Source organism: Schistocerca gregaria, chromosome 5, assembly GCF_023897955.1.
Source record: "Schistocerca gregaria isolate iqSchGreg1 chromosome 5, iqSchGreg1.2, whole genome shotgun sequence".
NCBI classification, from domain to species: Eukaryota; Metazoa; Arthropoda; class Insecta; order Orthoptera; family Acrididae; genus Schistocerca; species Schistocerca gregaria.
In genome coordinates, this window is record NC_064924.1 from 433399985 (window position 1) to 433472073 (window position 72089).

The 72089-nt window shown below is 43.3% G+C and overlaps 1 protein-coding gene across 1 annotated transcript; it reads right to left on the reverse strand.

The window, feature by feature from the left end:
* Nucleotides 1–7343: 7343 nt before the first annotated feature.
* Nucleotides 7344–31588, reverse strand: LOC126273376 (uncharacterized). The gene is made up of 2 exons (XM_049976928.1): nt 31471–31588; nt 7344–7615 (listed from the first exon to the last, which is right to left on the reverse strand). Exons 1-2 carry the CDS (start codon nt 31586–31588, stop codon nt 7344–7346), a joined length of 390 nt encoding a protein of 129 aa, XP_049832885.1.
* Between the last annotated feature and the right edge of the window lie 40501 nt (nt 31589–72089).

Consider the following 72089-nt stretch of genomic DNA (forward strand, 5'->3'; position numbering starts at 1 on the left):
CCCTGGAGATACTAAAAGATATCAGACAGATTATGTAATGGTAAGACAGAGATTTAGGAACCAAGGCCAGATGAGGACTCTGACCACAATCTAATGTTTATGAACTGTAGATTAAAACTGAAGAAACTGCAAAAAGGTGAAATTAAGGAGACGGGTCCTGGATAAACTGACAGAACCAGAAGTTTTAGGGATTTTCAGGGAGAGCATTAGGGAATGATTGACAGGAATGGGGGAAAGAAATACAGTAGAAGAAGAATGGATATTTCTGAGAGACGAAATGCCGGCCTCAGTGACCGAGCACTTCTAAGCGCTGCCTCGGGCATGGATGTCTGTGATGTCCTTAGGTTATTTAGACTTAAGTAGTTCTAAGTCTAGGGGACTGATGACCTCCCATAGTGCTTAGAGCCATTTTTTGAGAGACGAAATAGTGAAGGCAGCAGAGGATCAAGTAGATAAAAGACGATGGCTAGTAGAAATCCTTGGGTAACAGAAGAAATATTCAATTTAATTGATGAAAGGAGAAAATATAAAAATGCAGTAAATGAAGCAGGCAAAAAGGTATACAAAAGTCTCAAAAATGAGATTGACAGGAAGTGCAAAATGGCTAAGGAGTGATGGATACAGGGAAAATGAAAGGACATAGAGGCATATATCACTAGGGGTAAGATAGATACTGTCTACAGGAAAGAGAACCACTTTTACGAATATCAAGAGCTCAGATGGAAACCCAGTTCTAAGCAAAGAAGGGAAAGCATAAAGGTGGAAGGAATGTATAGAGGGTCTACACAATGGCGACGTACTTGAGGACAATATTATGGAAATGGTAGGGGACGTAGCTGAAGATGAAATGGGAGATAAGATACTGAGTGAAGAGTTTGACAAAGCACTGAAAAACCTACGTCGAAACAAGGTCCCAGGAGTAGACAACATTCCATTACAGCTACTGATAGCCTTGGGAGTGCCATCCATAAGAAAACTCCAGCATCTGGTGAGCAAGATGTGTGAGACAGGCGAAATACCCTCAGACTTCAAGAAGAATATAATAATTCCAGTTCCAAAGAAAGCAGGTGTCGACAGCTGTGAAAATTACCAAACTATCGGTTTAATAAGTCACGGCTGCAAAATACTAACAGGAATTCTTTACAAACGAATCGAAAAACTGATAAAAGCCGACCTCTGGGTAGATCAGTTTGGATTGCGAAGAAATTCTAGAACACTTGCGGCTATACCGACCCCACGATTTATCTTAGAAGATAGATTAAAGAAAGGCAACCCTACGTTTCTAGCATTTGTAGATTTAAAGAAATCTTTTGAGAACGTTGAATGGAATACTCTCTATAAAATTCACAAGGTGGCAGGGGCAAAATAGAGGGAGCGAAAGGCTATTTACAATTTTCACAGAAACCAGATGGCAGTTATAAGAGCCGAGGAGTTTGAAAGGGAAGCAGTGGTTGGGAAAGGAGTGAGACAGGGTTGTAGCCTATATCCGATGTTATTCAATCTGTATATTGAGTAAGCAGTAAAGACAACAAAAGAAAAATTCGGAGTAGGAATTAAAGTCCATGGAGAAGAAATAAAAACTTTGAGGTTCGCCGATGAGATCGTAATTCTGTCAGAGACAGCAAACGACTTGGAAGAGCAGTTGAACGGAATGGATAGTATCTTGAAAGGAGGATATAAGATGACCATCAACAAAAGCAAAACGAAGATAATGGAATGTAGTCGAATTAAATCTATGTAGAAGAAATAAAAACTTTGAGGTTCGCCGATGACATTGTAATTCTGTCAGAAACAGCAAAGGACTTGGAAGAGTAGTTGAAGGGAATATAAGTGTCTTGAAAGGAAGATATAAGGTGAACATGAACAAAAGCAAAACGAAGATAATGGAATGTAGTAGAATTAAATCGGGCGATGCTGAGGGAATTAGATTAGGAAATGAGACACTTAAAATAGTTAAGGAGTTTTGCTATTTGGGGAGAAAAATAACTGATGATGGTCAAAGTAGATAGGAGACTGCCAATGGCAAGGAAAGCGTTTCTGAAGAAGAGAAATTTGATAACATAGAGTATAGGTTTAAGTGTCAGGAAGTCGTTTCTGAAAGTATTTGTATGGAGTGTAGCCATGCATGGAAGTGAAACGCGGAGGATAAATAGTTTAGATAAGAAAAGTATAGAAGCCTTAGAAATGTGGTTTTACAGAAGAATGCTGAAGATTAGATGGGTAGATCACGTAACTAATAAGAAGTTACTGAAAAGAACTGGAGAGAAGAGAAATTTGTGGCACAACTTGATTCGAAGAAGGGATCGGTTGGTAGGACATGTTCAGAGGCATCAAGGGATCACCAATTTAGTATTGGAGAGCAGCATGGAGGGTTAAAATCGTAGAGGCAGACCAAGAGATGAATACACTAAGCAGATTCAGAAGGATGTAGGTTGGCCGCGGTGGTGTCGCGGTTCTAGGGGCGCAGTCCGAAACCGTGCGACTGCTACGGTCGCAGGTTCGAATCCTGCCTCGGTCATGGACGTGTGTGATGTCCTTAGGTTAGTTAGGTTTAAGTAGTTCTAAGTTCTAGGGGACTAATAACCACAGCAGTTGAGTCCCATAGTGCTCAGAGCCATTTGAACCAAGGATGTAGGTTGCAGTAGGTACTGGGAGATGAAGAAATTTGTACAGGATAGAGTAGGATGGAGAGCTGCATCAAACCAGTCTCAGGACTGAAGACCACAACAACAACAACAACAAGGTTTGACATTTTAATAAGAGAGCGCTATCAGAATCTAATGCCAAATAACCTCGCCTCAGGAATTCAAGTTATATCACAAAAATAAATATTACTACTTACGATTAATTGCTAAAATACTATAGTAATGTTTCTGTATCGCTTACTCCTTTCTACCAGTACTGGCTGGGCTATTTAGGATACGTACTCTCACCGTGATAAACAAGCATTAATGTTGTATTTTGTTACGTTGCAGATTAGTAGGTGGCTCAGAAAACTTAATAACTAGAAAGTTATAAGCCTAGCGATCAATTTCTCGTAACGAAACCATACGGGTGACCACCCAGTAGCTACTCGCCGCTCGAACGGACCGTTGTGCGTCATTTTTAAATGACGTTAGTTCGTGTTTGGAGTAAGTGAAAATTTGACGTGTTCTTAAGTTTTAATTCGTTTAATGGTAACTTGACTTCAATATCAAAAAAGTTTTCCGCATGTGGAAAACTCGGTGCCGTCGTCAGAAAATGCTTTTTTTTAAGCTGCCCGTGTATCGTCTAATAATTTATTGCTCAAATAAAAGTGGAATTAACATATAGCGTAGCACTTCTAGATCACATTGTTCGAAGTCTCACATTTGTAAAATGAGTAGTTTGCGATTTTGAGCGATTTGAATGAAACGTGAGATTCTGCGTGTGCTCCGTGTGGGATGTTCTAAATCCGCTCCGCGCTTCCACGTATTCCTGCTGAACAGTCAGTCCTAAAGTAATTTCGTAGCGACCTCAGTCCCAGAACAGTGAGGTAACAAAAGCCACGGATTACCTCCTAATGTCGTGTCGGACCTCCTTTTGTCCGGCGTAGTGCTGCAGCTCGACATGGCATGGACTGTACAACTCACCGGAAGTGCCCCTCGGAAATCTACATGATTCATCTACATCTACATGACTACTCTGCAATTCACATTTAAGTGCTTGGCAGAGGGTTCATCGAACCACAATCATACTATCTCTCTACTATTCCACTCCCGAACAGCGAGCGGGAAAAACGAAGACCTAAACCTTTCTGTTCGAGCTCTGATTTCTCTTATTTTATTTTGATGATCATTCCTACCTATGTAGCTTGGGCTCAACAATATATTTTCGCATTCGGAAGAGAAAGTTGGTGACTGAAATTTCGTAAAAAGGTCTCGCCGCGACGAAAAACGTCTATGCTGTAATGACTTCCATCCCAACTCGTGTATCATATCTGCCACACTCTCTCCCCTATGACGTGATAATACAAAACGAGCTGCCCTTTTTTGCACCCTTTCGATGTCCTCCGTCAATCCCACCTGGTAAGGATCCCACACCGCGCAGCAATATTCTAACAGAGGACGAACGAGTGTAGTGTAAGCTGTCTCTTTAGTGGACTTGTTGCATCTTCTAAGTGTCCTGCCAATGAAACGCAACCTTTGGCTCGCCTTCCCGACAATATTATCTATGTGGTCCTTCCAACTGAAGTTGTTCGTAATTTTAACACCCAGGTACTTAGTTGAATTGACAGCCTTGAGAATTGTACTATTTATCGAGTAATCGAATTCCAACGGATTTCTTTTGGAACTCATGTGGATCATCTCACACTTTTCGTTATTTAGCGTCAACTGCCACCTGAGACACCATACAGCAATCTTTTCTAAATCGCTTTGCAACTGATACTGGTCTTTGGATGACCTTACTAGACGGTAAATTACAGCATCATCTGCGAACAATCTAAGAGAACTGCTCAGATTGTCACCCAGGTCATTTATATAGATCAGGAACAGCAGAGGTCCCAGGACGCTTCCCTGGGGAACACCTGATATCACTTCAGTTTTACTCGATGATTTGCCGTCTATTACAACGAACTGCGACCTTCCTGACAGCAAATCACGAATCCAGTCGCACAACTGAGACGATACCCCATAGCTCCGCAGCTTGATTAGAAGTCGCTTGTGAGGAACGGTGTCAAAAGCTTTCCGGAAATCTAAAAATACGGAATCAACTTGAGATCCCCTGTCGATAGCGGCCATTACTTCGTGCGAATAAAGAGCTAGCTGCGTTGCACAAGAGCGATGTTTACTGAAGCCATGCTGATTACGTGTCAATAGATCGTTCCCTTCGAGGTGATTCATAATGTTTGAATACAATATTGAGCTTAAGCTGCCTCTATAGATGTCCAAATTTCGAAATTGATGCCGGTGCAGGATGTTCAGCATGAACTCGATTATGTCCCATAAATGTTCCATGGGATTCATGTCGAGTGATGCGGATAGACAAATCATTCGCTCGAATTATCCAGAACGTTCTTCAAACTAATCCCGAACAACTGTGGCTCGATGACATGGCGCATTGTCATCCATTAAAAGTCCATCGTTGTTTGGGAACATGAAGTCCACGAAAAGCTGCAGATAGTCTCCAACTAGCCAAACATTCTAATTTCCACTCAACGATCGGTTCAAAATTTTGAAAAACACAGCCCTCAGTCGGGAAACAAATGTTCAAATGTGTGTGAAATCTTGTGGGACGTAACTGCTGAGGTCATCAGTCCCTAAGCTTACACACTACTTAACCTAAATTATCCTAAGGACAAACACACACACCCATGCCCGAGGGAGGACTCGAAACTCCGTCGGGACCAGCCGCACAGTCCATGACTGCAGCGCGTCAGACCGCTCGGCTAATCCAGCGCGGCTCAGTCGCGAACACAATTAATTTGTAACCTAGGTTTAGGTGTCACAAGGGACACCTTCTTCGGACTTTTGTGCTGACTGTAGCAGAGGACACCCCTAGTAGCTTGCACCTCTGTTGCGTTTTATCTTAATTCTGACTACCTGACGCTGTCAGGTATGACCGCAGCTTTCGTATTTTTTGGTACGTTATGCTGTAACATTTGGTTTCAATTTTGTCCGAAGAAGGTGTCGCTGGTGGCACCGAAACCTAGGTTACAAATTAATTGTGTTCGCAACTGAGGACTGTGTTTTTCAAAATTTTGTATTATATAACAGCCGCTGATCGCCAGCCTTGTTAAAAACCTTAACGAGCGGTTCAATTGGACCAGAGGCCCCAGTCCATTCCGTGTAAACACTCCACAACATTACGGAGCCACCACCAGGTCACACATTGCCTTGTTGACGACTTGGGTCCGTGGCTTCGTGTGGTCTGCGTCATACTCGGACCCTACGATCAGCTCTAACCTCCCGAAATCGTAACTCGTCTGACCAGGCCACAGTTTTCCAGTTGAGTCCAATCAATATGGTCACGAGCCCAGGAGAGGCGCTGAGGGCGACGTCGTGATGCTAGCAAAGGTCCTGAGAAATTTCGCCCCACTCTCCTGTCACATACGTTCGTCGTATGTCTCGCATTGATTCCTGCGGTTATTTCAGGCATCGTTGCTTGTCTGTTAGCACTGACAACTCTACGCAGACGCCGCTGCTGCTGTGGCCGTCGGCCACTGTGTTGTCCGTGGTGAGAGGTAACGCCTGAAATCTCGGCCCACTGTGGACCACGGAACACAGAATATTCCTTAACGATTTTCAAAATAGAATGTCCCAAGCGTCTAGCTCTAACCATCATTCAGCTTCAATTCCCGTTTTAATATTTTTTGTGGAATCTAAAATTTAAAAACCTCTCTCATCCCGGCCTGATTTAGCTTCACTGATCAGGACAGTAAAAACATGCTTATGTTAAGGGAATTTTCATTCACAAAGCAGGCTTATCACATTCACACAGTTCAATACTGTTCTATCCTGATTAAATTAAGCTTAACTTAAATTCCATAGGGCAGTGAAGCAATTTCGAAGTCTCGGTGCGATGAAAATTGTCAGTCTATCTCCTGGAGACATTTGTAATAATTATTAACTTTCGGTGATCACGTGGGGAAGACCGGTGATCTGCTGGTAAGACCGTGTTAACCTATTTATTTGAAGTAACTGGATAATTTGAGCATAGAAAACGGCAGGTTCGTCCAGTGTAAATCAGACGTTCCCCACTGATCCCGTGCAACACAGCGTAGTAAGCAGACACTGACAATAATGATCAGTTAAATAAGACGCGAACACACTTACTTTAGTTTAGTTCATGCATTAAATTCCTTCTCATACAGAATCTCATCAAGGTGGCGACTAGCTCAACGATACATACATATACATCCTCCTTCTTTCACGACTAATCGGCAAGCCTTCCTTCATTCTTTTCATCAGAGAAAACATAGATAGCAGAGAAGCTATTCCATGGAGTAAATAAACGCTCCAAGGAATAATTGGGCTTGAAACTACTTTGCATTGATAATCGGTAAGATAAGAAGAGATATTTCGAGATGTGTACTGAGTTATATAATTTATAAAATTTCTGAAAATATCGCGGAGAGACCGCTGCAAGAGACATTACACCGTCGTGCACCGATAATCACGTCGGAAATCTTTCACATTAATCAATGACAGCTCCGACAGTGCGCCGCCATTTTGTACCTCGTGAACGCGATATTATCGCCATTGTGTGAGTACAAGTCGCTATCCCTTCACTTGTGTCTCCTCAGTGTATAGCGAGAGGCACGTTCGAGTGCACCGGTATGTCTGCTCCCTCCCCCCCCCCTTCACCCCCTCCTTACCTACGCCCTACCCGCCACCGTGCGACGCCACCCTGGGCAGCCGGAGCGTTGACAGGCCGCGGTGGACGTCGACCCGCGGCGACCTCGCCGGAAGCGGCCGGAGGCCCGCCGCCCACGCGGGGCCTGCTAGTGGCTGCGGCGGCAGCTCTGTGAACGACCGCGGCCGGCCGGCAGGGCGCCTCGGCCTGCGGCTGCCTGCGGTCGGCCCGAACACTGTGCGGCGGCTCGGTGCACGTGGCGCGTGGGCGGCGGTGGGCGGCGCCGACGGGTCGCTCTCCGCTGCCGCGCCCCGGCCGTCGCGTGAGCCGCACTCACTGCAGCTTTCATCAGTGTCGCGCTGCAGCGCTCAGACGTCATCGCGCTATTCTGGATGACGCCACTTCGATTCCCTCGTTAAAGATTCATCCGCCACGACTTACTGCGAAAGGAGACAACAGGGGACGCAGCTGCTTCTTCCTGTCCCGCTTCTGCATTAACGATCGTGAGATTTAAATAGAGTGCACTGCACCAGACGAGTGGCCGCTCAAATGTCTCGCTGTTGCACTCTGCCGCACGATTAATTTTCAAGAGCCTTTATTGCCACGCACGTCTGTCTTCTGGCTCTCACGGTTACTTTGGCTAATAAAGAATTTTCTTTCTTTTTCCTTATTTAGCTTTATTTGTTGTCGTTGTAGTCATCAGTTCCAGTATTAATTTGAAGCAGCTCTCTACATTCTATAAGTCTCAAAATCCCTGCATAATTACTACAGCCTTTATCGCCTTTTTATTGCATTCAAGACGGTCTTCGTTTAGTGTTTTCTCCCCACACTCCGTAATAACTATTCCTTTGTGCACAGAGACCTATCTTTTCAACCTGTTCCTTCTCTTATATAATATGTACCACTCTTTTGCCTCCCCATTTCGATTCAGTGCCTGTTCGTTAGTAACTCGATATATCCAACTAAGCTTCTACATTGTTCTGTAACATTACATTTCAGAAGCTTCTATTTCCTTAACGTCTGTACTATTTACTTTCCACGGTTCACTTGCGTACAAGGCTACATCCCAGACAAATACCTTCGGGAAAGACTTCCAGTCGGGTATGTAGAACAATTAATGAAACCTTAAAAACAAAACCAGGGAAGATACTTAAATTAAATTCTACAACACAGTTGCCGAACCCACAATGATCTGTGGAAGCGAGACAAGGCTGACTAGCAAAAAAGCGAGAAAGCCGTATTCAGCCACAAGAAATGGAAATCAGAGGAGCTGAAGGTTCCATAACAGAAAACATAATAAGTAAGCCAAATATTAGAAAAGACCTGAAAATTTTTCTCTAAATGATAAAATTCTAGATTACAGATGAGAATGGAACAAATGCCTTGAAAGAATGGAGAATGACAGACTCCCCTTTGTCGTTAGAAATTGTAAGTGCCTTACCATAGTGGTACATCTATATTTATACTCCGCAAGCCACCCAACGGTGTGTGGCGGAGGGCACTTTACGTGCCCCTGTCATTACATCCCTTTCCTGTTCCAGTCGCGTATGGTTTGCGGGAACAACGACTGCCGGAAAGCCTCCGTGCGTGCTCAGAACTCTCTAATTTTACATTCGTGATCTCCTCGGGAGGTATAAGTAGGGGGAAGCAATATATTCGATACCTCATCCGGAAAAGCACACTCTCGAAACCTGGACAGCAAGCTACACCGCGATGCAGAGCGCCTCTCTTGCAGAGTCTGCCACTTGAGTTTGCTAAACATCTCCTTAACGCTATCACGCTTACCGAATAACCCTGTGACGAAACGCGCCGCTCTTCTTTGGGTCTTCTCTAACTCCTCTGTCAACCCGACCTGATACGCATCCCATACTCAAGTACAGGTCGAACGAGTGTTTTGTAAGCCACCTCCTTTGTTGATGGACTACATTTTCTAAGGACTCTCCCAGTGAATCTCAACCTGGCACCAGCCTTACCAACAATTAATTTTAAATGACCATTCCACTTCAAGTAGTTCCGCACGCATACTCCCAGATATTTTACAGAAGTAACTGCCAGCAGTGTTTGTTCTGCTATCATATAATCATACAATAGAGGATCCTTCTTTCTGTGTATTCGCAGTACATTACATTTGTCTATGTTAAGGATTAGTTGCCACTCCCTGCACCTAGTGCCTATCCGCTGCAGATCTTCTTGCATTTCGCTGCAATTTTCTAACGCTGCAACTTCTTTGTATACTACAGCATCATCCGCGAAAAGCCACATGGAACTTCCGACACTATCTACTAGGTCATTTATATATACTGTGAAAAGCAGTGGTCTCATAACACTCCCCTGTGGCACGCCAGAGGTTACTTTAACGTCTGTAGACGTCCCTCCATTGAGAACAACATACTGTGTTCTGTTTGCTAAGAACTCTTCAATCCAGGCACACAGCTGGTCTGATATTCCGTAGGCTCTTACTTTGTTTATCAGGCGACAGTGCGGAACTGTATCGAACGCCTTCCGGAAGTCAAGGAAAATGGCATCTACCTGGGACCCTGTATCTAATATTTTCTGGGTCTCATGAACAAATATAGCGAGTTGGGTGTCACACGACCGCTGTTTCCGGAATCCATGTTGATTCCTACACAGCGCAACCTGGGTTTCCAGAAATGACATGATACGTGAGCAAAAAACAGATTCTACAACAGATCGACGTCAGAGATATAGGTCTATAGTTTTGCGCATCTGCTCGACGACCCTTCTTGAAGACTGGGACTACCTGTGCTCTTTTCCAATCATTTGGAACCTTCCGTTCCTCTAGAGACTTGCGGTACACGACTGTTAGAAGAGGGGCAAGTTCTTTCGCGTACTCTGTATAGAATCGAATTGGTATCCCGTCAGGTCCAGTGGACTTTCCTCTGTTGAATGATTTCAGTTGCTTTTCTATTCCTTGGACACTTATTCAGATGTCAGCCATTTTTTCGTTTGTGCGAGGGTTTAGAGAAGGAGCTGCAGTGCGGTCTTCCTCTGTGAAACAGCTTTGGAAAAAGGTGTTTAGTATTTCAGCTTGACGCGTGTCGTCCTCTGTTTCAATGCCATCATCATTCCAGAAGGTCTGGATATGCTGTTTCGAGCCACTTTCTGATTTAACGTAAGACCAGAACTTCCTAGGATTTTCTGTCAAGTCAGTACATGGAATTTTACTTTCGAATTCACTGAACGCTTCACGCATAGGGGTCCTTGAGCTAACTTTGACATCGTTTAGCGTATGTTGGTCTGAGAGGTTTTGACTGCGTTTAAAAAAATGGTTCAAATGGCTCTGAGCACTATGGGACTCACCTGCTGTGGTCATTAGTCCCCTAGAACTTAGAACTACTTAAACCTAACTAACATAAGGACATCACACACATCCATGCCCGAGGCAGGATTCGAACCTGCGACCGTAGCAGTCGCACGGTTCCGGACTGCGCGCCTAGAACCGCGGACTGCGTTTAAATTTGCAGTGAAGCTCTCTTTGCTTTCGCAGTAGTTTCCTAACTTTGTTGTTGAACCACGGTTGGTTTTTCCCGTCCCTCATAGTTTTGCTCGGCACTTACCTGTCTAAAACGCATTTTGCGATTGCCTAGAACTTTTTCCATAAACACTCAGCATTCTCAGTGTCGGAACAGAAAGTTTCGTTTTGATCTGTTAGATAGTCTGAAATCTGCCTTCTATTACTCCTGCTAAACAGATAAACCTTCCTCCCTTTTTTTATATTCCTATTTACTTCCATATTCAGGGATGCTGCAACGGCCTTATGATCACTGATTCCCTGTCTGCGCTTCCAGAGTCGAAAAGTTCGGGTCTGTTTGTTAGCAGTAGGTCCAAGATGTTATCTTCATGAGTCAGTTCTCTGTTTAATTGCTCGAGGTAATTTTTGGATAGTGCACTCAGTATAAAACCGGTTCCCGTTAGATACCGAAGTTAAGCGCTGTCGGTGCTTTGACTACGACTTGGCTGGGTGACCATCCGGTCTGTCGAGCGCTGTTGGTAAGCGGGGTACGCTCAGCCCTTGTGACGCAAACTGGGAAGCTACTTGACTGAGAAGTTGCGGCTCTGGTTTCGTAAACTGACATACGACCGGGAGAGCGATATGCTAAACACATACCTCTGCATATCCTCGTCCAGTGACAGCTGTGGGCTGAGGCTGACACGAATGTCCGTTGGTACCGTTGGGCGTCGATTGCCTGTTCGGGCCGAGTTTAGTTTCAAGGAAGAAGGGACAGAGGAAGACCACGACAACGATGGGGAATACAACAGGCAATTTCTCCTAATACCTAAAGAGAAGGAGAATAAAAAGAAGAAGAAGAATAAGAAGAAAGGATTTCTAACACTGTATTCACTATGAATATATGTCTTATTCGTAACAGCTTTGCCTATTATTGCCAGTCGGCATCTATATTCGCTTTAATTCTGTCGTCATTAATTCTGTTCCTGCCGATATAGCAACTTCGTTTGTCAGTTTTTGAGCCTCAGTTCCTATTCTAATCCTCGAGTCATCACGTAATTCGGCTTTACTTCTGTTCTTGATAATCGTGACGCTGTGTGTTCTGTTCAATGAAACTTCCAAATTATTTTCCGTTTCTCACAGAATTACAATGCCCCCCTTCAGGATACTGTCCATCCAATTACACTGAAATTCAGGTCTTTCTCCCTACACTAAATTTCTATTTGGTTTCATTTAATGTTTATTAGAAGTACAGATACAGTCATTTTATTACACTAAAATTTCAGACGCACTTGGCTCCTTTCTCAGCCACCAAACAGGATAATTTGTCCAAATTCATGATAGATTTCGTCTCCTAACACAGACTACGACAAAAGTCTGACGAGATAAGAACGTATTTCATACATTAAGTATAGAAAAATCTTGCGTACGAAATGTAGCTCACAAAGACAGTCTGCCCGGAAACTGGCAACAGCAAATCGGTTTACTGTGGTACTAGTCAAGGTAAGTCGTTTATGAGCAGATGGTAAACATTAATAAAAAGACACGTTTTAGATGTATTGGTCAGTGCAATATCCTGGTATATCGGTGTACACAGAAAGACAACCATCATAGCGCGTATGAAGAAAGAACATTTCACACCGCAGTCGAGGGTGCGCTGTGTAGCTATCTAACTGCAAATAAAGCCTCATCTTTCTTGGCAAAATTCTTACTACTGAGATATCCGGGTACGACTCAGACACTCTTTTCACTGCTTCGACTTTTTTGCGTTTTGTGTACTACGTTCCAAACTCCACCAAACTATCCCAGTATGTGTTGTCCGCAAAAAGTATGATTCTGAGCCACTGTCCCGAACACGATTTTAATATGTTGGAAGTGTTCATTGTACAGTATAATATAAGGAAAAGTATAATTTTACTGGTGAGCAACGCTGAAGAACACAATGTTAAAACAACCTAGATTGAGCAATGCATTTTTATTACATAAATAAAAATGCATTGCATTCACCTCGCTTCACCCTAAAAACAGCCTGCTTTATTTATGGGTATTGTTTACTTTGCTGCAGCAGATATGCAGCAAAGAAACAACTGAAGAAGTTATCTTTCTGCGTTATGCATTATCGAGTTAGAGATTTTCGTAAACTAGAACCTTTCATCCAGGTTAATAGTAGGACTTGATGGGTCATTCATACGTGATTCCCCACACAATACGTCGCATTCTTGAATAATACCGTGAATGTCGAAAACGTTTTAGAGAGGATTAATAAAAAACTGAAGAAAAGTTAAGATAGTGGTTATAACTTACAGTTTACCTCAGTCGAATACAACGCACGGAACGTTCATACAACGGTGTGAAACCGTCAGAAATTTTCTTTTTTTCTTCGGTTTGGCGAACCATCAGGGATCCATTCTGCACTTTATCGTTCTGTGATAGGTTGGTCTCGTCGCCCGTGATGATTTTTGCAAGAAAGGAACCGTCTGCCTTTCTAATATCAGTCAAGTAGGGACAGAGTCCACGCGTCGTTGTTGCAGGAGTCAAGGTGTGCGCGACAGACTTTGCGCACACTGTTCACTTCTTCAGAACTTCTGGAGAATGTCTTGAATGCATGATTCAGAGATGTTAGGTTCGTCGCTCCATAGCAGTTTGTGACACAACGGCGTAGACACATTACGGTCGCACATCCACTACTGATCTGTGCACAACTGACTGATCGAATGCGCTCTGTTCTTTACAGTTGTTAGTTAACGCTGCCATCGAAGTTACTGGAGGGACATTGCTTGTGCACCAGGAATGAAATCGGTCCCGGAACTTTTTGGACGAACAATACACACTTATAACGTGGGTCAAAAATGGCTTTGAGCACTATGGGACTGAGGTCATTAGTCCCTTAGAACTTAGAACTACTTAAACCTAAGTAACCTAAGAACATCACAAACATCCATGACCGAGGCAGGATTCGAACCTGCCAGCGTATCGGTCGCGCGGTTCCAGACTGTAGCGCCTAGAACCGCTCGGCCACTCCGGCCAGCATTATAACATGGCTTTTATTTCAGACTACGGCGCAGATAACAACGAAACGGTTAAAAATCTACCCATGACTATCATCTACAGCTTAAAGAGCCCTGTGGATAAGTCTTGTGGAAACAGCCGTGGGCAGACATCCCCGTACCAACTGAGGAGGGCGCGTGGTGATATCGACTCCCTGCTGTAGTGTCAAGCCCTCTTGTAATGATTTTCATGTTTGTGAGCGATTCTGAATTTTCATTTGAACACACAATTGTGTCAGTCACGAGCCACCATTTGTAGTAGGTGAACCAGTAATTCTTTCTTTAGTGAATAAAATTTAGCTTGAAAGAGACGCAAGAGATTAGACCAAGTAAAATATTTATAAAAGTATATTAAAACGATATGTACGATGGTGTTCTACCCCTGCATTCAGGAATCGGCAAATGTATTAGTTCGCGACCAAGCTCACAAAACGCACTCACTGCTTTGCACTAGATGGCCAGATAAGTTAATTTTTATAAAGAAGAGAAAATAAAAATAAACTTAACAACAAAAGTAAAAATCAACAGAACGAAAAAAAGATACTCTCATAAATAACAGGGCATAGATTAATGTGACTGTAAAAGATGACGGTTGTAATTTGAGTGCTTCGTATTTCCATTTAATGTTATATTTGAAAGCAAAGCTGAAGAAAGGCTAGAACTTCCGTTCGAAGATTGAGCTATATGAAACCCCATCCGAATGCAGCCAAGTAACGTTCAGTCGACTGATAGGAAAAAGGAGACATAGTCGGTTGGAGAACGTTGGGTAATGTATCAATCGCTATCTTAGAAAGGCTTCAGACATACTTTGACCTTTAATGGTTTAGAGACAACAAGCAAACTGTGAAAGGGAATGCCGGACAGGTACTCGAACCTCGCGGATGAATCCAGTCGCATAGCCGGTGCGCCACGACACTCGCTATGTTAGAACTACCATCGCACGCACTCCAAGAAGGAGACCACGTTTGAATGAGAGGTTAAGCTCGTCACGTGTACGTTTGAACACTAGTTTCAATGAAGTCGTACATTTCCAGAAATAAAAAATAGAAAAAGTTCCTTCCTGTACTTACACTAATTTGCAATTATTATGTCCCTTATGAGCGCCGCAGATAGTGTAAACCGCTTGAGTAACGCAAACTGGATATTTACACAAATTTCTTGCGTTTAGGTCCTCGTTTAATACGCGACGGTACTGCAAAACACCATGAAAATTGCCATCATATTTTCCGGCAAAGTGAGGTTTTCCTCGGTCTTCCCTGTCCAACAAGAAAATACAGCGTCGTTTCGCGGGGCAGGACGGCGTGTTTAAAGCAACGAGATGCAGCGCAGTAACGAAACCGGTCCTTAAATATCTCGTGGGGTCTGGCGGAGAGCCCTGCACACGCGCCCCATCTACCATATGCTTTACTAGATCCCTCTTTCCTAGTGTTCAACCCGTCGAACGGGGTCCGCTGTTTTCACGACTTAACTTTTGAGGCAGGATTTTCTTGCCGTTGTCACAGTAATCAATTAGAGAACCTATGCAAAGAGACCGAGAGTGGCCGATGGCTGAGAATTGAAGACGCCACGGTTTGACCTCTCTTCCGTTTACTGCATGTGAGCTACTGTATAATACACAGTACTGTTGTAGACCGATTTTTACGCTCTCAGTACCTATTCCGTGTCACAGTTACTTACGTGTATAAATGAAATCGGTGTTAATACACTTCAGCATTGTCCTTTGGTGGTTCGTTTTTCGTAATTTAACACTGATGAAAGAATTATGTTGTAAGTCAACTGTGCGGCCACCACTGTCGCTCGTTACGTCACAACTACCAACGCATCTACTCCAAGAATGAGTTCACGAGTCCTTGTTTGAACGAGAGGTTAAACTCGTCGCGTGTTGATGTAAACACCAGTTTCAATGAAGTCTTTCTACAGCACATTTTCATTGATGCCTGATTTAATAAGAGTAGTTAATTTGTAAGGATATTATAAAGAATTTCCAATAGTAACTGCAAAAACAGTAATGAAAGTGGCTTCATGACTCTAGTATTTCTGATAGAAATACCAAGACGGCTGGAAGTTAACCCGGAAGACCACACTCATAGAGGTGCGTTACAAACACCGACAAATTATTCGTTTCTGTGTGACGTGCTCCTTGGGCGCCGTGACATGTCGCTAACTTCTGTCTCTTTGCCGAATGGTCAGCGCACAGAGTACCCGGGTTTAGTTTCTGGTAGTGCTAGGGAGTTTTCCTTGCTAGGAGGGAGGAAACACGTAGCCGTTAACCCCGAATTGTCAACTGAGGAGCTACTTGAACGGGAACAGAACCTCGAATACTAGTCTTCCTTCCTTCCTTGACTGAGAAGTAGCGGCTGACAAGATCTGAAAAGTCGACAGCGGCAGGAACAGTGGTCTGCTGATACTATGCCTCTCCATCCTGCATACACATGGTGCCGTATGGCAGAAGATCACTCGGCGGACGGGCGGCATCGCGTGGTCTTCAGGGCCTGATCGCAGTGTTTAGTGTAGTTCAGTTAAGTGAATGCCACTAGTAATGCCTCACCAATAACATTTTGTTCTGTCTCGTATTGTTCCAAGACTGTCCAGTGTTACAGTGTACAGTCTGTATATTGCTATCACAAGAAACAGTTGTCATACGATGATTAAAAAAAAAATTAAGCTACTCACTTGCTACATAACACACTGTGCCTGTTCGGTAATACGTGTTAAAAGAAACATTTACTTCCTTTTTCGGTGGCTAAGGGATACTATTGACTGACTACAGTTCAACTGATCTAGGGTTCAGACATTGACCAGCTCTTCTTTTGTTCAGTTTTTCAATTACCAATTCTTTCATCTCTGGTAGTGATTTCCTAATGTAAAGATCTTATCCGGGTCCTTTGAGATACTTCTATAGTAATACATCCAATTTACAGACCACATGTTATTTTTTTTTACAGCTTGATTTTCAAATTGATGATTATTGCTGTGCCCAAGGGGAATTACTAGTTATGATAACTGAATGTCAAGGTATATAAAGCTGACAGTGGGTATCTTGCTAAGTAGAAGGTGCATAAACAATTACCTGTATTATTTCTTCTGCTACAGTGCAGGAAGCATAGATATTTCGTTCTCTAAAATCGATATTGTGCATTTGCTTTTCCGTTTTTTTCCTTTTTAATCCGTCGCAAATGTCAGTCCAAAAAAATGGTTCAAATGGCTCTGAGCACTACGGGACGTAACAGCTATGGTCATCAGTCCCCTAGAACTTAGAACTACTTAAACCTAACTAGCCTAAGGACAGCAAACAACACCCAGTTGTCAGTGCAGAAATACTTATTTTTGGTTTTTTTAATATAAGAGAATGTTACGAGGGCCTTTCAGTAACTAATGTAACACATTTATTTTCTGAAAGCGGACTGGTTTTATTCGGGATTTCAGTACAGTTTATTACGCCCCATTCTTTTAGTTAGAAAATGTTATTTTTAAGTTCAATCTTCGTTAAGTGCGATGGCCTTACGCCATCTTACTAGGAGGGTCTCTATGCACGCATTGTACCACTCTAGAGCTGCTGGTATTAGATGGATATATTTCCAAAAAATATCGATATAGGAGGTGACATATCGATATCAAAATGGAAATATTGGGTGACGATATTTTTATTTTATATTATATTTTTCTCACAATTTTCGGTAAATATTTGAAGTTGCTCTTTTGAAATTATAGTAAAACATACTTTTACTTTCACTTTGTGAAGGAGTCTCACTACTTTTTGAGCTTTCATCACGTCCTATCTTTGTCGCTGACTGTGTGAAGAAAGTATATGTGGCACAAAAGAAGAAGCCCAATAGCACTGTGGGGTGGAATAGCAGGATTACCGATGTGAAGAAATAGCTCACCGGCTGCGTTTAAAAAAAAAGAAAAAAAATTTTAACGCAGCTAGTGAGCTATTTCTTCACAATGGCTTTCTTCAAAAACAGTTGCTGAAAGAGATGAACAAAAATTGAAATGAGAAGTTTGGTGTTTGCGGTGGGCGAAGATGTGAGAGCGGAAATGGTGACGTACTCGGCGCTTGGCGCTACCATCAGAAGCTGCAACGTTTAGCTCCGCAATGCAAATTTTGTCACTACAGCTGCTAGGTCGCTGGCGTTGGCAGAAATGAAAAAACAGGAAAGTCCACATTAAGTGTTCCAGACGAATCAGATTTGTGACAAAACCAAAAAACAGACCCATCGGGCACCTTTTATTGTGCCACTTACACTATGTGATCAAAAGTATCCGCACACCTGTCTGAAAGTTACTTACAAGTTCGTGGCGCCCATCACCGATAATGGTGGAATTCAGTATGGCGTTAGCCCATCCTTACCCTTGATGACAGCTTCCACTCTCACAGGCATACTTTCAGTCAGGCGCTAGAAGGTTTCTTGTGGAATGGCACACCCTGGCAGATGACGTTCACCGGGCATTCGCCATACTCACACTCTGCCATCGGATCGCCATATCGTGTTCCGTGACTCGTCATTCCACACAACGTTTCTCCACTGTTCAATCGCCCATTGTTTACACTCCTTTAACCAAGCGAGGAGTCGTTTGGCATTTACCGGCGTGATGTGTGGCTTACGAGCAGCCGCTCGACCATGAAATCCAAGCTTTCTCACCTCCCGCCTGTCATAGTACTTGCAGTGGATCCTGATGCAGTTTGGAATTCCTGTGTGATGGTCTGGATAGATGTCTGCCTATTACACATCACGACCCTCTTCAGCTGTCTGGTCCCGGCGGAGGTTCGAGTCCTCTCTCGGGCATGGGTGTGTGTGTTTGTCCTTAGGATAATTTAGGTTAAGTAGTGTGTAAGCGTAGGGACTGACGATCTTAGCAGTAAAGTCCCATAAAATTTCTTACACATTTGAACATTTCTTCAAATGTCGGCAGTCTCTGTCAGTCAACAGACGAGGTCGGCCTGCACGCTTTTGTGCCGTACGTCTTGCCGTAAGTGTCCCTTCACTTTTCTGCTTCACTATCACATCGGAAACAGTGGACCTAGAGATATTTATAAGTGTGGAAATCTCGCGTGCAGACGTGTGACGCAAGTGACACCCAATCACCTGACCACATTCGAAGTCCGTAAGTTCCGCTGAGCGCCCCATTCTGCTCTCTCACGATGTCTAATGACTACTGAGGTCGCTGGTATGGAGTACCTGGCAGTAGGTGGCAGCAGAATGCATCTAATATGAAAAACTGTTTTTGGGGGTGTCCGGATACTTTTGATCACATAGTGTACATGCCATTAGTGTTGTCAGGAAAGTAGTTATCTTCAAGCATGAACGTGCATCGTGTTCCTTTCAGTTCTTGCTCTAAGAGGAATAGACAGGCTTCTAGCTTGTTTGATGTACAGAATATCTAATTATAAATCAATACTTAAACATATAACACAGAAACCGGAAATATATGAAGCCGATATTTTTATAGGCCTGAATGTCGATACTTTTCTCTTCGATATATATATATATATATATATATATATATATATATATATATATATATATATATATATGTGTGTGTGTGTGTGTGTGTGTGTGTGTGTGTGTGTGTTGTTACATCTTGCGTTATATCGAGAGCAGATAGTAATGTTTTTTTAATATTGGCATGTCGGATTACAGATATTTTTTAAAAATATCAATAGTCCGATATCATCCAAATTGTCGACGCCAGAGCTAACGTCTTGCTGCATCAGTAACGTCCTAATCATCCATATACTGCTTCCGCGGGCTGCGTCAGCAAGATCCAGGCTGTAGTGTGGATGAGAAAGAACAGTAGAATAAAGTTTTGCGAGCTCCTGTAGCACACTTGTGTGAGGCCTCGGGTTGTCATGGAGAAGAAGCAGTTCGTTTGCATTTTTCTGGGGACGAATCTCGCTGAAGTCATATCTTCAACTTTCTAAAGGTTGCACAGGCTACTCCAGAGTTGGTCGTTGCACCATGAGGGAGGACGTCAAACAGAATAATACCTACAGAGTCCCAGAAGAGCGTCGCCAAGGCTTCACCAGTTAAGTTGCGGCCTTGAACTTTTTTCAGAGGAGAGATTGTGTGACACCAATCCATGTATTGCCGTTTCGTTTCCTATTCGGAGTGATGAACCCCGTGACGATATTCGACAAAACAAATGTCATGACCAGCCTGGTAACGCGCAAACAATTCCGCACAGGTTGCCCTTCTTTGCTCTTCTGTTAGGCGGCGAGGAACCCAACATGTGGACGAATGTGTCAACACTACCAACAGAATCGTTGAATTGGGCAACGAGGTGTATCTTTGTGATCCGTCGGTAACATTCAGTGAGTGTTTCTTCACATCCCAAGATTGCGGGAACCGAAGCTATGTGCGAGCGGCCGGCACGTGGAAGTTCGGACAGGTTTGCGCGACTTTGTTGTGATGATGACAGACGTCTCGCCCAACGACTCACCAGGCTTTGGTCACTGGAAGTTCTCCGTAGACATTCTGCAAGTGCATTCGAATATCTGTGAAGCTCTGGTTTTCCGCCAAAAGAAGCTCAATGACTTTTCACGATAATATTTTTACTTAAATAGATTAAAAGGATTATCATGAGAACTTTTCAACAGCCACCTAGCAGCCCCACTTTGTATACAAGATAAAATGTAAGTGAATCGATAATGGTCAAGAAGAGATCTGTATTCGTCATATTGCAAAGAAATTCACTTGTTACTTTTTATCATTTCTCAATTACGCAACTTACTTTCGCACTTACTTTTTAGCATTCTTCGATAGCAACACATTTCCAATGCAAGAAGCTTGTTCTTCTCCGGATTTTCGATGTTCCAGAGTTCACTTCTACCCAATCCTGTGCTACAGCCGTAAGCTTTCAGGGCCTTCTTCCTCATTTCTGTATCAATATTTGACATCGTTTGAGCTCCTTTATTTCCTTAGGTTATAGAAAATTCTTGCCCCAGACGGTATTCGAGCAGATGTTAGTACGACTTCTTGCACACCTGCCTTTTTGTCATTGATATTTTTTCTTAAATAGAGTAAAAGGAGCAATGTTTACTGAGCCGAATGAGTACATTCACCAGGTAACAAAAAACACAATAAAGCAAGAAATGACTGTAACCGACAACACGTAGAGTTAGAAAGGCTTTTGAATTGCACTCATCGCAGATGTCTACCACACCTACCCACCCCCCACCCCCCATTTTCAACAGGACTGAAATGTTCCTTGCAAGAGACGAAGAGGTAAATCTCGTGGCATTTGAACAGGCACATCCGTAAGGACTTTAAAATCCAAGGTGGCATATGATATCAGAACTATGGAAGGATACGATAAGTATTATTGGAAAAGGCTTCTGTGTAGCCTCACTTGATGATGCGGTAAAAATATGATGATGATATCGTTTCTGCAGAAAGAGATAATTTCTCAGGAAGATAAATACTGTTTTTACAATAAGAAGCCGGCCGGAGTGGCCGGGCGGTTCTAGGCGATACAGTCTGGAACCGCGCGACCGCTACGGTCACAGGTTCGAATCCTGCCTCGGGCATGGATGTGTGTGACGTTCTTAGGTTAGTTAGGTTTAAGTAGTTCTAAGTTCTAGGGGACTAATGACCACAGCAGTTGAGTCCCATAGTGCTCAGAGGTATTTGAACCATTTGAACCATCCAGTCACAGCTCTGTAAATCCTGCCACTATTATTGGGTGTACCTTCTTGACCACCTGACTTTACACAGAGCTCATCAAATTGACTGGTTGCTCCTCAGTTACTGTGGTGTCGAACGCTCTATCTTCTATGGATTTGCGAATATTAAAGTGAACAGGTAGGACTACACTTAGCGCACGTTGTATGTTTTTTAACGTATCTGAAGAAATTAAACGCGTAAACGCAAGTGGAAGTCACTGTAAGAGAAGTGCAACGTTAGCCATTTCAGACAATAAAAAAAAGTTTCAGGGAAACCATGACCGTTTAAAAAGTGGCAAAGTTTACTTCAAAAGGATACAAATCGGTCTGAAACATCCTGAAAAGATTGTGAGACTGTCACAGAGGAGGTTGCGCCGAGAAATAACCGATAAGGAAAAAGAAGCTCGTTAGTTCGCGCCGTTTCCGACTTACTTAGCATTAAGTTAGCCAATCAGATCATCGTGCGCGCAAATTCAAGTAGCCTGCTAGAGACAGTGTCGCCAAACGTGTTCTTAGTTTGGTTTCCTCAGACCGAAAAGAGGTAGGTTCTACTCACCTGGCTTAAATACATTAGTTCCGAAAAAGGCACGTTTTAACTGGTTTTGAGCATTTGAAAAAGCGGTAACTCAGGGACCCACAGACGTCTGTACATTAATGCACGTTAGCGCGTGAAAGTGCTTGAATTTGCGTGCGCAACGATCTGATCGGCTAACTTCGACGCTGAATAGCGGAACCGCACGAAGTACCGAATTTTGTTTTATTAACAAGTATTTCTCAGCGTAACCTCCCCTGCAACACCCTTACAAGGTTTTCAGACTGTTTCTAACCCAGAATGAGATTTTCACTCTGCAGCGGAGTGTGCGCTGATATGAAACTTAATGGCAGATTAAAAATGTGTGCCGGACCGAGACTCGAACTCGGGACCTTTGCTTTTCGCGGGCAAGTGCTCTGCCAACTGAGCTACCCAAGCACGACTCACGACCCGTCCTCACAGCTTTAATTCTGCCAGTACTTCGTCTCCTACCTTCCAAACTTCACAGAAGCTCTTCTGCGAACCTTGCAGAACTAGAACTTCTGTAAGACAGGGTATTGCGGAGACATGGCCGAGCCACAGCCTGGGGGTTTCCAGAATGAGATTTTCACTCTGCAGCGGAGTGTGCGCTGATATCAAACTTCCTGGCAGATTAAAACTATGTGCCGGACCAGGACTCGAACACGGGAGTTCGAGTGTCGGTCCGGCACACAGTTTCAATCTGCCAGGAAGTTTCCGTTTCTAACCTAACAGTTGGGATGTCGAACCATAATATTAGCGAGACTGTTCTCACGTTATTTTGTGCATGTTGCCACAACGGCAAAAACTGAATATGAAATCAACTCTCTTATCAACTGCTGTTTTCGTTCCTTTCAGAAACCTGTGGCCGAACTACTGTCCCTTTGTTGTTCGGAATTATTCTCCGTCTCTAAAGACGTTCGAAAACAGAATGAAACTATGTAAGCGTTATGTAACAAAATAAAAACTTCGTTCGAAACCGCATCACATATGCAAATATTTGAACAGAGTGTTGTGAACATGAGATCGATCTACAAACGATATGTCAAATGACAACCTAGTTTCAGATGCAGATCACACCTGTGACCCTTTCCTTCATGTTAATACAATCGTTTGGAAGTTAATGACCTTCTCAGTGTTCTTCACGAAGTTTGGTATTTTGCCATTGTTATGCCTGCCGAACGGATATTGATATCAATTTAATGAGTGTCATACACCACGAGGTCGGTAGGAGCGAGATTGTCACTGGCTTTAAGCAGTCTTCTTTCTGAAAAGTGTCATGAGAAGCGTTAGTACATCTCCATTAAGGAAGAAGAGGAGTGACCAAAGCTTAGTGTGGCAGGATGTGGCCCGAAAATTTTCACTGGTGCTTCACCTAAAACTTATTACCGAATCTTTTCTTCTTCATTCTTGATATATCCAACTCTAACGGCTCTGTCCTCGGCACTAGGGGAGCTGCAGGGGGCAGAAACCATATGCGAGAACAGAGATTGGAAGAAACATGAAAAATAACTGAGGACGTAGGTAACAAGTGTACATGGAAACGAATTTTTTTTAACAATGAAATTCGCCAAATAGCCGTGCAATTTAGATGTTATTTTATTTTCGCTGCCATTTTCTGCAATTCGTTATGCCATCTTCAGGTCCCATACGCACCTCTAAAAATAATCGGCATTTCCATACTGGAGCCATATGTTTCTGGATATCGTGAATTCGTAGCTCAAGTGCTTCCTTGGAAGACTTAACTGCAGGTCTGCTAAGTTGCTTCAAGTCTTAGAAGGAAGCACTTGAGCTACGAATTCACGATATCCCGAAACATATGGCTCCAGTATGGAAATACCGATTAATTTTAGAGGTATGCGATCTGAAGATAGCATAACGAATTGCCGAAATTGGAAGCGAAAATAAAAAAAAAGATAATATCTCAGTTGTATGGCTGTGCCACGCCGAGTGGCCGCGTTGTTTGAGGCGCCATGTCACGGATTGCGTGGCCCTCCCGCCGGAAGTTCGAGTCTTTGGGTCTTTGTGTTGTTCTTAGCATAAGTTAGTTTAAGTAGTGTGTAAGTCTAGGGACCGATGACCTCAGCAGTTTGGTACGTTAGGAATCCATACACATTTTTTTGTACTGCTATTTCGAGAATTTCATTGTTAAATATTTGACCAGCAGCTGTCTCATGTCAGCAACGGATTAACAGAGACTGGAAATGAAAAGGTTGGTGCAGGAGAAGAATTCGCAGCGGGCCGCATCAGACCAGCTAGAAGACTAAAGAAAAGGAACCCTTAGTGACATGCGCTGCTCTTTGTTGGTTTGTAGATCTAATTTACTGGGTACATTTTGAAAGTGGAGTATTAAATTTCCAAGGTACGTAGAGACTTCAGAAAGTAAGTTATGCACGTCGTCCTACGCTAAGGTATTTGTACAACATGAGGGGGCGTTGTCAAAAGAGACTGTTCTGGGTATCCTGCATAGCGCAGACGCAATTCCGCTGCGGTACGAGTAGGAGGTGCATCGCAGTGTGCGAGTGAATTTGCGTGGCAAATGGAAAATACTCCAAAGTTGAAGTACACGGTGAAGTCGTTTAAATACACTATTTGCCATTAAAATTGCTACACCAAGAAGAAATGTAGGTCGTAAACGGGTATTCACTGGACAAATCTATTATACTAGAACTGACATGTGATTACATTTTCACACAATTTGAGTGCACAGATCCTGAGAAATAAGTACACCGAACAACCACCTCTGGCCGTAATAACGGCCTTGATACGCCTGGGCATTGAGTCAAACAGAGCTTGGATGGCATGTACAGGTACAGCTGCCCATGCAACTTCAACACGATACCACAGTTCATCAAGAGTAGTGACTGTAGTATTGTGACGAGCCAGTTGCTTGGCCACCATTGACCAGACGTTTTCTGTTATTGAGAGATCTGGAGAATGTGCTGGCCAGGGCAGCAGTCGAACATTTTCTGTATCCGGAAAGGCCCATATAGGATTTGCAACATGCGATCGTGCATTATCCTGCTGAAATGTAGGGTTTCGCAGGGTTCGAATGAAGGGTCGTAACACATCTGAAATGTAACGTCCAGTGATCAAAGTGCCGTCAATGCGAACAAGAGGTGACCGAGACGTGTAACCAGTAGCACCCTATACCGTCACGCCGGTTGATACGCGAGTGTGGCGATGACGAATAGACGCTTCCAATGTGCATTCACCGCGATGTCGCCAAACACGGATGCGACCATCATGATGCTGTAAACAGAATTGGATTCATCCGAAAAAATGGCATTTTGCCATTCGTGCACCCAGGTTCATCTTTGAGTACACCAACGCAGGCGCTCCTGTCTGTGATGCAGCGTCAAGGGTAACCACAGCCATGGTCTCCGAGCTGATAGTCCATGCTGCTTCAAACGTCGTCGAAGTGTTCATGCAGATGGTTGTTGTCTTGCAAACGTCCCCATCTGTTGACTCAGGGATTGAGACGTGGATGCACGAGGCATTACAGCCATGCGGATAAGATGCCTGTCATCTCGACTGCTAGTGATACGAGGCCGTTGGAATCCAGCACGGCGTTCCGTATTACCCTCCTGAAACCACCGATTCCATATTCTGCTAACAGTCATTGGATCTCGACGAACGCGAGCACCAATGACGCGATGCGATAAACCCGCAATCGCGATAGGCCACAATCCGAACTTTACCATAGTCGGAAACGTGATGGTACGCAATTCTCCTCCTTACACGAGGCATCACAGCAACGTTTCACCAGGCAATGCCGGTCAACTGCTGTTTGTGTATGAAAAATCGATTGGAAACTTTCCCCATGTGAGCACGTTTTAGGTGTCGCCACTGGCGCCAACCTTGTGTGAATGTTCTGAAAAGCTAATCATTTGCGTATCACAGCATCTTCTTCTGTCGGTTAAATTTCGAGTCTGTAGCACGTCATCTTCGTGGTGTAGCAATCTTAATGTCCAGTAGTGTATCTGGGTGTAACATTGCAAAGTGAGAGGAAATTAAACGAGCTCTTGAGAACTATGGTAGGGCAGTCGAATGGTCGACTTCGGTTTATTGGGAGAATTTTGGGAAAGTTTGGAGACCGCATATAGGACGCTGGTGTGATCTATTCTTGAGTACTGCTTGATTGTTTAGGATCCGTACCAGGTCGGATTGAAGGAAGACTGTTGTTTACAGTGGCTTGGTGACAATGTTGAAGAATAGTGTCGTCTATTGGTGTCACTTCGATGCATAGTGCAGCATTCAGTAAACGTTGCTTGGCTTGTCATAACCCTTAGCTTACTTTTTGAAGTCCCTTCGTATACACTGAAATAACGGGTAGAGGCTGCTGCTGCCCCAAGGACGCGTTGCAAGTCCGGGCCGGCAGCTCCTTACCGACAAGGCTCTATCGCGTCCCATGTCCACCTCTAGTTGCGGCTGTAATTAGTAGCATATCTGAAACGGAAGAGCTGGAACCAGGGGGAAGAAAAATCCTAGAAAGAAATGTATCAGATGTTTAAATGTGTGTAAATTCCTGAGGAACCAAACTGCTGTCATCGGTCCCTAGACTTGCTTAACTAACTTATGCTAAAAACAACACACACATCCGTGCCCGAGGGAGGACTCGAACCTCCGGCGGGAGGGGCCGCGCAATCCGTGACATGGCATGTCAAACCGCGTGGCCACTCCGCGAGGCTAGTAATGCATCCTGGAGGATGGAAACAAACATCGAAACTGAAATTCATTACTGCACTTATCGCCGTAAAAACTTAAATGTCACTGTGATGCTTTTAGAATTACAGTGCCAGACTGTTTTCAGCCATTTTACTTTCGTGCACGGTGCGTGTATTGGGTCTACAACTTCGCTTCCGCCCTTTTTCCCCAAGCTAGAGGGTTTATTGTGAAAAACTTATGAAAAATTTATGATTCCAATTATTGTCCATCACCGCTCACTACTATCTCAAATCTTCCGGGTGGCATGCGAATCCCGCTGCGGAATAAATGGGGGTCGCTTGAGGAGATCCATGAATCGATACAATTTTACACGTGTTCATACGCTGTAGGTGGTGGTCATCAGGGCCTCGTGCTAATGGTCGAAAATGGTGGTATTGAGAGGGGACAGTGTCTGCAGAATATGGCGGGTGGGATAAGGCTTCACCTTTCGACGTTTCCAAGTATGTTTTGGCGAGTTTTGTGGCGTGAGGTGGAGCACTGTCATACTGCAAAGTCACCTTCTCACGGGTATCGCTGTATTGTGGCCGCCTGACTTTCTGTGGTCGGATCAGACACATCAACTGCTTGCGACGACGATATCTTGCGACTGCTCCCACTCTCTTCCACTACCATGCCGGTCTCAGACGTCAAAATCATCATTCTTGAAGTGTTAAAACCATTCTCTATCACGAATAGAGGTCGTACCCAGCATTTTCTGAATTCAGCTGCAGATTTCTTCATGTTAAGGCACAAAATTGAAAAATCCCGCAAATGACGAGTATTGGCCTCGCAAATTGACTTATTCAATCGAGAATAACTTTATGATGCAATCACAAATCGATTAATATTTTGATGCAGTTACGTTTCACAAACGCCTAAGCTTACTGTATGACACATATGACCACTGCCTTCACCATCACTTTCCGCTGTTGCCATCTATTGGAAAAATGGAGGAAACAAAATTAAAGACCTAATACATATTTCGTATCGCATATCGGACACGATCTTAACGGCAGGTGGTTGGAAGGGAATAGATCACAGACTGATCTGTTAAAAATTTTACTACTCAAGATCGCAAGGAAAAATAAAATTGCAGTTTGATGATTACTGGTCTCGGTTGATTAACAGCAGTCTTCAAATCATGTTTACTACAGAATCAGTACGAACAGTGTTGGTCGTAACACCATCGTTATGAATTGTAACTCAAACAATATTCAGTAGGGGGTCGCTACCTAAGTACTAGGGCTTTTTTGTGTCCGAAACTATGATTCGTCGCGAATCTAAAACAACAATAAAAATCGGACGAAGCTTTGCGCAGAGATGTTACGCAGTGTTTCTGTTATGGCCGTCTATCTCATCACGTAACAATTTTTAGTTATGAGCGCACAGTGAGTACGTAAAGGTGCCCAGAAAATCCGGTCTCCCGCCAAGTGCGAAGGCCTTCTGAGGGGTTTGGCCTGATTTCGTGCAGTCCGCATGACGTAAGTGTAATGAGCTTCCTTCTTCGTGATAATTCTTGGCTGTTTACTGCAGGTGCAAAGAAGACGCTCCTGAAGCGCTTTCAGTGGGAAGTGTTTCATCACTCTCCATGTAGCCCGAACTTGGCCTCTTCTGGTTTTAGTCTCTCCACTAACATGAACAGCTGGCTGTCAAGGAATTTTGGCCCAGACAACGAGCTGCAGACCAGCGTAAGGAATTGTCGTGACTCACAGGCGGCTGCCTACTTTGACAAGAGTATTGGAAAATCTTATAAGTATTTTTTATATTAATAATAAACTGGCGCTATACCGCGTCTTATGACGAGGCTACGAACTGGCTTAGGTGGCCTCATATTTCCGCTATTTCCATATACTACTCCTGAGTTGACAATACGTGCTAAGATGGGTGCCGGGCCACCATACGCACTCCCTCTCACCACCGCTTGTGTACATATCGTTTATTATTGAGGTTTCTTAGTATAGGTCCAGTTTCCCTGGTGTATAATTGTTCATCGAATGGATTCTTTTACAATTTCATTGGGTTCTTAGAATCCCTGTTTGTTCTAGGCTGCATCTTGCACCTAGTCCAAAAGTTTTTTGACGATATAAGGCTATGATCAGCCTGAGGACAGCGGACACCTATGTTGTATTAACGGACGACTTCCATGTCTAAAAATATCCGTGGTCTTTCTTTTGTTTTATAATGTAATTAAAATTTTATCGTCCATAAATAGTTTAGCCTATGTAGGTTAACGAAAGTTTTTTTTTTTTGCATCTTCTTTAGTTCAACTGTTTGGCACATGAAGATGTGACTTTTTTTAGTCACAAAACTACTAGTGAACCAATAGGATATCAGCAGATCTTCTGACGTCAACTGTTGCAGTTATTTATTTACACAAATGGATTTTTGGAATTGTAGCTGGCTCACTTATGAGTGATCTGTATATGCAAAAAGATCGATATAGAAATTGACGAACAATTTCACATAATTTTATGTAGTGGAAGAAAGTGTCTCTTATGTTATTACAGCAAAAACTGTTATATGGAATTGTAGTGTTCATTCGAAGCAATCGGTTTGGAATGGTATGGTTGCAGTTGGTCTCGGCTTTCTGAAAAGAGCGGCGAGTTCAGCTGAATTAAATCGGATGTAGTTTCATGAAAAAAATGTAGTAAGTAAAAATAATTCATTAAGTGGGTGAGACAGCATCACCTGTAAACTATACAGGAAAATTGGAGGCGGGGTTTACAGAGTGTAGAATGCCAAACGATTTTCACTGTTGTTGTTGTGATGATGATGATGATGATGATGATGTCTGTGATGGTGATAATGTCCGACAGCAGTGGAATATGATATGTCACCTTGTTAAACAGCGAACGCAGGTTTAAAGCTGTCCTCACAGGAGGCGCAGACGGAGCATGCGACCTCACAAGACACAGCGCCGTCGGGACACGGGACGAGGTGGTTAACGTGATTTGCGCGCTCAGCGCTATCCAGCAGCTGTTGCCGGCTTTATTTGACTCGCGGGGTGTTACGGCGAACAGACAAGCGCCGGCACGCCTGTCGGGAACGAGATAGCAGTGAGGGCCGTGGAGAAGACGTCAGCCAACTGCAAGCTGACCGAGCCCTCTCCAGGACGACAACGCGACAGCAGCGGCCTCTATGCGAAGAGAACGTAGACGCAGCGCTCGACTCGCCGCGGCCCAGTTACAGAAGCATCAAGACAAGCGACCTGAACAGAAGGGTCCACTGTATTAGTTCACGTGTATTAGGAGTTGTATATACTGAAGAAACTTGCTTATTTTTTATGTCGCCCTCTGCTTGCGACACATCTGTATAACGACAAAGTGTTGTAATCTTTACTTTTTGTTATAAAACTCATTAATACGATTTGTTTGAATTGTTTGTCTAGCTATCCTAGAAATCAGGTTTCGTAGACCTCCCATCATGGGCGACTAGGCAGGATTCAACGCAGACCACACAGTTAGTTTATGAAAACGGACTCGTGTAAAATAACTGCGTTAATTACGATAGCGATTGTAGAAGACGAGCTTACAGACAAAGACTGACAGTCACGATAAGATTTCTGACCACGGAGAACATTATAATCGCTCGCCTTTGCAATAAGAATTTCAGCAGATAATTGTTTGTAATAAATAAGATTGATTTTTGAGACAAAAATTCTACTGAACGAAAAAGAAAAACCCAGAATCTCTTAGAAAAAAAGCTGGGCGAAAGTTTTGTAAAAGTGAAAACGAGAACCTGCCACTTTGCCAGCCTCAGTGCAGAATCCACAACGGTATCCACCTCGCTACAGCTTCGTCACTGAAGCCGAAACATCGTATATGATGTACACTGTGCAAAGACTGTAGCTTCAAATGCGATTATCTAATATGCAAATTGTACTAGAAAGACGCGCTTGTGATAATCATTATTGTGCCGTAGCGCTGTGGCAGAGCGGCTCTAGGCGCTTCAGTCCGGAACCACGTGACTGCTACGGTCGCAGGTTCGAATCCTGCCTTCAGCGTGAATGTGTTGATGTCATTAGGTTAGTTAGGTTTACGTTGTTCTAAGTCTAGGGGACTCATGGCCTCAGATGTCAAGTCCCATAGTACTTAGAGCATTTAAACGTTATACTTTAGTAGCACACAAGTTATAACACTAATAACGTCAACTACAGGTATATAGTTTCCTATCAATTTATTATAGCAAATGGTAGCTAAAACGACGCGTTTTCGAGAGATCCTCAATTTTCTGATGCTTTGAAACTGCTTATATTTGTACAACGTTCTCGTAGAGAAAGCTCGCCAAATACGATGCTTAACGCCGTACAGTACGACTACTCCTATCTTCCGCTCGTAAAACGATGCCGTAATTCACTGGCCACGTGAAACAAGAGGCAAAAATCTGACATGCCAGATTCTTCGTTTCACGCTCCGACGTGTAGTGGAACGTGAAATTGTATTCCGTGAAGTCACCAATGCCTCGTCCAAGTGCGTTTTGAAATTCAGTGAGAATACGTCTATAACGAGAGCTTAAGATACGTGTAGTAGGGGCACAAGGCAAATGTGTGACTCTGGCCACGGACGCTCCATCCTGGCAACGTATGAGGTCGGACAGTGAACTAGGGTAATGCTAGAGTGTGGGAGTGCTGCAGAGCGCCGAGTCCAAACGCAGGAGTCCCGTGCTGGTGGCGGCCGTCGGACTTGTGGCGTGGCGTGGACAGAGCCCCGAGTCTTCCCACCAGCATCGGGTGGGGCGCGCTGACGCGACCGCTGAGTCGACGCCGCCGCCCACGGCCCCGCGCGCTGCACGAGACTGCTGGAGCGCTGCTTCCCTCGAGGAGCACGCCGTAGGAACATTGGCACACGCGAAAATCTCGCCTGTAACACTCGTCATGGATTACGCCAACAACGATCTCGCGAAATACAGATCGCGCTGATCGCCGACGAGCCACAGAAAGCAGCCAGGCTAACAGAGTGTTTTTTGACTTACGTAGTGCGTTTGACACCGTGCCGTATTGTCGCTTACCGGTCGTCAGACGGCATTGTGATCTCCTCAGTTCCCAGAAAATAAACGTTGCATGTAATTCTCCAAGGAGATAAGATCTCCCGACGTAAAAGTACCGGGTGATCAAAAAGTCTGTATAAATTTGAAAACTGAATAAATCACAGAATAATGTAGATAGAGAGGTACAAATTGACACACATACTTGGAATGAGATGCGGTTTCATTAGAACCAAACAAATACAAAAGTTCAAAAAATGTCCGACAGATGGCGCTTCATCTGATCATAGACGGAAAAAAATCGCAGCACGCAAAACTAATTAGTGTGGAGTAATGTAACTTCGGGAATACATCTGTTTGTATAACATATGTAAGCAATTGACATAGCAGGATCACAGGTTAACGTAAACACGAGATAAGTCGTTACAAACGTGAAATGGTAATTCATTAGTAACTGATTTAACGCCAGACGTTTGACTGCAAGCACGCATTGTGTTGTACAGTTGTCAGTAATCGACTGAATGACGTCGGAGCTTCACGAGGCTGCTCACTATGAATTTCTTATATCGCTAGGAAACTGTAGTGACATGTACGAATATCTGCAGAGGACCGACATTTGGTGCAGGGTTTGGCATTGACCCTCAGTATAAACAAATGTAACGTGTTGCAAATGAGATGGACCACAGGAGAGATAGAGAGAGAGAAAAAGATAGAGAGAGGGGGGAGGGGGGCAGGGCAACGGCTCCACACCATAGAAGAAAATGAGCTACATAAACCGAACTCGAATCGTGCACACAGACAGACATATCAGTCTGAATGCAGTCAGGACATGTAATGGACACTGACTAGTGGCAAGAGTTCCTAGAACCATATTTCGCGAAATCTCATAACTATTTCGCTATTCAATTAGAGACAAACACGAGTTGCCCTTCCTCCTCCCCTTTATTAACCCATATTGTGGAGTATGGCACTTGCCGCGAGTGTGTCTCTCGCCTTTCGGCTAGAGTCAGCTAGAGATTTAGCTCGAAAGACCTGCTGGGTAGGTCTGTAATTCGCACGATAAGCAGGCAATGCCCTCTTGCGTGGGGCAGGAGACATGTGGAGCTCCGGTGGCTGCGCGGAGGCGGAAGGTTGTTGGCAAGAGTGCTTCGTTGGGCTGTGCTGTTGACCCTAAATAACAAAAAGTGTGAGGCCATCAACATGAGTGATAAAAGGAATTCGTCCAACTTCGGTTGCACGATAAATCAGTCAAGTCTAAATTCCGTAAATTCAACTAAATACCTAGGAATTACAGTTATGAACAATTTAAATTGGAAGGAACACATAGGAAAAGTTGTGGGGGAGGCTAACCAAATACTGCGTTTTATTGGCAGGACATTTAGAAAATGTGACAGATCTACTAAGGAGACTGCCTACACTACGCTTGTCCGTCCTCTTTCAGAATGCCTTTTAGAATGCTGCTGCGCGGTGTGGGATCCTTATCAGATAGGACTGACGGAGTACATCGAAAAAGTTCAAAGAAGGGCAGCACGTTTTGTATTATCGCGAAATAGGGGAGAGAGTGTCATTGAAATGATACAGGATTTGGGCTGGACATCATTAAAAGAGAGGCGTGTTTCGTTGCGACGGAATCTTTTCACTAAATTCCAATCGGCAGCTTTCTCCTCCGAATACAAAAATATTTTGTTGACACCGAACTACGTAGGAAGAAACGATCACCTCGCTAAAATAAGGGAAATCGGAGCTTGTACGGAAACATGTAGGTGTTCGTTCTTTCCGTGCGCAGAGATTGAAATAACAGAGAAGTGTGAAGGTGATTCGATGAACCATCTGCCAGGCACTTAAATGTGATTTGCAGAGTATCCATGTAGATGCAGGTGTAGATATACTCTCTTTCTACTTGTGTTTAGATTTTAATGCGGTCTTAAGTGTTGCAACGATCAGCTGGGTAGTCACTTTATCCGTTTTGATTAAATTTTAATGTAGTTTTTATTGCCGCACAGATCAACTGGGCAGCCATTGTGTTCGTTAGCTTTTTAGAAGCTTGTTTTTTAAATTTACCAGTGGTTTTAGGTGCCGCAGGGATCAGCTGGGCATCTGTTGAATTCATTTGAGTTGTTGCTGTTGTTGATCGAATTTTCCTCGGTTTTAAAGGCTGCACAGATTATCTAGGCAGCTGTTGGCATGGATGATGTTGCTGGAGATTTTGCTTGTTATGTATTAATGTGGATTTCATTGCTACGGGGATCGGGATAGCAGATTTGAGGTTGATTAACGAGGTTGTAAGATGACATTGTTGGGCCTCGTGGCAGTTGTGAATTGAAGGGAGCTATTGCCGATATTTACCATTTCTGTTAGCGCCGCAGTAGTTGACGTGGGACTCCGCAGAGATTATACTTCGTCGGTTACGAAAATGTCCGTTATTAGTGGACTGGAGACCGTTTGTTTGGAAGGTGTGGATGATAGCAGCTTTAAAACGGTGTGAAACAGGTATATCCTTCAGCCTTGCATATCTGCAATTAGTGTGTGCCCTGGCGGCCCAAGTGGATTGCCGGTTCTAGCCGTACATTTGGTTGTTGATATAAGTGGTTGTTAAGTTATTGTAATTGGGGTAACTCCTAGCCCTCCACTCAAGAAGTGGGTTCTTGGCACAGGGTATAAACAGGCGGAAGAACCCATTAATGTTTATTTTCGGTGACTGTGCGCTAGTTGTGTAATCAGTCACATCCGTTAAATATCTGTGTTTCCTTTCATTCTATGTGGAACGTCTACACAGAACTAATTTTAAGAAAGGTATATGGAAGACTGAGATCTTGGGGACTCCTCAGCAACGGTAGAGACACAAAGCGGCTCTAAAAAATCTCCATTCGACCTATACTTGAGTAAATAAGAACGAAAGTGTCACTGATTTTCACTGATACGCTCATTCAGATACAAGAGATACGATATGGAACATGGTGTGGCTTAATGTTAAAATTCCGAGAGCATAAGATTCTAGAAGACTACTACCATAGTTTACCATGAAGGTAAAATTAGAGGGATTCGTACTCTTACTGAAGTCTTATCTAAAATCGTTCTCTCGCACGCCATTCGTTTTTAATCTGGAAAAGAGAAATGACAGTGCTTATCAAGCACCCTTTGCCATAAGCAGGTGGTTGGTGGAGAATAGACGTAGATGTAGACTGCGTACCCCAAACTTTCGAGCACACTAAGAACAACTGTCACATTTTACACAGAATTCGCTAGTCAATTGTTCCACTTCTTCTTCTAACATTTCTGCCGTATACCGCTCAGCCATCTTCAGAGTGAGCCAAATGATTGACGCTTTAGCTCACGCTGCGTCGTCTTAAAATCACGGACTGCGCCATTTCGCATGCGGCCACAGATACGTAGGTGTCAGAGACATACATCGGCGGCAACGAAGTACACATATTACGAATGAATTAGATCCGTGGCTAGGCGGTCGATTCACCCTGGGAAGTCAAATGTACCATTGTGAGCTGCTCTGTGGCGACGTGTTATTTGCAAGTTTTTTTTAAGAATGAGCGGGATTCCGTGACTTATACAAGCGGAAACCGCCATCTCTATTAATTAAATTCGTCGACAAACGAATATCAACTGCTTCTTTCACCGAGCCACAACACGATGAAGTTGACGCTACGATTTCGACGTTTCCGTGCAACATAGGGTGGCCAGTATCAATACAGTTTTCTGGCACAGCCGATTTATTGTGCTACCAGAGCCGGCTGTACTTGCGGTGTTCCGTGCATCTTTCATGGGCTGTACAAGTTGTCCGACGATAAAGGCCGCGCTCGAAGGAGATCTTGTATACCCCAGGCTGCCATAACACTAAATCATCTATAACGGAACCCGAAGTTACTGCAGCCTTCGGTACAGGGCGAAAAATCACTTTTAGTTTGTGCTTGCCAAGGATGCGTCCTGTTTCCGGTCATAGGCTTCCCACATATGGCAGGAAAGACATGGATTAAAATATTTCTCTGTTTTCTTCTGTATTCCTTATTCGTATCTTTCGTTTCGTTCGTAGCGCTTTACTTACCTGCTGTGGAGACTACCTGTTAGCTTCAAAACTAAAGAAGGTGGCGGCTATGTGCAGATACACTCCTGGAAATGGAAAAAAGAACACATTGACACCGATGTGTCAGGCCCACCATACTTGCTCCGGACACTGCGAGAGGGCTGTACAAGCAATGATCACACGCACGGCACAGCGGACACACCAGGAACCGCGGTGTTGGCCGTCGAATGGCGCTAGCTGCGCAGCATTTGTACACCGCCGCCGTCAGTGTCAGCCAGTTTGCCGTGGCATACGGAGCTCCATCGCAGTCTTTAACACTGGTAGCATGCCGCGACAGCGTGGACGTGAACCGTATGTGCAGTTGACGGACTTTGAGCGAGGGCGTATAGTGGGCATGCGGGAGGCCGGGTGGACGTACCGCCGAATTGCTCAACACGTGGGGCGTGAGGTCTCCACAGTACATCAATGTTGTCGCCAGTGGTCGGCGGAAGGTGCACGTGCCCGTCGACCTGGGACCGGACCGCAGCGACGCACGGATGCACGCCAAGACCGTAGGATCCTACGCAGTGCCGTAGGGGACCGCACCGCCACTTCCCAGCAAATTAGGGACACTGTTGCTCCTGGGGTATCGTCGAGGACCATTCGCAACCGTCTCCATGAAGATGGGCTACGGTCCCGCACACCGTTAGGCCGTCTTCCGCTCACGCCCCAACATCGTGCAGCCCGCCACCAGTGGTGTTGCGACAGGTTTGAATGGAGGGACGAATGGAGACGTGTCGTCTTCAGCGATGAGAGTCGCTTCTGCCTTGGTGCCAATGATGGTCGTATGCGTGTTTGGCGCCGTGCAGGTGAGCGCCACAATCAGGACTGCATACGACCGAGGCACACAGGGCCAACACCCAGCATCATGGTGTGGGGAGCGATCTCCTACACTGGCATTACACCTCTGGTGACCGTCGAGGGGACGCTGAATAGTGCACAGTACATCCAAACGGTCATCGAACCCATCGTTCTACCATTCCTAGACCGGCAAGGGAACTTGCTGTTCCAACAGGACAATGCACGTCCGCATGTATCCCGTGCCACCCAACGTTCTCTAGAAGGTGTAAGTCAACCACCCTGGCTAGCAAGATCTCCGGATCTGTCCCCCATTGAGCATGTTTGGGACTGGGTGAAGCGTCGTCTCACACGGTCTGCACGTCCAGCACGAACGCTGGTCCAACTGAAGCGCCAGGTGGAAATGGCATGGCAAGCCGTTCCACAGGACTACATCCAGCATCTCTACGATCGTCTCCATGGGAGAATAGCAGCCTGAATTGCTGCGAAAGGTGGATATACACTGTACTAGTGCCGACATTGTGCATGCTCTGTTGCCTGTGTCTATGTGCCTGTGGTTCTGTCAGTGTGATCATGTGATGTATCTGACCCCAGGAATGTGTCAATAAAGTTTCCCCTTCCTGGGACAATGAATTCACGGTGTTCCTATTTCAATTTCCAGGAGTGTATATATCCTTATGGGTCTGTTTCCGATATTGCATGTTCCGAAGTGCCATCATATTCGCGCCAAATCAAAACATCCACAAATGGCAGGCATCCCTCTTTTTCGATTTCCATTGTAAACTGGATTTGTCCACCAATCGAATTCAGATGATTTAAAAAATGAAACACCGTAGGTACACCTGTCTCTTACATCCCAACAAATCGGCTGTGTCCAAGCACTGTGTTGATACTGGTCACTCTATGCTGTCCGAAAGCGTCGAAATTCTAGCGTCTACTTCATCCTTTTGCGATTCGGTGGTCAAAGAAGTCGAAATTCATCTGACGACGGATTAATAGAGGAAGCGGTTTCTCTTTGGATAAATAATGGAATCCTGCGCTTTCTTTGAGGGCGTAGTCACAGATCTAATTCATACATATGTGCACTTAGTTGCCGCCGTTCAACGCCTCTGGTACTTGCGTTTCTGTGGCTGAATGAGCAGTGGCGCGCTCCGTGAGTTTAAAAGGACGGATCGAGTACTGTAGTGTTAATCATACGACTGACTCTCGAGGTGGTTGAACGGTATACAGCAGAAATATTAGATTGAGAAACGGCTTTTATGCGGCTGCACGCAAGAAAGTTAACGGATCTGCAAAAATATCAGTGTCTTCATAGAAATCAGCATAGGTACCCAAAGCATCGAGAGGCACAGCTCAGATCCTTTCTTCGCATATGATAGCTTCAGTGTCATGGAAAGACGAAACCGTGTGATTTGCTGTTCCCAAGCTTTCGAAAAGCAATTAATTCGTTCATGTATTTAAGGCAGAAAATACTTTCCCATTGGTAGTCTACAAAGGAGAGGGGCAAGGGGGAGTAAATACTACCTGTACTGTTCTTGACTTACATCGTATTATCTATCTCGACAGAATATCTCCCAGAAATCCTTATGACTGGGGGATTAATGAGTTTGAAAGAGAGTTTTTTGATACAAGTATTTGGGGATATCAGTGAGTACATTTACGATTTGAAACGAGCATAGATGTCCCATTGTAAATACAGCCAATCGCAGGCTACGATTCGTTGTCAAATACTGGGGAACTGCAGTTTTACAAAAAGTGATTCCATGAAAAGTTCTCGTATAGTTTCTAATGCGCAAGTGTATGGGAGCCAAATCACATCGGTGTTTAAGAGGAAAGAACGGCGGCGAGGTCACAGGCTTGGTTCACTGGCGAGACAATATTACGAAAACCTTGAGTAGCATACAACAGTAGCCGCCGTCCACCTCGCGAGAACTTTCTGAAAAATCTTGGTTAACTATCTTTCACAGAAGAAATTATGAATAGCAGCCCATGCGTACGTGTCCCGTCATCATGCAGATACAACTGGGTTCATAACAGCTTGTCAGGGGCGTACGAGCAGCTGTCGTTCTTACCTCGCGCCGTCCGTGGATGCAACGGAAGAAGCCTTCATATAACAGACATTCGTCATTCGCCGTTCACTCCACAGTGATTCGCAGAGTAGAGACGTAGACGCACGTGTAACGCTAGACACACGAGGTCTGGCTAACCTATAAATGTTTATTCACAAGCACACGTGAAATGTGAAAACAGCAAATGTTTGACATGACGAGAGCGTGATTTCGAAATGGGCGGTACACACCACGAGTGCGACACAACGGAAGTGACTCACTCTGGTGGGGGGTGGGGAGTGGGGGGGGGGGGGGGTGAAGCGGGAGGAGGGGGGAGGAGTGTCCTCTGCATCTGGACTATGCTCTGCCAGATGTAACTAGTAGTGTGTATTGTACAGAATGTTACTTCAGATGATCACATCAGTATATTTTTATAGCCGATAAGATAAACATAAATATACAAAGGAAATGGAAGATCATGACCACGCAAAGTAATCGCGTTATTCAATGGATAAACTGCTTTTTTTTACCTTTTTCAAATATTTATTCATTCCATTCAACCTAGCCCACTGTATTCACGACTTTCTGTTCTCAAATTTCTGAAATTCTTTATGAAACAGTGTGGTAACTGACTTGTAGACACATACAAGGACACACTTTATTTTTAATTGCTGAAACACTCTGGCAGCATGGCGTTTCTTACCACATTTTTCGGCATTGAAATGCAAGTAATTTTCCAGCAGTGTTCTGATGTCTGCTTCAACTTTGCAGGACGCGTCGTAATGTTCCATTGCAATAATCAAACAATAATGTCTAGAATATACACCAAATCTGGTTGCTGCAGTAGCCCTTGAGCCGCAAAATAATCTATGTATAACCGTAAAGAGATCTCATTTTATTAACATATCTTTTGACTATTGATCGATTGTGGTTGATTGTCCATTACACGATCATTTATCTCAATAGCTGACATTTTGATGTTCGTGCCATGGTTTCAGAATGGACCATTTTACTATTGTTTCTGGTGAAAAATTCGAGAAGACCGAATTCAGTATTTAATACTGTCTCTCTCATCTTCCACTTCGGTGCCAGTATGATCGCAGGATGACCACAAACTTCGAGAAGATGTGATTTTGATCCGTTTACTAACTTTACGTAAGATCAAAATTTCTTCGAATTTCTAGTCAAATACGTCGGCCGAAGTTTTACTTTGTAAATACTCCTCGTATTGTTTTTCTTGCGCTCATTTTGGCTTCGTTCATCTTGTGTTTTTCCGTAGCGTTTTGACTTCGTTTAAATCTGTGATGAAGCTCTTCCTACTTCGATAATAACTTTCTAACACGGTTAATGAACCACGATAGGTCTTTCCTATCTCGCAAAACCTTCTCAGCAGCTACTGGTTTGTAGCTTACAATACTTCTGAACATTGTCCATTGACAACTCGCATCTTTGTCCCTAGAGATTCATGTGTCATGCTGAGTGCTCGGATGATCTGCTCTCTGTTCCCTATCGGAATTTTTAAGCAAATATATTTTCTTACCTTTCTTAACATTTCTTTCAGTTCAACTTCACGGCATGAAGCTGCTACTGTGACGAGTTATTAGATCTGATGGTTGCCTATACTGTCTGAAGACGGTCACTGAAAATAAATTTTTAATCTAAACTGTGTTATTGAGAGAGTTTGAATATAGATATCGCAGTGGTTTCTCCACAACAGCGTGATGCTTCGGGTATGGGAGTTACTTTGACATCTAAGACATCGCCTCACAATTCGGTTCTCTAACTGCTCGAAGAAATTTTCAGAAATCATCTCGTACGAATTGCTGTCTCTGATAACCTGTTGTAATCGCTTGACTGTCACATTCTATAGCTGTCAAGTTGCAATCTCCCCCTATTACACTAGAGTGTACCCACGATATTCTTCAAGTTTTTCTTAAGTGTTACGCCACTGCATCTCGTGTGGCATCCGAACTGTAAAGGCACCTATTTACCACGAAACTTCCTGCCAGATTAAAAGTATGTGCGTGACTGATGCTCGAAACCTTGTGACTTCTGAAATTTTCCCTGCGTATTTGTTCTTCTAATAATTTCCGGGTATGCAGCCGGATCCCGTCGACATTCTGCCACGATATTTCGGCCCAGAGACGTCCGGCCATCATCAGGTGAGTACACAACTACTGAAGAGCCCAGGTGCAGTCGCGGTATTTATACCGATTCTCGCGCACGTGTTGACATGCGCGGCATAGCCGAGTTGTACGTGCTGCCCTCGGTGGTGAAAGTAAAAGATCATCTAGTCATTGAGTATCGAATGACGCTGTCTATTCCGCTGTGAATGTATAATTTTAATAACAGTTTTCCAAGTTTTATCCAGTTGAAAGCCGTTGTCACGATTTATAAGATTATCGGCAAGACGTATTTCCACTGATTCCTTGATTACGGAATCCCAAAATCAGTAAACTGGAGCTAAAATTTTTGTTCCATTGTATTCCATTGAATGTCCCAATGAAATACAGTGCTCTGCTACTGCCGATTTTGACGGTTGCCGCAGACGGGTGTATCTTTCATGTTCTGTACATCGTTCATGGACAGTTCTTGTCGTCTGGCCAATATATGCACAGCCACATTCACATGGAATTTTGTAGACGCCTGCTTTCGTCAGTTGTAAATCGTCTTTAACGGATCCAACCAGGGCCCGGTTCTTTGCTGGTGGACGGAAGATAACCTTGATTTTATTCTTCTTCAGTAGTCGGCCTATTTTCGACGAGACATTCCCGGCGTATGAAAGAAACGCAGTTGATTTAAAGTCGTCATCAGCGTCCTCAGTGCGCTGCTTTTTGTTATGACAGTTGCGCATGGCCTTTCTTATTTGGCGTGAAGTGTAGCCATTCTCTTTAAAAACCTTCTCCAAGTGTTCTAATTCTGCGTGGAGGTTTTCATCGTCCGATATTACATGCGCTCGATGTATTAAAGTACTGAGAACACCGGCTGTTTGTGCTGGGTGGTGGCAGCTTGACGCCTGGAGATACAGATCTGTGTGAGTCGGTTTCCTGTACACAGAATGTCCTAATGACCCATCATTTTTACGGCATACTAGCACGTCTAGAAATGGTAAATTGCCATCTTTTTCAATCTCCATCGTGAATTTGATGTTCTCTCTAGAGAAGAAAGCAGGCGTCTACAAAATTCCCTGTGAATGTGGCTGTGCATATATTGGCCAGACGACAAGAACTGTCCATGAACGATGTACAGAACATGAAAGATACACCCGTCTGCGGCAACCGTCAAAATCGGCAGTAGCAGAGCACTGTATTTCATTGGGACATTCAATGGAATACAATGGAACAAAAATTTTAGCTCCGGTTTCCGGATTTTGGGATTCCGTAATCAAGGAATCAGTGGAAATACGTCTTGCCGATAATCTTATAAATCGTGACAACGGCTTTCAACTGGATAAAACTTGGAATCCTGTTATTAAAATTATACATTCACAGCGGAATAGACAGCGTCATTCGATACTCAATGACTAGATGATCTTTTACTTTCACCACCGAGGGCAGCACGTACAACTCGGCTATGCCGCGCATGTCAACACGTGCGCGAGAATCGGTATAAATACCGCGACTGCACCTGGGCTCTTCAGTAGTTGTGTACTCACCTGATGATGGCCGGACGTCTCTGGGCCGAAATATCGTGGCAGAATGTCGACGGGATCCGGCTGCATACCCGGAAATTATTAGAAGCTCGAAACCTTGCCTTACGTGGACAATCGTCTTCCCTCGTGAGCTATCCAGCACGACTCAGACCACGAGTCACCTTAGGTTTGCTCCTGCCACACCAGTATCTGACTCCTGCTTTCCAAACGCAAATTCTGCAGCAGACCTAGCTCGACTAGGGACTCGTAGTATAACAGATTCTGCGAAGAACCAGAACCTCAGCGATTGTTTGGAGAATGGGTTGACAATGGAAAAAAAAAATTCTATAACCTTGGCTGTGGATAAGCTATTCTCAGCAATATACTTTCTTCCACAGCATCGTGATCTGCCGGAAAGTTCAAAAACAGCACACAATACCGTGCAGGCTGAAAGACGCATTCAAGATCCGATTAAAATGTTCTAACCGCCTTAAATGAATGGAGTGGTTGTCGTGCAGTTCCGTCTACGCGTTTCGTCGTCAGTTTTTAAAGTAAGTTGTAAAAGGCTTATCTGAATGTGATCCGTCTTTGCCTTGTGTGTGAATTTGTTCCGACATTTTTGTATTTAAAGACCATTAAATCCAGTCAACCTCACTCCACGGTTTACAGTAGCCTTCTGAAAAAAAAAAGGTTCAAATGGCTCTGAGCACTATGGGACTTAACATCTGAAGTCATCAGTCCCCTAGAACTTAGAACTGCTTAAACCTATATAACCTAAAGACATCACACACATCCATGCCCGAGGCAGGATTCGAACCTGCGACCGTAGCAGTCGCGCGGTTCCGGACTGAAGCGCCTAGAACCGATCGCCCACCGCGGCCGGCAGCCTTCTGGACAACAGGGTACTATTTTTGACGCTGTCGATGAGCGGATATCGTTTCGTCGGTGGAGCGGCATGCTGGAAGTCCGTACTGCGTCTTTAAGCAGATTTATGTGGTCCATGTTAAATCTAGCCTAGTCACCAAATATTGTGTCTCCATGCTCGTCGTCTAATATATGGAGTCTAGGAATCCTACGTACTCGGTTTGCTAGATCAGACAATTCAAACAAATCGTATTAATAAGTTTTATTTCAAAACAGTAAATGACAGTAATTGCCTTTGACAATTACACAGATGTGTTTGAAGCAAAGGGGGACGTACAAAGTAAACAATCTCTTCTGTATAACAATTTCCAAGTCTGTGTTACATAGAGTGTGCAAACGAAGCAACGAGCGTTGACGTTTCTATCCAATTCGCTAATCTTGAAGTTAGTATTCAATAGGGACGTCACCAGTCAGCCGCGGCACGTATATCCTTTTCACATAGGGACCGCTGCTGTCGCATTGTCGTTCTGGACAGGGGTCTGTCAGCTTGCGACTGGGTGACGTCTTCTCACAGCCATCTGTTCTCTGTCTTTCATTACCTGAGCGCCGGCGCTTGTCTTCGCCGCAACAGTCAGAGTCACCAGCCATTTTGGAACTACCTTGTCAACAGGTTTGACAGCTATGCGCAGTGGTGAATTCCCCTACACATGTTGCAGTTCCCTCTGTCTCTTTTTCCTGTGTAAATTGTTACCGAGCATTTCTCATTTCTTTAGGGTTTCGCCTTCTTCCCAGCACGAGGGGTTCATCCCGCAGTTTTATCAGCTGTACTCCTGTGTTACTGTGGCCTAAAATGATACTGGATACAATATTCACAGTACGAGAAGATATATGATGTTCGGGCACTAATCGAAGCCAGGGAGGTGGTTTTCGTTTTACTGTTGGGGCACAAAGGAATTGCTGATAAACCGGAGGGAAGTATGAATTTTTAATGAGCAATAAGATCTTTCACCATTGATAGAATAAAATATTATTTCTGACTAACGACACAAAATGAATAAAATCACCACAGAAGTGACTGCACAATCGTGAAGTTATCTCATTATCTGTCTGACGTCACTCATTACCGATCCGCAAATTTGTTCGAACGTTTCTGCACTCATCTTGGCGCATCGAGGTGCCAAGCGTTTGTTCGAAAATGGTTCAAATGGCTCTGAGCACCATGGGACTTAACATCTGAGGTCATCAGTCCTCTAGAAATTAGAACTACTTAAACCTAACTAACCTAATGACATCACACACATCCACGCCCGAGGCAGGATTCGAACCTGCGACCGTAGCGCCTAGAACCGCTCGGTAACTCCGGCCGCAAGCGTTTGGTGACCCGCTGCCTAGCTCCCGCTGTCCGACCTCGGCGAGCAGACATTGAAAGCTACCTGCTGACACACAAAAGGTAGGATCTTTCGCTTTTCACCAGAGGTGATTCCTTACTCAGCTGTCCGATGAAAGTTTCTGCAATGTTTAATCACTAATACACAATTTATCTTCCAACCAGGCCAAAAGCTCTCTGAAATGTTATTTCCTTGTTTCATTGGAAATACTTATCGACAACCTACTTGTTTGCTTTAGTGTTTGTGCTTACCTATTAGCATTCTTTTCCTTTGTGTAATCGATTCCGAATCCCACAAATTTGATCGTTAAATTTTTTTTCTGTAACTCAACTGTCATTAAAATGGCAAACAGTACAGTGGGGTCATAATATAAAACAGTTTTATGCTTCTTCTAAATATTTGTGGAGCCATGGATGTCATTATTTGAGGTACATGTAAATCACCACTTCAGTTGCTGTTTAGGAACTGCTTTAATTTTCGCTGGCGATGGATTGTATTGTGCTGTGTGGAAATAGGGACCTAGAAACGACAGAGAGGCTTCGTCACCGCCGTAGTCCTCACAGTGGTACACAACCCCACAACAGGCTACAACAGTCCACTCACCCCATCGCCGCCCCACACCAAACACAGGGTTATTGTGCGGTTCGGCTCCCAGAGAATCCCTCCCCCTTCGGGAACTTCTCAGACCAGACAAGTGTAACCCCAATGTTTGCGTGGTACAGTAATTCCGATGTACGCGTACGTGGAGACACTATTTGCACAGCAATCACGGACATAGTGTAACTGAGGCCGAATAAGGAGAACCAGATCGCATTCGCCGAGGCAGATGGAAAACCGCCTTAAAAACGATCCACGGACTGGCCGGCAAACTGGATCTCGACACTAATCCGCAGGGCAGATTCTTGCCGGGGACCGGGACGCCCTCCCGCCCGGAAAGCAGTGTGTTACACTGCACGGTTGCCGGTGGATACTTTAACTTTCACTACCGGTCGCACTTTCTGGAACCTCGTGGGTTCCACAAGGTAGCAAGCACCCGATGATGTAAAGTGAACGCAACTGGCAGTGAAAATAAGAGCATTTTTCAGTCATTAGCTGAGGTAGCGATTTATATGTACCCTAAAGGCCATGACAGATTTGGTGAGCGATGGGGGACATGTAAAAGCAGTAAAATAATTGAAGTTGAGATTAAGTGCAGAGTGTGAATACAGACTTCCAGAGACAGCAGAGATGATCTTGAATTGCTCTGCATGGTTTCTGGTGACTTCCTATAATGAAAATAGCAGGGAGCAGGAGTGCAGCTGATGTTTGTGATAGTCCTTGGCTTCAGATGTTCAAATGATTCGATAGGTATCGAAGAAATGCACAGAGCTGGATCGTGATTTTATGGCTGCCTTGTCGAAGATTTATGGGGAATTATTTGTGACTGCCGTACAAGTGTCACACAACAAATTAGGCATCGAAATTAGAAAAACAGTTGCAAAGCGATGGGCGCCGTTAGTAACATATTCTACCCATCACTGCTCATGTTCGTCTTGTAGGAGTAGATGCTGGTGCATCACTATGCCCATCTTTCTAACTGCTTGTTTCTTTTCTTTTTTTCAGTGATGGTTTCACAGTCAGATCTACGCGACTTTGATGGCTGCTCGTTTTCTGACGGATCCATACACATTCCAATAGTTCCCCGTATTACGGCAATGTTGAATCAACGTGCAGAAATTTCTACAATATTCACGGAGGTCTGGTTTGATTTTTTAATAATGATTTTGATAACGATCTGTTGGTGTCCTGATAAAATTTAAATGAGCCGTTCGTTTTTGCTCATTGTAAAGCGTTTTTATGGACACGAGGGACCCTAAATGATCAGAGGACTTACCTGTAGGAAGGTAACGAGCAACGTAGGCTCGAGAGAGAAGAAGCAAATGAAAGATCCTCAGCATTACAGATGATCTCCGTATAGCTGAGAGTACTTTGACCGTTTCGGAAGAGGCCGCTGTCGCAGCTGCTAAAGTAGTTTCAATCTAATCTTAAATTTCCCACGTGTGCATTCTCAATTGCCACAGCTCTCTACGGAACTGCCATGACACCATTGCTTAAGTCCTATGTTTATCTCCCTTAATGTGATCATCTCAACTGTCAACAGCGTCTGATGGGCAGACTCCCGATAAGATCTCCGTCTTCTCGCGGCTACGGCAACGTTCGCGCATCTGCCATACTCAGTGCTAATTACCAGCAATTAAAAATGCAGCCCCTTTCCCAGCAAAGATTACATCGACGTAATTCGTCGGAGTAACGTATTAGGGGCGAGAAGGTGATGAATAAGCCAAACGACGTGAGATAATGAGTCCCCTGGCACTTAAACTGCGGGTCGCTGCCACAATAGGCTAGGACGAGGCTAGAAAGCGAAAGCTTTGGCATTCGCTTCTACCGTTGTCCTTGGATTTATGATACTTTAATTGACTTTTACGTCTGGCAAAATCTTGTTTGTGTGCGGCACGCACAGAGAAGCCATGGGACCGAGCAAATGTTCAAGAAACTGTGAGTCCCATCTACACATCATTCTCAGGCTGTGAAAAATGCATACCGTCTGAGAAACGATTTGTAGTATAGGATTTTTGGGTTTTCACTTTTCACTATAAATCATGACATTCTCCTAAAACGTTTTGAGATGTACTTGAAATTATTTCAAATTAATGTGGCTTGAAAAATGATCTGTTAATCACGAGCAGACACCTTATCCAGTTAGGCCTCCCAGAAATGCCCCCACGACTCACCAAAATATTCGTCCTATATTCCCGGATAAACAACCGCAGATTCTCTCTATTGGAATAGCACCATCAGGGAATTGGTTGCAATGGAGGATCATAGCTCATCCTGACACAGGGACGTGCTCACTTGTTCTTTTTAGCATTTATTCATTTAGTACTTTATCAGGCCACTTAATTTTTAATATCCATAAACAGCACCTTATTTGAAATACTAGGAATTTGTTCTTTTCCGGATTTTTGATGGCACGTAGTGGCTACAGATGCCGAGTCTACATTTCCACTGTACAACTAATATTTTGACAAGCGAAGTTTGGCGTTGTTCTTAGCTCTGAGTGTTGTATTTCGCCACAGAAATTTACTTCTTCTATCCATATTCAAAATTAAACAATTTCAGTCAATGTGGTCGCTGCATTTCTCCACCTGATCACATCATCTGTTTATTTTTTCATCGGTTACGGCCACGTAAGTCACATTCATTCTCCCGCGATATTAGACCCGCGATAGAGCTACTTATTTATGGTGTTTTGAAGGAATGAAGAATATCTATAAATCTGCTGTTTTGACAATTTCGAGTGGGTAATAAGTTTTAGCTTGTCACATATTATCAATCAATACAATATTATTGTTAAATGTCACTAAATAGACTCTTGTTCATTAACCAGTGTTCAATGCAACGTGGATAACAGCTACATGATGTCACTGACAGCTAGAAACACTGCAAAATTTTGAATATTTTACCTGATAGCCACTCTCATACAACGATAAATTTCGTTGTGTGTATTTAGCGACACGTCGATAAATCAGTGTCAAAGGTAAAACACTATCACACAGGTTTTTGAATGGGGCTTGAAGCTACACTTTTTCCTGGGGATCACAACAGAGCCGGCAGCATTCACGACGTAGAGGACATACAGGGGCTAGGCAAACTAATATGAACACCTGTACTTACTTGAGAACGGTTTATTAATAAGGGGTTGGACCCCCATTTGGTCGTGCTACAGCTGCGATTCTTCTTGTAATACTGGCATATAATAATTGTATAGTCTCCAGAGGAGTGTTACGCTACTCTTCGATCAGAACGAGGGAGCCGTAAATCTGCTTCGGAGTCTGTGCTCCGATACCGCCCACAAGGTTCCATAAGTTCATGCTTCTCATACCACGATTGTACTGTCCTGGCTGTGTGAATGGGTGCATTATCGTCTTGAAATATGGCATCATTGTTGGGGAACAATGTTTGAATCATGGAGTACACATGATCACCTACAATGTTCAGATAATCGTTGACTGTAACACGGCGTTTGAGAGTAATGGTGGGACCAGCAAAATACCATGATACGGCTTCCCACACCATCATACTTCCATGCTTAGCCGTCGGAATCAAGCAATGAGGATTGTAGGCTTCTTTTGGCGTTCTCCAGACATAATTCCGGCCCGATGTTGGAAATAACGAAAACGTTGACTCGTCGGATCATATGACGTGTTTCCACTTATCATCCGTCCAGGATTTATGCTCCTGACACCATGTTTTAAGCTTCTTTGCGTTGGTGTCTTCACCAATGGTTTCGGTATAGCAGCTTGTGCATAAATGTTCGCATTATGGACTTCTCGGTGAACAGTGTCGATAGATACGGGGTCTCGAAGTTGGCTATTGAGCTCTGCAGTCACTTTAGCAACCGTAGTTTTATGTTGTTTCGACACAATTCGTGGTAACGTACGACGATCTCTGTCGTTTAGTTTTGATTTGCGCCAGCACATGACGTCTTTCCATGTTTTGTGTAGGCTGTCATGAATGCTGAAACAGTTGCTCTTGAGACATTCAATAAGTTGACTGTCTTCGTTACTGATTCTCCAGTTAATCGGACCCCCACAATTTGTCCTCTTTGGAACTCTTCCATTGCACGCCGAGCTCGGCCCCTGAATCCAAATACGAAATGTGCACTACTCGTAAACAATCTGTACTGATGCCTATTCCGTACTGAACACGCACAATCCAGCGCGACACTTCCCTTAGCTATGATGTTGACCGTCAGACACAACCATCCCATTACTACCATTGTTCACATTGTTTTGCCTGTCCCCTGTATGTTGTTCTGTGTAGTGAATTAACATTAGAATTTAAGGTGGGAACTGGCTCGCGCCGAGAATAAGACCATGCTTCTCCACAGTTCAGTTCAGATCAGCACTAACGAGTGAAGGGTAAAACTCTTAGAAATCACAGTGCTACAAACTGGAACACAAAAATATTACTTATGTTTCACGATATTCTACATATCCTGCTAGGATTAAAATGTCGCTGGCGACCGTCATTACTTGTGAAAGCTTAACAGCAAAATTCTGAAAGAAACTGCTCAGCCATATCATTATCACCCAGAATCCGTGGGGAAAACGTCTTTATCTTCCGGACCTCAGCAAGTAAGTGACAGAAGCTGTGAGTGCAAAAGTTTTCTTCTTGGACCGCAGAGAGGCGCTTAAAAGTGACCAGTCCACACTGTTCGCCTCTTCGGTCTTTCCTTGCATTTATATCCTAAACCAGCAATAATTTAATGAAACTGAGACTGCCATCTTATACTGGGGATTAAGAGATGCGAGAATCGTATTTTCATTAATCGCTGTCTAATTTTATACACGTATCATTAACACCGCTGCAGTTACTTCAGCCTGCCACCCAAACACAGATGATGGCCGCTGGGAACACGGACTTGCAATGGGTCGCCCCATAGGTTCTGGAACAAAATGTTACTTGAATCAACTAACATTCTTTTGACACCATACGATGTTGTAGGCAGGCTATAGATGAAGAGATAGAGAAAGTATATGAGGATATTGAAAGGGTATTATAGTACATAAAGGGAGATAAAAATCTAATAGTTATGGGGGACTGGAATGCAGTTGTAGGGGAAGGAGCAGAAGGTTATAGAAGAATATAGGCTTGGGACAAGAAATAAGAGAGGAGAAAGACTAATTGAGTTCTGTAATAAATTTCAGCTAGTAATAGCGAATACTCCGTTCAAGAATCACAAGAGGAGGAGATATACTTGGAAAAGACAGGACGGTACGGGAAGATTTCAGTTAGATCACATCATGGTCAGACACAGATTCCAAAATCAGATGCTGGACTGTAAGGCATACCCAGGAGTAGATATTGACTCAGATCACTATGTAGTAGTGATCGAGAGTAGGCTCAAGTGCAAGAGATTAGTCAGGAAGAATCAATACGCAAAGAAGTGGGATACAGAGGTACGAAGGGATGAAGGGATAACGAGACACGCTTGAAGTTCTCCAAAAAAAATTTCAAATGTGTGTTAAATCTTATGGGACTTAACTAAAAAAAATGGCTCTGAGCACTATGGGACTCAACTGCTGTGGTCATCAGTCCCCCAGAACTTAGAACTACTTAAACCTAACTAACCTAAGGACATCACTCACATCCATGCCCGAGGCAGGATTCGAACCTGCGACCGTAGCGGTCGCGCGGTTCCGGACTGAGCGCCTAGAACCGCTAGACCACCACGGCCAGCTGGGACTTAACTGTTAAGGTCATCAGTCCCTAAGCTTACACACTACTTAACCTAAATTATCCTAAGAGGAAACACACACACCCATGCCCGAGGGAGGACTCGAACCTCTGCCGGGACCAGCCTCACAGTCCATGACTGCAGCGCCCCTGACCGCTCGGCTAATCCCGTGCGGCGAAGTTCTCTAAGGCTACAGATACAGCAATAAGCAATAGCTCAGTAGACCGTACAGTTGAAGACGAATCAACTTCTGTTGATCGATGAAAGAAGAAAGTACAAAAATGCTCAAGGAAATTCAGGAGTGAAGAAATACAAATCTCTGAGGAAATAAATAAATAGGAAGTGCAGGGAAGCTAAGACGAAATGGCTGCATGAGAAATGTGAAGATATTCAAAAAAATAGGAAGTGCAGGGAAGCTAAGACGAAATGGCTGCATGAGAAATGTGAAGATATTCAAAAAGAAATGATTGTCGAAAGGACAAACTCAGCATACAGGAAAGTCAAAAGAACCTTTGGTGGCACAAAGAAAGCAAGGATGGTAACAATAAAAGTGCAGAGGTAATTCCATTGTTAAATGCAGAGGAGAGAGCGGATAGGTGGAAAGAGTACGTTGAAGGCCTCTATGAGGGGAAAATTTGTCAGATGTTATTGAAGAAGAAACAGGAGTCCATTTAGAAGAGATAGGGGATCCAGTATTAGAATCAGAATTTAAAAGAGCATTCGAAGACTCAAGATCAAGTAAGGCAGAAGGGGAGGACAACATTCCATCAGAATTTCTAAAATCATTGGGAGAAATGGCAACAAAGCGACTGTTCACGTTGATGTGTAGCGTGTATGAGTCTGGCGACATATCTGAATTTCGGAAAAATATCATCCAGACAGTTCTGAAGACGGCAAGAACTGACAAGTGCGAGAATTATCGCACAATTAGCTTAACATCTCATGCTTCCAAGTTTCTGAGAGGAATAATATATAGAAGAATGGAAAAGAAAATTGCGGATATGCTAGACGACGATCAGTTTGGATTTAGAAAAAGTAAAGGCACCAAATAGGCAATTCTGACGTTGCAGTTGATAACAGAAGCAAGATTAAAGAAAAATCAAGACACGTTCATAGGATCTGTCGACCTGTAAAAAGCGTTCGACAATGTAAAATGGTCCAAGATGTACGGCATTCTTAGAAAAATATGAATACACTATAGAGAGAAACTGACAATATACAATATATACAAGAGCCAAGAAGGAATAATAAGAGTGGACTACCAAAAACGAAGTGCCCTCATTAAAAAGGATGTAAGACAGGGATGCAGTCTTTCCCCCCTTCTGTTCAATCTGTACATCGAAGAAGCAATGATGGAAATAAATACAACGTTCAAGAGTGGAATTAAAATTCAAGGTGAAAGGATATCAATGATACGATTCGCTGATGACATTGCTATCCTGAATGAAAGTGAAGAAGAATCACATGATATGCTGAATAGAATGAACGATCTAATGATTAAAGAATATGGACTGAGAGTAAATCGAAGAAATCTGAAAGTAATGAGAGGAAGCAGAAATGAGAACTGCGAGAAACTTAGCATGAGCATTGATGATCACGAAGTAGACGAATTTAAGGAATTCTGCTACCTAGGCAGCAAAATAACGAATGACGGACGGAGCAAGGAGGACATCAAGAGCAGACTCAGACTATCCCTTACAAAAAGGGCATTTCTAGCCAAGAGAAGTCTACTACTATCAACCAAAGGCGTTAATTTGAGGAAGAAATTTCTGAGAATATACGTTTGGACCATAGCATTGTATGGCAGTGAAGCATAGACTGTGGGAAAACCGGAACAAAAGAGAACTGAAGCATATGAGATGAAGTGCTGCAGGCGAATGTTGAAAACTAGGTGGACTGATAACATAAGGATTGAGGAGTTTCTGCGCAGAATCGGAGAGGAAAGGAAATGTGGAAAATACAGACTAGAAGAAGGGACAGTATCACAGGACATCTCTTAAGACATCAGGGAATGACTTGCATTGTGCTAGAGGGAGCTACAGAGGGCAAACTCTGTAGAGGAAGACAGAGATTGGAATACATGCAGCAAATAATTGAGGACGTAGGTTGCAAGTGCTACTCTGAGATGAAGAGATTGGCACAAGAGAGGAATTCGTGGCGGGCCGCATCAAACCAGTCAGAATGCTTATGACCCCCCTCCCCATCCCAAAAAAAAAAGGCAGAGGCTGAGACTTGGCAATCATAATAGACTAGCGTCGACATTTGTGTGTACTTATTTAAGGATAATGAAGATGGTTGCACAGACAGCCAGGACCGTTGTTAGGTGTTTTACCGCTCTAGGTGACAGCTGGAAAATCACGCCCGCTCTTTTATTGTACTAACGTCGCTCTCCCCAATCCACTCCCCCCCCCCCCCCTCCCCCGCCCTTCCACTGCCAGCAACTTAGAACGACACAACAACGCAAATCTCCTGTTATACTTTTAATCATTAAACTAAGATTACCAGACGTCCTCGTTTTCTGGGGACAGTCCTCGATTCAACTGACCCATGACAAATGATATGTAGAGACGAAAACAGAATGACAGACTGATGGATATGGTATCAAGTCTCAATATGATCACAATCCAACGCACGTGGCCCGCTGCAGCGCTCGACATAGATGAATCGTATACTAATATGGACATGTCCGAAAGAACAGACACCATATCCATATAAGTATAGAGTTCTGGTAATACCTGCCATGACCGTCTTCTTCTGTGCGGATGCACACATATTCCCCGAACTCTTACGGGACTTGGTAAGATTGTCTTCCACGAGTAATGAGTGTGTAATGTAGTGTGTGGACATACAAGGTGAGAATGTGGGTGTCGCGGGAAGCGTGCGCGAGATAGTCCCTGCAGTCGCGCAAAGCTCTGTGCACTCGGTGGCTTAGATGGATAGAGCGTCTGCCATGTAAGCAGGAGATCCCCGGTTCGAGTCCTCATCGGGGCACACATTTTCACCTGCCCCCGTTGATATACATCAACGCCTGTTAGCAACTGAAGGTATTAATATAATTCTAGTTTAGATTAATCGTGGTCATGTTTGTTTCTAGCTTTGAAGTAGATAGAGGCGATGTGTTTACTTCCGTCGAAATAAGTAATGACGTATTAAGTATTTTCTATACAATTCGGTGCCTTAATTTTTCCTATTTCTAATATTTTTCTCCTCATCTGCTCAATTTTATTCGCTGTTTGATTTGAAACAAAATTTTTCGGCTCTTTGCCTTCCCTAAAATTTTGGCGCTCTAGGCGCCCGTCTAGTCATTCCTAATGGTAGAAACGACCATGCAGAGAGTTGAATATTTTCTTCCAGTTCGTAAGATAGGCTCCATTATCGGGGGGTACAGAACATTCCGTCAATTCTTTTGTTCCCAGCAACGAAGAAGCGAGTCAAAAGATCCCCCTCCGGCATAGACATAACACCTAGTTTGTTCTAGCGGTATCACAACAATTAACTCGAAGTTAAATTGAGCGCTAACATGGAAATAAAGCGTTCCGGATTCATGTCCATTAAACACGCTTTATTCCTCTATGTGTGAGGAATTTTTGCTGAAAATTGGGCCGTACCGTTTTGTTACAATCTGTGTAAGCCTTTTTTCGCGGTAGAAGGATGAAGTTTCGTCATGCGCTTATGTTGCATTCTGCGCTCTGAATCGGAAGCGGAGTACCGAATTCTTGAAGTGATTCACTCGACTCCCAGCTGAAGTATACACATTTTCATTAACTGCCGTAACCTGAATCACGCAGGCTCCCCGTTTCGGAGTACAGCACCAGACAGGCACGCCTGACAAAGCGCCTCGGCGCACGTGCTGCCCGGAAGAGTGTCAGTGCTCTCGCGTGACTGGCATACGTGCAGAGCTGGCTGCGTTTAAACAGCGCGGGTGAGTCACCGGGGCGCCAGCGGCAGAGCTGACGGGTCGGCACTCGGCTGAGGACCGCGCCGCATCGCTGACGTATCGCTGCCGCAGCAGCAGCGCCAGTCGGTAAAAAGTCGAGTAGAGGAGTCACCGGAACTGCGCATCCGGACAGCGGAGCCGGGCGTCTGCACCACTCGCTCGCATCGTCTGCAGTCACGCCAACTTTGCACGCGTCCCGGAATCAGCACACGTCCGACACGGCGTCAAGAAGAGGCTACAATGAGAAAGATCTGAAAAAAAAAACTTCGCTAGGTCTCACATGATTTTTCCCCGAGTTTCATAGATTTGATTGCACAATAGCAAAAAATTGAAGAAAAGGCTCATCGTGGCTTTTAATTCAATAGCCGACTGTTTTCATGATTGGTTTGATGCCACGAATACGATGACGGAAAAAAAGAGATCGCAATACCAAGAAAGAATTGAGTGACAAAACGAAAGTTGGCAGGCATGTTTCTACATCTGAAAGATGATGTCTCTTCACATTTGGCGCCAGTGACACAACACTGCCAGTATGAGGATCTAAATCAGGTTTGCTTTAAATACACGCTGTAACGATCGTGAACGTTAGTAACCTATGAGATCGGACGCTGTGAGTTCACGTTCGTCAGGAATACCTTAAAGACGACACGGACGCCTCACTGCGTTTGAAAGAGGTCGTGTAATAGGGCTGAGAGAGACTGGATGTTCCTCCTGCGATATTGCAGGAAGACTTAGCAGGAATGCAGCCACTGCACGTGATTACTGGCAACGGAGGTCACGAGAGTGTGTAGAAGACTGGGCTCGGGACGGCCATGTGGCACTACCGAGAGGGAAGACCATCGTGTGCAAAATATGGCTCTGGCTCATCGTACTGCACCTGCAGCAGCAATCTGAACAGCAGTTTGTGGCACCACAGTGACACAACGAACTGTTACAAAACGGTTACCTCGAGGACAGCTCCGAACCACACACCTTGTAGAGTCTATGCCACTGACTCCAAAACAACAACATTTGAGACTTTAGTGATGTCAAGCGAGAGCTCATTGCAGTGCAGGGTGGAGGTCTCCAGTGTTTCCTGCCTCGGTGCCAGTGATAGCCATGTGTTGATTAGAAGGAGGCTAGCTGAGGATCTGTACTCAACCGATCTACGTTCTATACATTCTGGACCTACACCTGGACTTACGGTCTGGGGTGTGACATCGTATAACAGCGGGAGTACTCTCGCGGTTACCTCGTGCAGGCTGAATGGAAATCTGTACGTCGATATGGTGATTCGACCTGTTGTGCTGACATTCATGAACGGTGTTCCAGTGGATGTTTTCCAATAGGATAACGCTTGCTCACATACCGTTGCAACCTAACATGCTCTACAGAGTGTCAACATGTTTCCTTGCCTCGTTTGAGGATCAGACCTGTCTGCAATCGAACATGTACTGGACATCATCCAAAGACGTCTCCAGCTTTATCCATAACCAGCATTAACCATCCCCATACTGTCCAACCAAGTGCAAAAAACGTGAAACTCCATCCCACAAACTGACGTCCGGCACCTGAACAATGCAATGGAAGCATGTTTGCGCGCTTGCATTAAACATTCAGGCGGTTAAAGAGGTTATTAATGTACCAGCATTTCATATTTGCAATCGCTTACTTCGCGCTTACATTAGCGTGTGATCTTGCAATGTTACGTAAATATGTTGCCCAGACAGATGCATTCCCGAAATTTCATTATTCTGCATTATTTTCGGTGTTGCGATCTTTTCCTCGTCCAAGTATTTCTATTTTGAGCTAATCGCCCTACTTTGTATATTTATATACCTACTACACCCAGGCCCCTCCTTTAACGGTTGTGAGTATTTCTAATCTTTCTCTATCTTTAAAGAGCTTCTTCCCTTTTCCTGTCTATCAACTTGGGTCCTTGGTTACAGTCAATTATTCCTTTTTCTGGTAACGGTTTTCTGCAGAGGCACTACTAGTTAGTTTCCAGCTTTTGTCAATAATATTTGTTTAACATCTTTCAGTTATCTGTCTTTTACTTGCTGTTTATATGTGCAATATAATATCTGTTTTGCAGTTGTATAGCTCTTACCTTCATGACTGTTTCCAAATTAATAGACATCCATAAGGAGATACTGTTATATAACTCTGAATGTGTTTCGTGTGAATCAGAAATGATGACGGCTGATGGGAACTTGTCAGACATATAATTTTTTTGCTCCTATGTAACTTGACATCCAATCTGGCTGGGGAGTTTAATATAGTCGTGTTGTCGAAACGTTGAGACATAGTACAATTGAAGAGTGACATTTTGTTAACCAATAATTTATTGAAAATAAGTAGTAATATACTGAAGCGCCAAAGAAACTGATATAGGTATGCTTATTCAAATGCAGAGATATACAAATAGTAAGAATACGGCGCTGCTGTCGGCAACGCCTCTGTAAGACAACAATTGTCTGGCGCTGTTGTCAGATCGGCTACTGCTGCTACAATGGCACGTTATCAAGATTCAAGTGAGTTTGAACGTGCTGTTATAGTCGGCGCACAAGCCATGGGACACAGCATCTCCGAGTTAGCGATGAAGTGGGGATTTTCGCTAACACAATTTCATGAATGTACCATGAATGTTAGGAATCCGGTAAAACATCAAATCTCCGACATCGCTGCGGCCGGAAAAAGATCCAGTAAGAACGGGACCAACGACGACTGAAGAAAATCGTTCAACGTGACGGAAGTGCATCCTCCCGCAAATTGCTGCAGATTTCAGTGTTGGGCCGATACAAGAGTCAGTGTGCGAACCATTCAATGGAACAGCATCGATATGGGCTTACGGAATCGAAGAGTAACATTGCACTCTTGATGACCAGCACGACACAAAGCTTTGCGCCTCGCCTGGGCCCGTCAAAGCCGATATTTGACTGTTGATGACTGGAAACATGTTCCTGGTTGGACGAGTCTCGTTTCAAATTTTATGGAGCGGATAGACGAGTATGGGTGTGGAGACAAGCTCATGAATCCATGGACCCTGCATGTTAGCAGTGGACCGTTCAAGCTGCTGGAGGCTCTGTAATTGTGTGGCGCGTGTGCAGTTGGATTGGTATATGACCATTGATACGCCTAGATACGACTCTGACAGGTGACACATACGTAAGCATCATGTCTCTTCATATGCATCCATTCATGTCCATTGTGCATTTCGACGGACTTGGGCAATTCCAGCAGGACACTGGAACACCCAACACGTCCAGAATTCCTACAGAGTGGGTCCAAAAACATTGTTCTTAGTTTAAACACTTCCTTGGGCCACCAAACTCCGCAGACATGAACATTTTGAGCATATCTGAGATGCCTTGCAACGTACTGCTCAGAAAAGATCTCCGCCCCCTCATGCTCTTACGAAATTATGGATAGCCCTGCAGGATTCATGGTGTCAATTCACTCCATCACTTCTTCAGACATCAGTCGAGTCCATGTCACGTCATGTTACGGTGCTTCTGCGGGCCCGCGGGGGCCCTACACGATATTATGCACGTGTACCAGTTTCTTTGGCTCTTCAGTGCATCTGTATAAGAATTTTGTATTTGTTTCCGAGACAAGAAATAGGCTAAAATTAGATCAAACTGTTAGACATGAAAGAATTTTTGATTAATTTAGTTCGCTCTAAGATAATGGCGATCATTGGAAAGGGCAAGCATAACGTTGATGTGATGAAGTTGGTCTTCAGTATCGACCTCATAATGGCAATCTGTCACATGTCACAACTCGCTTGTGAAAGTAAATAATTTTTTTGGGAAAGTGTATTTAGGGAGGCAAGGGGGAAGTAATCCCAAAGACGGTAGTGTGCTGTTTCTTTGCTGAGACCGAGTGTTTAATTGAGACCCAGCTTCACTTTTGCCAGTTTTCTAACGAAGCCAGCCCTTATCATCCATGTCTGATAGTGTCCACCACACCACCACAATGAACATCATCTTTAGGCGCCATGTTGGTGAGGGTCATGTACTGAGAGTGCACACAGAAGTGTAGTGAGAGCCGCTATTATAAACGTGACGTTTACAGTAACGTTGACGTGCTTAATTTAGCGCTATCTTAAGGTGAACTGCCGCCCCACAACCCGCAGTCGCACTTCGGGACCCTACCGCATTTGAGTCGAGGTAACACACTTTCATGTAACAGTATCGTATTTCGTTGCTCATAGCTCGTTCTGTTACTCGTCTCAGCCCTTTATTTCCTCTCTAAATACCAGAAAATATTTGTTACAGATTTCTCCAGTGGTGTCTGAAACTGTGATACCTGTTGCCGGCGTTATTGTTCCCTTCTTAGAATAACAGCTCAAAATACTTATTTTCCAGCAGCACCCGTTATTCATATAAAAGAGAACAAAAATATTCTAAAGGCTTGCGAATCGTGTAACTAGGGAGGGACATGCATACCATAAAAATGATATCCACGCTGGCTGGCATAAAGGTCCTCATCGTTAAGGCTGGATTCGACCAGATACCAGCGCACATTCTCGTCGCGGAAGTGGCACTTTAACATGCCCGGCGGAATTAGTATCACTCGAAATAAATAATTTCTAATCCCAATATTTCAATTAGGAACTCAGCTGCCTAGCAATAAATATGATGACGAGTGTTGTCTGTTCAAGCATCAACGTGTACAAATGCCCAAAATATTCATGTATGCTAAGATAAAAATAGCTTTCATAACTAGAGAATAAAACATTTGAAACCTTTTTTTGAAAAGAAATCAGAAGTTTATCCATTCAGCTGTCTCGTTAAAAATATAAAGTCGTTTGCGGAAGCAGCAAAAACGTAGCATCCAGGTAAAAAGGTAACGGGATTGCTTGTGTCATCCGAAACAACGATTTTTAAAAAATTCAGTGTGTGCAAAAGACTGGTAACGATGGTCCACACACTTAAATGTGGGGAAGACTCTTACTTTGTACATATGTGTACCAATAAGAGCGGTGGCCTCACCAAGGAAAAGTAAAAAAGATATTAAAAAATGTAAGAATCAAGTGCGGTGTATGTACAGGAGAGAGAGGAGCTGGATGGCACGGGATAACGAGCTAGTGAAACATTTATTACCGCGCTTGCAACGTAGCGGTCGCCCTTCTGGGAATACTGGACGTGCCCAGTGGAAAAACATCCGGTGACCTGCCGCTTCCTGCCGTTAGGCTACGATGCAACGGCCTCCATGTCCGGTATGACATCAGCTGGAAAACCAGCCGTAGCCGAGTGGCATTTCCTGGAGTCTCTCTCCAGCTCCAGTCACCAGGTATGATTGAGCGGGAAATTAGTGAGTAACGAGGGAAAAAAGGGGATATTAAAAAATTGTGAAGGTAGACAAAACCTAATGGGACTCTGAATTTCTGGGGATAACGCTATACATCTCAATTACATCATACGATTTTTTTTTCACTTACTTTCCTATTAACTTTTGTGGAAAACACTTGAACGAAACTTCACTACTGCACTTTTTTTCTATTGTGAAACTAGTAATTTGATTTTGTGGCCATCCTGTGGCATTAAAAAACACATGGATAGCGTTCATAGCGTTCAGATTACGGAGGAGGTGTGGCATCAAGGAATTGTCAATCAATTTAGGGGTATTGGAGGGCTGGAGGGAAGTGTGTGAAGAGCGGGGAGGGGGGAGAGGAATCGTAGACCGACGCCAAGGATTGAACTCAGCAAGCAGGGGCAAATGGATATAGGTTGCGGTAATTATGCCGGGATGAAATCGCTTGCACAGGATAAACTAGCGTGGAGAGTTAGATCAAACCAGTATTCGGACTGAAGGCCACCACAACAACAAAAGCAGCAACATCATGGTAGAGAACATTCTTACTCTTCTATATTTCAGCTTTTGTATGAAGTAATGAAGAACATATAAGAAAGGTTCGCAGGTGGGATAAAATTCAGAGTGAAAGGATGTCAGATTAGTTGGTGACGTATTTGTTAGTGGCACTAAGCAACAACTGTGAGAAGTGCAATATGGAACGAATAGTCTAATGTACGTAGAATTAGGACTGAGTGTAAACGTAAGAAAGACAAAATATTATAGACCATCGGAAATGAGACAGGCAATCAAGTTCAACATAGAACTGGGGGCTGCACAAAAGAAGTAGTGAAGTAATTCTGTTATCTTCGAAGCAAAATAAACTATGGTAGGCGAAGCAAGGACATCAAAAGCAGACTAGCAGAGGCAAAGGAAGAATTCCTAAAAAAAGAGTACTAATCTCAAAAATTGGCCTAAATTTGTGAAAGAATTTTTGAGAATTTACGTGTGAGCACAGCACTGTTTGAAAAGGTATCACGGAATGTGGGAAAGTCGTAAAAGAAGCATGTTGAAAGTTAAGTGGTGGTGTAAAAATTAAGGCTGTTCTCCGCAGAATCCGTGAGGAAAGGAATACACAGAAAGAATTCGTAAAAGAAGAGACAGAACGCTAGAAGAAACGTTTACCAGTTTGGAACTTTCATGTACTAGGAGAAGTCGTAGAGGGCAGACGTTGTAGGGGAAGAACGATATTGGAATGTATACAGCAAGTAACTGGAGACGTTCGATGTCAGTGCTGTTCTCGAATGAAGGGATTAGCATAGGTGAGGAAACCTGGATGGACCAAGTCAAATCAGTCAGAACAATAGTGAAATAAAAGAAATGCTGCAAAATGTAAAACTATTCGGGTGTTATACACAGAGAGGATAAAAGTAAAGGGATGCTCCCAATATCGTATCGGACCTCCTTTTGCCCGACGTAATACATCAACTCGACTTGGCATGGACTCAACCAGTCGTTACAAGTCCCATACAGAAATATTAGGCCATGCTGCATCTATAGCCGTCCACATTTGCGAGAGTGTTGCCGGTGCAAGAGTTCATGCACTAACTGACCCATCCATTTTTCCCATAAAAATCCCATAGGATTCTCGTCGGGCGATCTGGGTGGCCAAATCATTCGCACGAATCGTCCACAATATTCTTCATACTTAACGCTGACATGTTACATTGTCATCCACAAAAAATTCCATCACTGTTTGGGAACATGAAGTCCATGATTGGCTGAAAATGGTCTCCAAATAGCCGAACATAACCATTTCCAGTCAATGGTCCACGTAAACAAAGTCGACACCATTATGGGAGCAATCACCAGCTTGCACAATGCCTTGTTGACAACTTGGGTTTATGGCTTCGTGGGCCACTTTCGAATACTACCATCAGCTCTCACCAACTGAAATCGGAACTCGTCTGACCTGTCCACGATATCCCAGACGTCTAGGGTCCAACCGATATGGTCTCGAGCAAATGAGAGGCACTGTGGTCGATGTCATGCTCTTAAAGACACTCGCGTCGGCCGTTTGTTGTCAACGCCCCTTAAACCCAAATTTCGCAACACTGTCATAACAGATACGTTCGTCGTACATCCCACATTGATATCTGTGGTTATTTCACGTAGTATTGCTTGTCTGTCAGCACTGACTACTGCATGCACGCGACGCTGCTTTCGGTCGTTAAGTGAAGGCCGTCGGCCACTAGGTTGCCCGTGGTCAGAGGTAATCCTGAAATCTAGTATTTTCGGTACGCTCTTGACGCTATCGAACCATTTTAGAAATGAAATGTCCCATGCGTGTGGCTCCAACTACCATTCCGCGTTCAAAGTCTGTTAATTTCCGTCGTGCGACCATAATCACGTAGTACAAATAACAGCTTCACCAATGCACTGTCCTTTTTACCTTGTGTACGGGATACTACTGCTATCTGTATATGTGCATATCGCTATCCCATGACTTTTGTCACTTCAGTGTAGTTTACAACTGTCTTCACTACATTAAATTACGGCATATTGTCCGCCACTGTAGATGATTTTCGGCTGCTAATGACAGGAGAAAGGTTCAGTAACAGCGTCTCATTGTAGTTTACGACCGTCTCCACTACATAAATTACGGTGGACAGTCCGCCACTCTAGACGAGTCGAATACTAACAACAGGAGAAATCTTCAGTAACAGCATTTTCTCGACAAAGGAAGATATAAGAGTTTTGGTAGTCATGCGATGCGCCAGTGTCCTAGGTTGAATTATAAAATTTATGTCGAGGGTCTTGAGCGAGAACACGAGATTCAGTTGGTGATTACTCTGCCTAATGGTCAAATTAAGCTTCACCTTGTCTCGTGTGTTCACTGAAGCAGTAGTCTCCATCCTTTCCTTTCCCTCTTTATTCTACGCTCTTCCATTACAGTTCCAAACGACAGTCTTAGGGGTGAACGTAGAGGAATCAGGGTCAAGGATCGCAGGAATCATAAGAGAACTTCGAAAAGTACCGTTACTGGAGACTGGTTGAGTCTGTAGAAGGCGAAGCGAGTTTCGGTGAATCTGAAAGAAGAATCGTTAATAGGAACTGTAGCTGAAGCTTGAAGTGGCTTCATCATTCAACCAATATTTCTCCTCTCGCGTACAATTGTAGATGTATTTGGTGTAGTAGGTCATTCTCAGGATTAAACTGACCGAATGTGACTAGGCACTAATGAGAAATAATTTTGTTTTTGTTTTAATGTGCTGAAATAACTGTGTTTGCAGGCAAAATGGTAGGAAATTGGTTCCCTCTATTCTTGAAAAAATTTATTATTTTTCTCGGTTTACATATCATATATAGGAAATCAATGTCACCATCAGCAGTTTCTTCAGGGAAATTCCCCCCCTCCCCCCCCCCCCCCCCACCCCTTCCGGACAAGCATTCTTTCAAGTAACGATTGTAAATCTGGCTTATACTCCGGACAAAGGCTTTAGAATTCTGCAGTTTCCGGGTCCCCGAAATGTTCTTTCTTTTTCAGTGTGGTGTCTTGCGTCCCATTATTCATCAAGGACCTCTGCAGCCCTTTCAGTATATAATTAATTTTTTTTAGTTAAGAGTTTATTGTAAATAGGAAATTATTAAATATCTGAACAATCAGAGCGATAGTTAGAAACTGAAAGTAACGTTTTGTGTTGTTACTCTTGTAATTTTTTTTAAAATATTTGCTTTGTAGAACATTCCTCCGCTTTGTTTGGGTACTCTGACAAGTGGAACAACATTCGTTAGGAAGATGATTAAAAATTTAAGGAAATCATTTAAAGTTGGTTTTCTATTGCCTAAAGTTTTCCCAAAATGAAATCTAATAACCAACTCTTGTAATGAGACGTCCATGCAGAAAGAAGCTGAGAATAATTTTTATTCATTAGGTGACAGTGTTCTACTGTTGAGAAAATAGCATGCTTTTGCAGTAATAAAATGAACCACGGCAAATGATTTTTGCAGTACTTGTGACACATGACGTTCCTAAGAATCTAGTCGTGGTACTGTCATTTTAGCACAGGATTCTTACAGATCAATTTAGTTTGGACGTCAGAGGCTCCTTGTCACTCGGGATAATACTAGAAATGAGGGTACTGATCCCCAAAAAATCTGTTTCCACCACCTCGTGTTACGAACAATAGTGAAGTCGCGACCATTGAAATTGGTAGTGGCGTGGAAGGATTCCTCTGTCTAAGTGTAGTTCTGACAGTAGGTGCATCATCACACTGTAGAGAGAGCTCACTCACAAATTGTGTTTCGTAAAGCCCATCACGAAGCAGAAACGTCAAGTATGTGGAGCGAGTGAAGCTGTAGAGCAGGCTCCTTCAGTCAAATGCACTAACATTAAATTATGATTTGTGCTAATTTATTTAAAATTATAGTTACGGTAATTATTTCTTCAATGGAAGCAGGAGGCGATCTTTTGTGTTTGAGAGTTTAGTATGCTTTTTGCCCAGATCGCAAAGTTTGTTACATAGGTAACCAGTTTCAGCCAGTTCAATGACCGTCTTCACATCTGTAAAGGTATACAACAAAATACAGGTCAATACATCTTATCCAAATCAAAAATGTTGTAGTACTATTAAGTAGAGTATACAACGTATACGGTAATATCAATGCTGATAAATAACTAATGCGTGGGGTAGCCGCGGGATCTGAGGCGTCTTGTCACGGCCGCCGCCTCTTCCCCCGTCGGAGGTTCGAGTCCTCCCTCGCGCATGGATGTGTGTGAAGTCCTTAGCGTAAGTTAGTTTGAGTTAGATTAAGTAGTGCGTAAGCTTAGGGATCGATGACCTCAGCCGTTTGGTCCCATAAGACCTTACCACGAATTTTCAAATACCTAACCTCATGTTTGTGTATAACGAGTAAAAAAAAAAAAAAAAAAAAAAACAGTAATACTGATCCTAATTCATCATTATCATTATACCAGCCTGCTATATGTACATTATCTACCCATAATCCCAGAACTTGCAACGTATTAGACATTGTATGGATTACTGAGCATTCTCACATAGTGCAGAAAACCAACGCAGAATCCCTTGTGTATGATGATCTTATACTTGCTGAGACAACAAGAATAAGCCGAATAACACACTACTCTAAATGACATGCGAACCAGTTGGAGCTGTCTTGCTGACGGAAACAGGTAAACTAAGTGCAGCAGATGATTTGGACCTCAGGTCGTAGTTATTGTCACCATGTGGCAACACAGTATGATACATCTAAATTGTGAAGTTACACTACTGCTTCCGTTATAAATTAAATTAAATACATCTGCTACCTAAAATCTATTCGTAGCCATTAGACTATTTGTCAATGGTAAGGATATATAATAGAACATATGGTTAAATACTTAAACACAAGCTGCACGTATACTTAAGATACGTGATCCAAGCTCGCTTTATCAACTGTTTTTTACGTGGGAACGCCATGAGACAGAACGTTACCAGCGAAATAAGTTCATATAAAAAACCCGACAGCTAGCAATTAAATCGGCAGAAACCTTTGACAACTATTACATTACGATTCATGAACAGAACAGGTACATGAGACGTATTACGAACCTAGAAATATATTTCTAAGACACGTGCTTCTACCAGCCATATGCCGGACACACACCACGCCAATAAGGCAATAGATCTTGTTCCTAAATTCAGTATTATAACACACAATTATAATACACAACTAGGACAGTTGCATGCTAAAGTCTTGTGAACTTTATATTATACCCCAGGATACACATCTGTACCGGCCATATGACAGATGGCTTTACGTCAATAGCGTAATAGACGCTCTACGTTTATTCCGTACTGTTGGGCAGAGCGTATAAGTTCCAGGCTGATTACAATCAATAGCGAGAACGCGAATATGTAGCTCGATGTGTGGGTTACATACGGTACGTGTTACGAGGTATTTATTGTATGGTAACATTATCAAACACAACTTCTCTTAAAATTACACTGTCGTATTCAGTGTAAAGCAAAGCCTGAAGGGTCCCTGATGGACAGCTAGCAATTATGGGAATGTAATACGTAGCTCGAAATTTACATTACATAATTGTTGCATTATACTTGTTTTACGGCAACATTGTAAAATCGTTACATTTTAAACAACCTGACACACAGTAACTAATGGGATAAGATCTTTTAAGAACAACTATATTACGCTTCATGAACATGACAGGAACGTGTTCTGAAACCAGAAATATGTTCCAAAAATACCTGTCTATACGGTCTGTACCTCTCTCTCTCTCTCTCTCTCTCTCTCTCACGCACACACACACACACACACACACACACACACACACACACACACACACACACACACACTTACACCATACATACTGTCATCAAGTTCTTCATTTGTGTACTTGCTTTACAATTCTTGAGGGTATTTTTGTTCTGTCGCTGCAACTATAAAAATGAGCGATTTTTTCACCAGACGCGTTTCGCTTTATTGAAGTAAAGCATCATCAGTGGTCCGTAATTAAATTATTTACATTTTGATTTGTTTTCAGGTCGATAAACAGTTCGTTAAGAATATCACAGTAAGCGCAAATCAACATATTCTTAACGAACTGTTTTTCGATCTAAAAGTAAATCAAAATGTAAATAACATAATTACAGACCACTGATGATGCTTTACCTCAACAAAGCGAAACCCGTCTGGCGAAAAAAAACAAGCATTTTAGTAGTTGCAACAACAAAACAAAAATACCCTCAATAACATGCTGTCGCGTACGTGTGTTCCACATTACCTCAAAACAAAAAAATAGATTTTGGACCTACATAACCGATATTTAGTTTTCAAGTCGTGGGTGAAGACTAGTAAAAATGAAAATAGCATGCGAAAGTACCGTAGGATACCGCTACAGGAGTCAAAACAACGTGGCACAGCCCATCTCTACTTCATTAACCTGCTGTGCTTGTTTCACGGTGGTAACTGCAACTTTATGACTTTCCCTCGCATGTAACTTCACGAGTTTCAAAGCCCATTATCAACATTTTATGTACTGAAAAACTTAAAAACCTATTTAAAGTGAACGTTAGTTTTAACGGTAACTTACATTTACAGTGTCACAAAAGTGCTGACACTGGCGTTCGTACTCCCACAGCACGTACAGTCACATTTAATGTCCAATGTTATTGTTATTTAATATATGTAATTTTTTTCTTTTAGAGAAATTTTGTTCTTGTTGTTGCTGTTTTATTTTGTGCGGAACGAGCGAGCGCCTTGGTCGCCTCCGGTTCGTCCGCTGTGTAACTAAAAAGAGTGGCCGCTGTTGAGAGCCCGAGATCCATGACACCGCGTTCACTCTATTCTTCTTTATTAACAATAAATTATTGTTAAGTGTTTTCTGGATTGATTGGAGAAAGTTGCCACGAAATGAATAAGACTTGTAAATTAGTTACATTAAGCAAAAGGTAACCTTGATTTTACTAAAATGTAGTATGCCCTGGCGAAACCGTCAATGGTTCGCAACTGTTAAATAGGTATTGACTCTGGATATAAGTCCTATATGGTGTGTCCCTGGAAACTGTGACAGGTCGCAGATTTCATTGCGACTTCGTCCAGAAACGTCTCTTCAATGCACACGTTTTTATGATCACGCTTTGTTGATAGCGTTTGTTAAGTACGTTTTTCGTTGAGCTGCTTCACTGTTTACATCGCTGTTAAATCGATGTACTCGAAAATACTCCAAAGATCTCAAATGCACCTGTAATAAGTACACATTATCAATGTTATAGCTACAGGCACTCTCTTACGATCTTTGCAGTTTTTTTTTCTTTTTTGTGCTACAGATTCGTTACAATTTTCTTCAGTTTGAAATGTACGAGTATGATATTCTTGTGTTCGTCTCCTACATATCTGTGCCTTCTGCAGATTATTTATTGTAATAGGAACTATGTTTTTCTGCCTACATCGAAGTTGTTCACTTTAAATGTTGTAGTGGCAAGGTGGTTACGCTTTGTAATTTCTGCTTTATTTAATGTCATAATATTTATTTTGTTAGCATATCGTGACTTGTGCACTTTAAAGGTTATGTCTGTCGCTTAGGCTTCTGCTTGATAAGGGTCTACTGATCGAAATCGGTAGCATTTGGCATAAAAATTATCAGCTGACGGTCCTACAATGAAGTTTCACAGACTGAACGTTTGGAACTTGAAATTACAATAAATCGTAAAGAATAGAAATGAAAACGATTACTTTGTTTTCATTTACTGTTATTATTACTTTAAGGTTTTTAAAAAGTTTTGTTCACAATACAGTTACAAAACTTCCAAATATACAACTTTTTCGGATACTGTGTCGTAGGAGTTAGTGAAAGGGCACATGCAACAACAGAACATGATACAAACACTCCGACCGTAAATCAATTCCAACGTCTGTGAGTGTCCGACCTTGAGACCTCTTTATTGTTACTGCAAACTAAACGTGATTCGCTTAAATTAAATGAGTAAATCTGTTGGCATCATTGGTACAAGTAGTACGAGAGTGACCTCTCGAGCTGGTGGATCTGTGGCAATATAAGCTCATAGTTTTAATATTTGGACGGATAGCATTACAAAGTTTCGGATGATCCAGATTGCGTAGTAGTACTCCAATCATAAACCGATAAGCCACAAATATAGCTTCCCAAATATAAAGATTTTTCTTCTTGCTGTCAGATTTAACAAAAAACATGTACATTATTGTGTTTCACGAAGTGTCAAACACACACCTGAAGATGGCTGAATGGTTGTTTACCGAAATTGTTGACAAGGAGGAGACGTCATCCAGCTGAAATCCCGAAACATTATGGAATGCTGTACATGGCTGTTCAAAAAAATAAATTGCCTATGTCTGCCCGATTGGTTATTAGAGTATAGTGTAAAAAACTGAACTAAATAGATCGAGAAGTTTTCGAGATTTTTCGTGAACAACATTTCCCCTTTATCTATTAGTATATACCTGCAAAAGGAAAGCTTAACTGTGATACTTGGTAACAATGAAAAGGAATGACAACTCAATCTTTTTCTGAGGTAGGTGCCTGTTCTCAGAACGGATCGAACCTGTTACTTTGTTATCTAAGTAATCCTTCACTGTATAAAATGTATTGCTTAACAGGTATTTTAACTGCCTTTTCAAACAAGTTTATTTTCATAGTCCTTTTAATCTCCTTGGACAATTTATCATACAATTCTATTCCTTGGCAGAAAATGCAGTTTTGAGTTCTATGTTAGTAAATGAATGTTCACTCTAGATTGTGTTCCACGGTCATGGACAGAGCTGTTTGTGCACTAATTATCAATGTTATTTTTGATACAGACAACTGATTGGTAAATGTAGACGCGTGGTGTAGCTAAAAAACCCAGTGTTTGGAACAAATCTTTAAATTATCTCGACTACTGTTTTTTTGTTACTATTCTTATAAACCACTCCTGTAATATGAAAACTCTGTTCATATTTTGTGTGTTTGCTCCCAAGAAAAGAGTTTCATAGCTACATAATGATTGTACAAATGAATAGTATGTAACTAAAGGTAACTAAAGGACATTGGCTGTTACACACTGATGACAGGAGTCTAAGGCCATAACTCTCTGCAGGTATATCTGTGCGTTCACACTACTTCAACTGAGTATAAATATTCACTTCTAGAAATTATGTTTGATGCGCAATCTATAGATGTGCCATCTATATTTAATTTAACAGTGTAATTTTCCCTCTTCGAAATGAAAATTGGGGCATTTGCTTGTTTTTATGTTTATTGTGACTTAATTACGACGGACACTACAGGGAAGTCATCGAGGTAAGGTGACAGAAGTCATGGGAGAGCGATATGCGCATTATACAGATGGCGCATAGTGCTGCGTACAAAAGATATAAAGGGGAGTGCATTAGCGGAGGTCATTTGCACCCAGATGTTTCATGTGAGAAGGTCTCTGACGTGATTATGGCCGCACAACGAGAATCAACAGACTTTGAAAACAGAATGGCAGAGCTAGACGCATGGAGTACCGCATTTAGGAAATCGTTAGTGAACTAATTATTCCAAGATCCACAGACTCAAGAGCGTGACGAAAATAACAAATTTCGGGCATTACCTCTCGCCACGGACAGCGCAGTGGCCGATGGCCTTCACATAACGACCGAGAGCAACGTCGTTTTCTTAGAGCTGTCAGTGCTAACTGACAAGCAACGTGGAACCGCGCGGTCGTAGGTTTGAATCCTGCCTCGGGCATGGATGTGTGTGATGTCCTTAGGTTAGTTAGGTTTGAGTAGTTCTAAGTTCTAGGGGACTGATGACCTCAGATGTTAAGCCCATAATCCTCAGAGCTATTTGAACCATTTTTGAGAAGCAACGCTGCGTGAAATAACAGCAGAAATCAATGTGACACGTACGACATAAGTACCCTTTAACAGAGCGGCGAAATTTGTGGTTAGTGAGCTATAGCAGCAGACGGCCGATGCTAGTGCCTTCGCTAAGAACAGGACATGGCGCGCAGCGCCTCTGCTAGGCTCGCGACCATAGCAGTTGGATCCTAGACGACTGGGAAACCGTGTCCTGGTCAGATGAGTCTCCATTTCATTTGGTATCAGCTGATAAAAGGGTTCGAGTTTGGCACAGACACCACGAAGCCATGAACCCAAGTTGTCCACAGGGCTCTGTGTAAGCTGGCCGTGGCTCCATTATGGTGTGGGCTGTGTTTACATAGAATCGACCGGGTCATCAGCTCGAGATGATTATGGTCGACTACTTGGAGACCATTTGTACCCTCTGATTGAAGTCAAGCTCCCGAACAACGATGAAATTTTTAGGGATGACATATCTCTGGGCCACAGTTGTTCAGGATTGTTTTGCAGAACACTCCGGACAATTTGAGCGAATGATTTGGCCACTCAGACCGTTCGACGTAAATCCCATCGAACATTCATGGGATATATTCGAAATGAGGCTTTGTGCACAGAAACCTTGACACACTCCCGTTATGTCCTTTTTTGGGTTTTGTGTGATTTACAGAAGCTGCCAAACATTAATTATTAACGTCGTGTGCTTAATAGATGAAAGGCCTTCGGTTTTTCTGCTGTGGTTTCGGGGGTATTTCAACAGAGTGCGGCTGTTCTGATACGGAATAGTTGATGATTGAAAGTTTTCTATTATTAAAGACCACAAAGATTGCCATATACAAACTGATATGTATTTTCGATTATAACACAAATACTGAGGTAGTTGCTGCCTTCGCCTTACACGTTTAATTATGGTTATACGAGTATCTTTTATTGGTTGCTGATTTTAAGTACTTCGTCACACGCAGTGGTGATGGTTAACATTCACTCTTCACTGCAATTCATTCTTGTTGCCAGCCGACGCAGTTGACGCGAAAAACCTAATTCGGCACTTGTCACTTTTGGTGTCATATCACTCGCGAATCGGCACTGACGAGGATCAACCGCACGACGATAACGGGACGCGCTCATTTGTTACACTCCGGTGAATTTACAATTTACTCCTCACTCGGCACATCCGCCATTGACACCGTACTCAGTTCGACCGCCATTCCTGACCTTCTTCCTAGTACTGCTTTCACTCGACACTAATCTCACTGCCTCCTGAAGCGCTCGACAATCGACTCCTGTCTGCAGTCGACCTGGGAGTCGCATACTAATATCTATGTTCGTGGGATCACGGATCGCTTACATCCTGCACCGGCAACACTTTCGCAATTATGGACGGCTATAGAGCCATACATCTGCACGAAGGGGACATCCATCGACTTGTTGAATGCATACCACGTCGATCTGATGCGCTACGCCGGACAAAAGAAGATGCGACACGATATTAGGAGGTATCTACCGATTATTGTGGTCTCAGTGCATGTCAGGAACAGTATTGGTCCTAATATGTTACCCTGAAGATCTCCTATCATTTCACAGCATTCACACAAGGTTGGCGCCGGTGGCGACACGTACAACGTGCTGACATGAGGAAGGTTTCCAACCGATTTCTCACACACAAACAGCAGTTGAC

Coding starts and splice junctions, on each gene's coding strand:
- LOC126273376 (XM_049976928.1), bottom strand. CDS start 31,588: ATGTTCCTACGGCGTGCTCCTCGAGGGAAGCAGCGCTCCAGCAGTCTC. Junction 7,616..31,470: donor GCGCGCCCCACCCGATGCTG/GTGGGAAGACTC, acceptor GGGGCGCGGCAG/CGGAGAGCGACCCGTCGGCG.